The sequence below is a fragment of the Triticum aestivum genome, chromosome 3D (assembly GCF_018294505.1).
Source record: "Triticum aestivum cultivar Chinese Spring chromosome 3D, IWGSC CS RefSeq v2.1, whole genome shotgun sequence".
Lineage (NCBI taxonomy): Eukaryota > Viridiplantae > Streptophyta > Magnoliopsida > Poales > Poaceae > Triticum > Triticum aestivum.
In genome coordinates, this window is record NC_057802.1 from 206,210,268 (window position 1) to 206,282,356 (window position 72,089).

Here is a 72,089-nt window from a genome sequence, read left to right on the forward strand (position 1 = left end):
GCAAGCCCTTTCCGGACTTCCCTCCCCCGCATCTACGTGTACCTCATGATCAAGAAACATTGTTTTCCAAGCCCGACGGGAAGAAGACCACATCCTCTCGCAGCTTCCTGTCCACCTCCACCGCCCTCTTCATCTTCCCCTTCGCTGCAGTTTCCTTTGTGGTGGTCGCCCGCTTCCCCCTTGCGGCACCTTTCTTCCCTATCCTTCGAGGCTATGAGGAGAGAGGAAGGCTAGAGGAGATGTTGGAGGTGGGTATGATCGCAGGAGCGGCCGCGTGGCTTGAGGAGGGACATGATGGAGGGAGAAGCGGATGCGAATGAGCAGCGCCCTTTCACATTTTTTCTCTTTTATGAGGAAAGAACGTGGGGGTGGCTCTTCGCGGCTTTCTCTCAGGAAGTTACCATTTTACATTAATTGCTACAGTCTCATGAACCCACGACCTTCGGTAATTATGCGGAGTGGACGTTGAGTTAACTGGTCATCATAACAAACCGCTACACACGCGACATTTCTCTGCCACGTGTCCGTGCACTGTTTGGGGCCTAACCCAACGTGCCCGGCGACACGTATGGCTGATGCCCGGGGGCTTCTGTCGGGGTACACAAACAGGGGTGTATGTTTCCCCTGACTTGTGCACGGACAGTAGGCCTCCGACCCGGCAGCACCAAGCAACCAAGTCAAGTCCAAGTCAGAGAGAGACAACTCTTTGAGAAATCAAAGGGCGGATGAAGAAGACCAAGACAAGCCAAAAGAACAAGATGTCACTAAGAAGACACCTCACTTACAGGGCAGGTGAGCCCGGTGGGGTTGAGGTCTCACCAAGAATAAGTCTTAGGATTTCCCCAGCGGGCTTGCCGGGGCCGCCAAGGGCGAATCTCCCCACCAAGACCCCACCGCTCCCCCGCACAATGACGCAAGTCACTTATCAGTGTGGTGTCGAGCCCCCAAGTGATTAAGTGGATGTCTTATGGCATGTGGCAGCCATTTGGAAGGGAGATTCCCCCTATATGACACCCGTCCAGAGGCGTGTCATGCAGACTGGAAGAAGGTGATTAAGCGGCACGATAGGCTTGCCGGGCTGCTTCCTCAGCGTGACACTTAGCAGTGCATTTAATGCACTTTGTCCTAACCGCCAAAGTTAGGTATGATAGCACTAATAGCTATCTAATCAACAGATAATGATTATTTTGCCACTGTGGTAAGCCCTTAGACTATAAAAGGAGGGCCATGGCGACCTAAAATAGGATTCGGACCCTTGTACACTCTTACGCGCGTAGCTGCTCTCCCTAGGCAACCTTGCCGGGCTTGAGCGTTGCATTTTCGTCACGGTCCTCCATCCATTCCACCAAACCTGGAGTGGGGTTTTACGCTTCTCAGCGGCCCGAACCTGGGTAAAAACCACCAGCATCACCATTGTCGTGCTGCCCCACGGCCTCCACTCTTTGTGCAACGCACCCTTCCCCCTTGCCGAACCACAAAGGGCTGATGGCCCCATAGGTGTTCATGTTCCACTACGACAAGTTGAACAAAATCCTCCGTGCACTTAAGATGCCCTAGGAGAAGATATATGCAATCAAGTCGGAAAGGATGTGCCTTATTTAGGCTTATGTATGCGGACTTGAACTATTGTCCCATTTGCGTGTCTTCCAGGCATGTTGTGGTAGACAATGGTATGGGTGAGAAGAGTCAGGCTAAAATCCCCATTAATGTTCTTCGGTATATGCCAATCATACCAAGACTTCAACGTCTTTTCATGGTCGAAGATATGGCGAGACAGATGACATGGCACAAAATGTGCAAAAGAACAAAATTGGATGCAGATGGGAATCAGATGATGGTACACACATTAGATGGTTCTACGTGGAAGAACCTCGATGCATTACATGAGCAAAAAGTGGCAGATCCAAGATATCCTCGAGTCTCCATCGACATGGATGGTTTCAATGTGTTTGGTCTGATGGCAACCCAATACAGTTGTTGGACTGTATTTATCATTCCACTCAATCTCCCCCCCTAGACTGATTATGCAAAGAAAGAACATTTTCATGACATTGATAATTCCAGGGCCTAACTATCCAGGGAAGAATATGATTGTGTACATGCAGCCACTTAAGGATGAATTACAAGAAGCTAGGAATAATGGGTTCAAGACATACGATGCCACTAGCAAATGAAACTTCATAATGCATGTCTGGTACATGTACTCGATGCATGACTTGCCAGCGTATGCGCTATTTGTTGGCTGGTGTGTGCATGGAAGGTTCCCGTGCCCCACATGCAAGGTAGCTCTTCAGTTTCGTTGGCTGTAGGCGGGTCATGAGTTTTCGTGCTTTGACTTGCATAGACAGTTCCTGGATCCTCGCCATATGTTCAGAAAAGACAAGAAGAACTTCATCAAAGGTAGAGTTATCAACAACTCTGCACCACCTGTTGGGAACACACATAACAGGTTGGCCCATGAACAGTCAAAATATATTAAAGCATGAGGTCCACACATCAGGTGGGTCCAGATAAATTTCATACAGACATACTATCCGATCAGACAAGCAACGTACTATCCACTCAGATGACAGTCGACCACTCGGTCGTAAGACTCACTCAGATATGCGAAGACCAACAGTCGACTAGCCACTCGAAGCATCATCTTAGTAGTAGACTGACATTATGGCATCAATGCCCCACTTTGTAACATAGGAGGTGAGGGGGTGGCGCACTCTATATAAGCCACCCCCCACCACTAGAGTTGGGGGCTTTTTTCTTCCACCTCTCTCTCTCTCTTTCTTACCATTTAGCTGAGGTAGGGAGATCCGTTCTCCCCTCTCTGTCTCTGAAATAAAACATGTAACTCTGTGTTCATGACAGATAAAGAAAGCCTCTCCGGAGCACGATACGTAGGGTCGTTATCTCCACCGCGAGAGGCCTGAACTCGCTAAAACCACCGTGTCACCCATATGCATCTCGATAGATCATGCTCCTTTACCCTATCCCTTATTATTGTCGGAATCGTCCCCACGACAGTCGGCGCCCACTGTGGGGCATGGCGTCTATCGAACAATGGTGCAAATGGTTTTTTCTTCAATCTTCTACTCCCTCCGTTCCAAAATAGATGACTCAACTTAGTATAAAGTTAGTACAAAGTTGAGTCGTCTATTTTGGAATGGAGGGAGTACAACGGATCAAATACCATCGCTAGAGCTCTGGTCACCGCGCCATTCGTACAAACAAAAGGATCAGGGAAGTATCCATTCGGTCTAGTCTTTTTACAATACATTATATAACAATGAGTTTGTCTTTTCCTCCTGTAGGATCGGACATGCCCATGCATGATCGATCATGAAGCACAGGAGAAGAGAAAAGGACGAGTTGTTCCCCATCTTTCTTGCCTTCTCACAGGATCATCATCAATGGCAACTGCCGCAAACGGCCACCGGCGCTGTCCGCCGCGTCGTCTCCGGCCTCGTCTGCGACACCGTCGACGAGCTCGTACAAACGCCCTCCGGTGCGGTCCGCCGCGTCGTCTTCGGCCTCGTCTACGCCATCGGCGAGGTTGTACAAACGCCCTCTAGGTGGCCCGCCTTGCCATCTCCGGCCTCGTCTATGACGCAGTCGGCGAGCTCGTACAAATGCCCTCCGACGCGGTCCGCCCCGTTGTCTCCGGTATCGTGTACGACGCCATCGGCGAGCTCATACAAACGCCCTCCGGTGTGGGCTGCCGCATCGTCTACGACGTCCCCACGCACGGCCACCTCGTCTCGCCGGCATCAATCGCTCGCCAACTGGACTTGTGTTTGTCACGCATGCCTGCAAGTTCCTCAGCTCGCATATCCCACTGGCGTGCACGTTGAGAACCAAAGGAGAAGAAAGGAAATTGCTTTGAGTGCCAAATAAATGTCAGTTTGTGCATGGCCAAGAGAAGGAAGAACGGAGGGAGAAGAAAGGAAATTGCTTTGATTTCCAAATCAATGTCAATTAGTGCGTGGTCAAGAGAAGGAAACTGCCATTACATCAATCTAGCAAGAGTTATAACATGCAGATTCTGGATGTGGGCAACTCCATGAATGCCTCATAAAGTCTTCTTCGTGGCCCGACCGGCGTTTCGGCTCCTCGAGCGGCGAAATGCAGCAACTGTAGCGCGGGACTCCTCCGCCAAGTCGACTGATCGACGGTGGCCTCCATGCTGTGGAGATGCGTCCAACTGAGCGGTTTGCTGGTTCACTCGGATAAATCTTGTGCTCAGATGGATTGTTCACTCCGGCAGCTAACCTGCTCACTCGACGGATCCTAATAATGTCATGGCGACCGCGGTCATAGGGGCACTTTAGAAATTCACGTTTGGTTTTCGTCCAGCGCATCGAGCCTGCAAGGCTGCAACCGAAGGTGCGGTCCCCCGAGTGATCAGCCGACATGAGACTCCTCCACGCGATCGACTGTGCGGCGACTACCCCGCGGTGGATGCGCGGGCCTGATGCGTGATACGTCTCCAACGTATCTATAATTTATGAAGTATTCATGCTATTATATTATCTGTTTGGATGTTTATGGACTTTACTAAACACTTTTATATTATTTTTGGTACTGACCTATTAACCGGAGGCCCAGCCCAAATTGTTGTTTTCTTGCCTATTTCAGTGTTTTGAAGAAAAGGAATATCAACGGAGTCCAAACGGAATGAAACCTTCGGGAGTTTATTTTTGAAACGGAAGCAATCCAGGAGACTTGGAGTAGACGTCAGGGAAGCTTTGAGGAAGCCACGAGGCAGGGAGGCGCGCCCCCACCCTCATGGGCCCCTCGTGGCTCCCCTGACCGACTTCTTTCGCCTATATATATCCATATACCCTAAAAACATCGGGGAACACAATAGATCGGGAGTTCCGCTGCCGCAAGCCTCTGTAGCCACCAAAAACCAATCGGGGCCCTGTTCCGGCACCCTGCCAAAGAGGGGATCCCTCACTGGTGGCCAACTTCATCATCCCGGCAATCTCCACGACGAGGATGGAGTAGTTCACCCTCGGGGTTGAGGGTATGTACCAGTAGCTATGTGTTTGATCTCTCTCTCTCGTGTTCTTGAGGTGGTACGATCTTGATGTATCGCGAGCTTTGCTATTATAGTTGGATCTTATGATGTTTCTCCCCCTCTACTCTCTTGTAATGGATTGAGTTTTCCCTTTGAAGTTATCTTATCGGATTGAGTCTTTAAGGATTTGAGAACACTTGATGTATGTCTTGCATGTTCTTATCTATGGTGACAATGGGATATCACGTGATCTACTTGATGTATGTTTTGGTGATCAACTTGCGGGTTCAGTGACCTTGTGAACTTATGCATAGGGGTTGGCACACGTTTTCGTCTTGACTCTCCGGTAGAAACTTTGGGGCACTCTTTGAAGTTCTTTGTGTTCGTTTGAATAGATGAATCTGAGATTGTGTGATGCATATCGTATAATCATGTCCGCGGATACTTGAGGTGACATTGGAGTATCTAGGTGACATTAGGGTTTCGGTTGATTTGTATCTTAAGGTGTTATTCTAGTATGAACTCTGTGATAGATCAAACGGAAAGAATAGCTTCGTGTTATTTTACTGCGGACTCTTGAATAGATCGATTAGAAAGGATAACTTTGAGGTGGTTTCGTACCCTACAATAATCTCTTCATTTGTTCTCCGCTATTAGTGACTTTGGAGTGACTCTTTGTTGCATGTTGAGGGATAGTTATATGATCCAGTTATGTTATTATTGTTGAGAGAACTTGCACTAGTGAAAGTATGAACCCTAGGCCTTGTTTCAACGCATTGCAATACCGTTTTCGCTCAGTTTTATCAATAGTTACCTTGTTGTTTTTATTTTCAGATTACAAAAACCTTTATCTATCATCCATATTGCACTTGTATCAGCATCTCTTCGCCGAACTAGTGCACCTATACAATTTACCATTGTATTTGGCGTGTTGGGGACACAAGAGACTCTTTGTTATTTGGTTGCAGGGTTGCTTGAGAGAGACCATCTTCATCCTACGCCTCCCACGGATTGATAAACCTTAGGTCATCCACTTGAGGGAAATTTGCTACTGTCCTACAAACCTCTGCACTTGGAGGCCCAACAACGTCTACAAGAAGAATGTTGTGTAGTAGACATCAAGCTCTTTTCTGGCGCCGTTGCCGGGGAGGTGAGTGCTTGAAGGTATATCTTTAGATCTTGCAATCGAATCTTTTAGTTTCTTGTTTTATCACTAGTTTAGTTTATAAAAGAAAACTACAAAAAATGGAATTGAGGGTACCTCATATGCTTCATCTTTTTAATATCTTTCATGAAAATAAGGATTTCGATAATTGTGCTCAATTGCTAGAGGAAGAATGCATTAGAATGTTTGGCACTAAATCTTCGATGATGAGCATGATTGCAATGTTGTTAGTATGAACTCTTTGAATATCCATAGTACTAATGATGATTGCACTAGTCATGATGAAAATGTCTCTTATAAGCATGTCAACTTTTATGGAGTGCATAGAGTTTGCGAGTACACACCAAATAGGGAAGATAGATTTTGCAAGAGGCATAAGTATTTAGAAACCAAATGGTTGCAAGAGAGGCTAGATGTTTTGCTGAAAATTTAAAATTTCTTCGCCATACTTGTGAACTTTGCAATGAACATGGTCATTTAAATCTCTAATGCAAATTGTTTCATGATCGTATCGTGTCCAAAAATTGTGATGATTTGATTTCCCTTGCACATCATAATGAACTTAGTTTGCTTTTGGGTTATGAAGAAATGAAACGTATAACTAACCATATTCCAGAATATAACCTTGAGAAATTCCTCGATATTGATCTAGAAGAAATTTTTATGTATTGTGCGGTGAATTGCATGGAAATCCTTATATTGCCAATTACATAAAGAAAAGAAAACAAATAGAGAATGAAGAGAATACTAATGAAAGGGAAGAGGCTTCCCAATATCCTCCTATTATTTCTTATGATGAATCAGGTAACGAGGAGGATCCTTCTACTCAACCAATCTTATTAATAAGGAGCTCAAAAAAGAGGGTTAAACCCACACATGATGTGAAGAATAAAAAGAAAAGACGAAGAAGCAAAGGTAGAAAGGTATCCCTCCCAAATGATGTTGCTCCTATTACTCATTGTGATGATGATAATTGCTATACTATTGGTGTTATCCATACTATTAATGATGAGAGTGATTATGCTTATGATATGATAAGGCCCAAGCTTGGGGATTCTATGTTTGATGAGAATGACATGTTTGAGAATATATTTGCTGCAATTAATGTTTATCCCAAGCTTTGGGATGCTATGATTTATGAAGATGTTATTTTTAGCCTCCCAAGTTTTGATGAGGAAATTTATTATGATGATAGCATGCCTCCTATTTATGATGATTATTGTGATGACACTTATGCTATAAAAAGTAGTGATGATTGTATTAAAACTTGTCATGATTATGATTACCCTTTTCTGAACATTACCCTTTTAATGTGGAAACAATTTATAGTATTCAAGTCTCTTATGATACTCCCACTATTCCGAATGAGAATAAATTTGCTTATGTGGAGAGTAGTAAAATTTCTATGCAAGTAGATCATGAAAAGAATGCTTTATGTGTTTGTTATATTGTTGAATTCATTCATGATGCTACTGAAAATTATTATGAGGGAGGAATATATGCTTGTAGGAGTTGCAATAATATCAAGTTTCCTCTCTATGTGCTTAAAGTTTTAAAGTTATGCTTGTTTTGCCTTCCTATGCTAGTTGATTATTGTTCCCATAAGTTGTTTGATCACAAAATCCCTATGCATAGGAAGTGGGTTAGACTTAAATGTGCTAGTCATATTCTTCATGATGCTCTCTTTATGTTTCAATTCTTATCTTTTATGTGAGCATCATTGAAATCATCATGCCTAGCTAGGGGCGTTAAACGTGAGCGCTTGTTGGGAGGCAACCCAATTTTATTTTTGTTCCTTGCTTTTTGTTCCTGTTTAGTAATAAATAAATCATCTATCCTCTGGTTATATGTGGCTTTATGTTTTAATTAGTGTTTGTGCCAAGTAAGACCTATAGGATCTTCTTGGATGATAATTATTTGATCTTGCTGAAAAAGACAGAAACTTTCTGCTTACGAAAACAATTGTTAAAAATCACCAGAAAGTGATAAAATACTGATTCCAATTGCAGTATATCAATAATCAAATTATCTAGGTCGTCCTATTCTGGCAGATTTTTCTGAGTTCCAGATGTTTGCGTTTGATGCAGATTACTACAGACTGTTCTGTTTTTGACAGATTGTGTTTTCTATGTGTTGTTTGCTTATTTTGATGAATCTATGAGTAGTATCGGAGGGTATGAACCATAGAGAAGTTGGAATACAGTAGGTTTAACACCAATATAAATAAAGAATGAGTTCATTACAGTACCTTTAAGTGGTGGTTTGTTTTCTTTCGCTAACGGAGCTTACGAGTTTCTGTTATGTTTTGTGTTGTGAAGTTTTCAAGTTTTGGGTAAAGATTCGATGAAATATGGAATAAGGAGTGGAAAGAGCCTAATCTTGGGGATGCCCAAGGCACCCCAAGGTAATATTCAAGTACAACCAAGAGCCTAAGCTTGGGGATGCCCCGGATGGCATCCCCTCTTTCGTCTTCGTTCATCGGTAACTTTACTTGGAGCTATATTTTTATTCACCACATGATATGTGTTTTGCTTGGAGCGTAATTTTAGTTTGTTAGTATTTGCTTGCTGTTATTTATAATAATGTTTTGCATCTCTATTTTCAATAAAAATGTCAAGGATAGCCTTTACCATGGTTATTTAGCAAGTATACATGTTGCTGTTTCAAAACAGAAAATTTACCGCTGTTGAAAAAATTCCCTAGAAAAGTCAGAATATGATAAAATGTTGAAACTTTTTGCATATTCAGATCTGATAAATTTTCTACAGTTTGGTAGAATTTAATAATGTTTGGAGTTAGGGAAGTATGATGAATCTTGCATTCTTTACATACTGTACTGTTTTGGCAGATTGCTGTTATGTTTGCATTGTTTGCATATGTTTGCTTGTTTAATGATTCTATTTGAGGATAGGAGTATTAAATATGCAGAGGAATTTAGTATGAAATGTTGAATAATAATTTTAGTGATTTGTTACAGTAGAAAATGATAAGGTTTTTGCATTGGTTTATACTAACTTATCTCACGAGTCTTTGTTGAGTTTTGTGTGGATGAAGCTTTTGAGATTTAGGGAGACCGTGATATGAGAGGAATTAAGGAGACACAAAAGCTCAAGTTTGTGGATGCCCAAGGCATCCCAAGATAATATTTCAATATGTCTCAAGCATCTAAGCTTGGGGATGCCCCGGTTGGCATCCCACCTTTCTTCTTCGACAACTATCAGTTAGTATCTGTTGATCCTAAGTTTTTGCTTCTTCCCATGATGTTTGCTATTCTTGAAATGTAGTTTTATTTTGTTTTGCTTGATGTTTGAATAATATCCCAAGATGTGAAATTCTCAAATGAGAGAGAGTCTTCACATAGCTACATAATTATTTAACTACTCATTGATCTTCACTTATATCTTTTTGGAGTAGTTTGTCATTTACTCGTGTGCTTCACTTATATCCTATGAGTAAATAGTTGAATGATTTGAATATCATATATCTGAAATTATATATGTTTCGTATGCTTATCCCATGGGGATTAATGACTTCACATATAAGAAGTAGAGGTGGTAAATTTATTGAAGGTTAGCAAACATTGTATTGGTCACTTGAACAATTCATGAAAGAATATTGAGGGAAGAGAGATTTCACATATAAATATACTATCTTGGACATATTTCGTAATTGTGAGCACTCATTAAAATATGACATGCTAAAAGGTTGATGTTGGACAAGGAAGACAACATAATGGGTTATGTTTTCTTATATCCGAAATAAAGTATATTGTCATGGATCATTCAACATGCTGAGCTTGCCTTTCCCCCTCATGCTAGCCAAATTATTTGCACCAAGTAGAGATACTACTTGTGCTTCCGAATATCCCTTAAACTAGTTTTGCCATGAGAGTCCACCATACCTCCCTATGGATTGAGTAAGATCCTTCAAGTAAGTTGTCATCGGTGCACGCAATAAAAAGTGCTCTCTAAATATGTATGATCTATTAGTGTGGAGAAAATAAGCTTTATATGATCTTGTGATGTGGAATAATAAAAGCGACGGACTGCATAATAAAGGTCCCTATCACAAGTGGCAATATAAAGTGACGTTCTTTCACATTAAGATTTTGTGCATACAACTATAAAAGCGCATGACAACCTCTGCTTCCCACTGCGAAGGGCCTATCTGTTATTCTTGTCTTATTATTTATGCAAGAGTCTTGGTGATCTTCACCTTTCCTTTTTACATTTTATCCTTTGGCATGCACATTGTGTTGAAAAGATCCTGATATATATATCCAATTGGATGTAAGGCATGATGAACTATTATTGTTGACATTACCCTTGAGGTAAAAGGTTGGGAGGCGAATCTATAAGCCCCTATCTTTCTCTGTGTGTGATTAAAACTTTGAACCCATAAATATCACGTGAGTGTTAGCAATTGTGAAAGACTAAATGATAGTTGAGTATGTGAAGTTTGCTGAATTAAAGCTCTGACATAGACCCTTCCTGAAAATAAGATGAATGTTTATGATCTATACTTTAACATGTGAATAGCTTGTTACTTGATCATGAGAAGCTTTATGATATGAGCTACTGTTATGATATATAATGATGCTAGAAAAGGTGATTGAAATTATCATTGATCAAACTTGTGCACCTGCTAGCCTTCACACTTCATAAATTATTTCTTTTATCATTTACCTACTCAAGGACCAGCAGGAATTAAGCTTGGGGATGCTGATACGTCTCCAATGTATCTATAATTTATGAAGTATTCATGCTATTATATTATCTGTTTTCGATGTTTATGGGCTTTACTAAACACTTTTATATTATTTTTCGTACTAACCTATTAACCGGAGGCCCAGCCCAAATTGCTGTTTTCTTGCCTATTTCAGTGTTTCGAAGAAAAGGAATATCAAACGGAGTCCAAATGGAATGAAACCTTCGGGAGAGTTATTTTTGGAACGGAAGCAATCCAGGAGACTTGGAGTAGACGTCAGGGAAGCTTCGAGGAAGCCACGAGGCAGGGAGGCGCGCCCTACCCCCTGGGCACGCCCCCACACTCGTGGGCCCCTCGTGGCTCCCTTGACCTACTTCTTTCGCCTATATATATCCATATACCCTAAAAACATCGGGGAACACAATAGATCGGGAGTTCCGCCGCCGCAAGCCTCTGTAGCCACCAAAAACAAATCGGGACCCTGTTCCGGCACCCTGCCGGAGGTGGGATCCCTCACTGGTGGCCATCTTCATCATCCCGGCGATCTCCATGATGAGGAGGGAGTAGTTAAGCCTCGGGGTTGAGGGTATGTACCAGTAGCTATGTGTTTGATCTCTCCCTCTCATGTTCTTGAGGTGGTACGATCTTGATGTATTGCGAGCTTTGCTATTATAGTTGGATCTTATGATGTTTCTCCCCCTCTACTCTCTTGTAATGTATTGAGTTTTCCCTTTGAAGTTATCTTATCGGATTGAGTCTTTAAGGATTTGAGAACACTTGATGTATGCCTTGCATGTGCTTATCTGTGGTGACAATGGGATATCACGTGATCTACTTGATGTATGTTTTGGTGATCAACTTGCGGGTTCAGTGACCTTGTGGACTTATGCATAGGGGTTGGCACATGTTTTCGTCTTGACTCTCCGTTACAAACTTTGGGGCACTCTTTGAAGTTCTTTGTGTTGGTTTGAATAGATGAATCTGAGATTGTGTGATGCATATCGTATAATCATGCCCGCGGATACTTGAGGTGACATTGGAGTATCTAGGTGACATTAGGGTTTTGGTTGATTTGTATCTTAAGGTGTTATTCTAGTATGAACTCTATGATAGATCGAACAGAAAGAATAGCTTCGTGTTATTTTACTGCGGACTCTTGAATAGATCGATTAGAAAGGATAACTTTGAGGTGGTTTTGTACCCTACAATAATCTCTTCGTTTGTTCTCCGCTATTAGTGACTTTGGAGTGACTCTTTGTTGCATGTTAAGGGATAGTTATATGATCCAGCTATGTTATTATTGTTGAGAGAACTTGCACTAGTGAAAGTATGAACCCTAGGACTTGTTTCAACGCATTGGAATACCGTTTTCGCTCACTTTTATCAATAGTTACCTTGCTGTTTTTATATTTTCAGATTACAAAAACCTTTATCTACCATCCATATTGCACTTGTATCACCATCTCTTCGCCGAACTAGTGCAGCTATACAATTTACCATTTTATTGGGTGTGTTGGGGACACAAGAGACTCTTTGTTATTTGGCTGCAGAGTTGCTTGAGAGAGACCATCTTCATCCTATGCCTCTCACGGATTGATAAACCTTCGGTCATCCACTTGAGGGAAATTTGCTACTGTCCTACAAACCTCTGCACTTGGAGGCCCAACAACGTATACAAGAAGAAGGTTGTGTAGTAGACATCAATGCGGCGTGGACACTGGGGATAGCCACGTCCCTGACCACAACACTTTCCCATCCAGTCGGAGGCACGACGGTGGCTTCATTCGGAGCACGAATCCGACGTGGCGCCCTGCGCAACGTCACTTGGACGCGTCTACATCACTCAGACGCCCGCGCGTCGGCACTTCACATGATGCGTTTACATCACTCGTACGCCCCGGGCGTCGCCACTCTGCAAGACACATCTACTTCAATCAAACGCCCCGCGCGTGGCCACTCCGCGGGACGCGTCTACTTCACTCGGACGTCCCGTGCGTCGCCACTCCGCAGGACGTGTCTACTTCACTCGGACGCCCCGGGCATCGCCACTCCGCAGGACGCGTCTACTTCACTCGGACGCCCCGGGCATCGCCACTCCGTGGGATGTGTCTACTTCACTCAGACGCCCCGTGCTTCGTCACTCCACGGGACGCGTCTACTTCACTCGGACGCCCCGTGCATCGCCACTCCGCTGGATGCGTCTTCATCACTCGGACGCCCTGCGCGTCGTCACTTGGTTGGTCACCTCATCACCACTCCGCCGCCCCGCACGTCGCCTCTCGGTTGGTCACCTCATCACCACTCGGCCGCCCGGCGCGTCGCCTCTCGGTTCGTCACCACATCATCACTCGCCCGCCCCGCGCGTCGCCTCTTGGTTGGTCACCTCATCACCACTCGGCCGCCCCGCGCGTCGCCACTTGGTTGGTCACCTCATCACCACTCGGCCGCCCCGCGCGTCGCCACTTGGTTGGTCACCTCATCGCCACTCGGCCGCCCCGCGCGTCGGCCCTTGGTTGGTCACCTCCTCTTCACTCGGCCGCCCCGCGCGTCGCCACTGGGTTGGTCACCTCATCACCACTCAGCCGCCCCGCGCGTCGCTACACGGTTGGTCACCTCATCATCAATCGGCCGCCCCGCGCGTCACCACTCGGTTGGTCACCTCATCACCACTCGGTCGCCCCACGCGTCGCCTCTCGGTTGGTCACCTCATCACCACTCGGCCGCCCCACACGTCGCCACTCGGTTGGTCACCTCATCACCACTCGGCCGCCCCGCGCGTCGCCCCTTGGTTGGTCACCTCATCACCACTCGGCCGCCCCGCGCGTCGCCACTTGGTTGGTCACGTCATCACCACTCGGCCGCCCCACGTGTCGCCATTCGGTTGGTCACCTCATCATGAATCAGCCACTCTATATAAGCCACCCCCACCACTAGACTTCGGTCCTTTTTTCTTCCACCTCTCTCTCTTTCTTACCATTTAACTAAGGCATGGATATCTGTTCTCCCCTCTCTATCTCTCAAATACACCATGTAACTCCATGTTCATGACAAATAAAGAAAGGCTCTCCTGAGCACGAGAGGTAGGGTCGTTATCTCCACTGCGAGAGGCCCGAACTCGCTAAAACCACCGTGTCACCCATGTGAATCTTGATAGATCATGCTCCTTTACCCTATCCCTTATTTTTGTCGGAATCGTTCCCACGACACCACCTGCGTTGAGAGGCCAACAGACCCTGGATCAGTTAAACGCTCTCGACCTGATCCAGAGCGTCCAGGGTATTTCAAGGGGTATAATAAGGAACACACCTAGACTCACAAGACATGCTTGTGGGATCCGCCTTACTTCAAAGACCTCCTTTGCCCACACAACATCAACATGATGCACACTCAAAAGAATATCGCCGATGCCCTTTTTGGTACATTGTTCGGCATAGAGGGGAAGTCAAAGGATAATACTAAGGCTAGAGTCGATCAGGAGGCTCTATGTGATAGACCGTTACAAAACATGCAAGAACCGAAAGGAAAGCAGAACTGGACGAAGCCAAAGGCATGGTTCAATCTTGGAAGGCCAGCTATGAGGGAAATTATCTTGTGGGTGAAAATGCACTTGATGTTCCCCGGTGGGTATGCAATGAATCTAAAGAGGGGAGCGAGTCTTGAAAATTTGAAAATGTTTGGTCTCAAAAGTCATGATTGGCACATATTGCTTGAGCGGGTAATGCCGGTGATGTTGCGTGGCTTTATCCCTGATGATGAATGGCTAGTACTGGCATAGCTGAGCTATTTCTTGCGTGTTCTTTGCGCGAAAGAACTATCGCCTGGCTTGCTAGATGAAATGGAAGAGTTGGCGAGTTGATCTGCAAGTTAGAAAAGATCTTCCCAACAGGTTTCTTTAATCCAATCAAGCATTTGATTTTGCATCTCCCGACCGACGCAAGACTGGGCGGGCCCATGCAAAATCGTTGGTGCTACGCAACTGAGTGGATGCAGAAGACGCTTCGAGCAAAATGTAAGAATAAATGTAGAATTGAAGCATCGATGGCCGAGGCATTCATTACTGAGGAGGCTGCAAACTTCGTGACAACACACTATGAAGCCAAAAATCCTCATTTACATAATCCAAAGCCTCGGTGCAATGCTGGGGACCCTAAAAAAGGTGGATCCACCCTCGGCCTATTCAAAGGGAAGCTCGCACCAGCTGGTGCTTCGAAAGCAATAGCGTTGGATGTCGAAGAATGGCGGACCACTTCTTTTATATCTTCAACAACCTAACAGAAGTGAGGCCGTACATCGAGTAAATTCTCGGTACATTGTTTTAGAACTTCTAATTCCTATGAACTGCTCTTATTCTCGGATATTTGATATAGTCGATACGTCGAAATTCTAAGATGGAGCGGTGATCCAAAAGGATTCCATCGAAGAGTATGAGCTTCCGGCAAAGCACGGAGGGGGTTATCCTGGTTTCGTATCTTGGTTCAAACAAATGGTAATTTCCATTACACCATTTCATTTCTTCGTCTAATTTGTGGCTAATGCAAGAACCCTTTCGTATTAAACTTGTAGGCTAATTCAGAGTCTATGAACGCCGAATTGAGACAAGTTGTTAATGGTTTTGACTATAAGGTCCGTTCATTTGACAAATACGACATCAACGGGTATCACTTCCATACCTTTGGCAAAGAGCTATCTATGGCCGACCAAAGTCTACAAATTGTTGTGTCTCTTCTATCGGTGAACGAGGTACCGAGTATTATGGAAGAGTTGAAGCAATTTATGAACTTCTATTCTATGGTGAAAACCCACCGAACGTTATAGTCTTCAAATGTTATTGTTTCCAGCCGAAGGAGAGTAGAAGGACTAGAGAACATATAGGGCTAGTCGAAATCAAACAAAGCAGCCATTTAGATGTTCCCGATGTATATATTATGGCTCAATAGGCGACCCAAGTTTTCTATCTACCGTGGGCCTGCCAAACTGATCCAAATCTAAATGGTTGGGATGTCGTTTATGAAGTTCCGCCACGTGTTAGGCCACCTCCCCCCAATGAAGAGGATCATGAACCTCACATTAACCCAGACACATATGAAGGATAATTCTTCCAAGAAACACGTCTTTCCAAAAAACATCTCAAGAATCTCTCTACTTCACCCCAGAACATTGAAGTAGACAGCGAAAGTGTATCCGACTTCACCCCTGAGCCGGAACAAGAAGTGGTTACTACTGCGGATGACCTGACAATGCTTGATCGATTTCATAAAGGAGGCCTTCCACCTGTTGATGCCGCTGAACCCGATGAGCACGTCATTCATGATAGTGATGATGATGATGCATTTATTGATCCTGGAGCATATATAGACGATCAAGATTATTATTAGTTCATGTCAGGTATTCAATTTTTATTAGATACATATATATTATTAGTTCATGTTAGGTATTCAATTTTTTTATTGTACATGATGATGATAGACTTGAATTATATACATATTATTATTCATGTCGGTATTAAATTTTTTTATGTTGTACTAATTTCGTTTACTCTTTGTCATGGCAGGTGTTGAAAGATGTTGGGCGCGGGTCCAGAGCACTCATAGGCTCCTTCTTGGTCGGTGCGTGGTGGGAGGGGTACTTCCATTCCACCCCACTCTCTCCGGAGAGTGTTGCTCGACACTATGCATACACCGGTGGGTGCTTCTTCGTCGGCGTCATTGCCCACCGGGAGTGGAGGTCGGGGAGGGAAGAAGAGAGGTAGTAGAGGTGCACGTGGCCGCGGGAGTGGTAGGCAGGCTACTACGCCTTCCTCGCTGCCACCCCCAGCTAATTCACCCGAGCATAGGACTGCTAGGGTGGACCCGCCTGAGGAGGAGGCTACACGGACTCTGTTCATGAGCCTCGGGTCCATGAGCCTTCGTCCCACGAGACTCCGGTCCCAGAGGCCCACGAGATTTTGTACTAGGCTATGTCCCAGGAGACGTCCGGATATTTCAATTCTCCCATCATAGACATTTGATATTCCTCACGCATCATGTATCCAAATTCATCACTCTAACGTTTGTCAGTACAGCCAAAGATAATATCGTCTACATATATTTGGCACACAATAATTCATCATCATAAATTTGGGTGAAAAGAGCTAGGTCAAGTGAACTAGTTTTGAAGCCTTTCTTCATGAGGAATTCCTTCAGTGTGTCATACCATGCCCGAGGGGCCTGCATGAGGCCATAGAGGGCCTTGTTGAGTCTGAAGACTTTGTCAGGATGCTTAGGATCTTCAAAACCTGGGGGTTGAGCAACATATACTTCTTCCTCAAGCTTACCATTGAGGAAGGCACTTTTCACATCCATTTGATATAAGATGATATCACGATGGTTAGCATAAGCAAGCAATATGCGAATAGCCTCAAGTCTAGCAATAGGTGCAAAAGTTTCATCGAAATCAATTCCTTCAACCTGTGTGTAGCCTTGAGCTACGAGCCTCATTCCTCACCACTAAGCCATTTTTTGTCTTGCTTGTTGAGGTAGATCCACTTGGTACCTATGATATTGTGGTTGCGAGGATCTGGTCATTTGACAAGTTCCCACGCATTGTTGAGCTTGAATTGATGTAATTCCTCTTGCACAGCTTGAATCTACTCAGGCTCCAGAAATGCCTCATAAACTCTGGTGGGCTCCGTGATAGAGAAAAAAGCAAAGTGCCCACAAAAGTTAGACAAATGTGAAGCTTTTGAGTGTGTGAGTGGACCTCGTGTATTGATGTCGTCGAGGATTTTCTCAATCTGCACTTCATTTGCCATGCGAGGACGAGTAGGTTGACGACTTTGATTGGTCTGAGCATTTTCTTTAGCGCCATTTTATTCAGATGCACCACTATGATTTTCTTCACGATCTGGAATAACCTCTTCAGCAGATTCTTCAGTGGGTATGACATCCTAAGTAGCCTTAAATTTTATGGATTCCTCAGGAGAAATTTCATCTAGCACAGGAGGTAGGTGCTCTCTTTGTGAGCCATTAGTTTCATCGAACCGCACATCTACAGTTTCAACAACATTGTTGTGATAGGTGTTGAAGACTTTGTAGGTGTGCGAGTCCTTTCCGTAACCAAGCATAAAACCCTCGTGTGCTTTCGGTGCAACTTTAGAATTGTGATGAGGATCTCTAATCCAGCATTTAGCACCGAAGACTTTGAAATAACTCACATTGTGTTTCTTGTCAGTGAGGACTTCAAATGAGGTCTTCTTGAAAAATTGTGAAGATATACCCTATTGATGATGTGGCACGCAGTATCAATAGCCTCTGGCCAGAAGAGACAAGGTGTCTTGTATTCATCAAGCATAGTGTGGGCCATCTCAACGAGAGTCCTATTCTTGAGCTCCACGACGCAATTCTGCTGAGGAGTGTATGGGGCAGATAACTCATGAGTAATACCAAGTTCATCAAGACAATCATCAAGGCCAGTGTTCTTGGACTCGGTCCCATTGTCACTCCTGATATGCTTGATCTTCCCACCGAAATTCGTCGAGGCCCTTGAGGAAAATCGTTTGAAGACTTCCTGCACTTTATTTTTGTACATGATATGCACCCAGGTGTAACGTGAATAATCATCAACAATAACAAAGCCATATAAAGATGTGATACGTCTCCAACGTATCTATATTTTTTTATTGTTCCATGCTATTATATTATCTATTTTGGATGTTTAATGGGCTTTATTATACACTTTATATTTTTTTGGGGACTAACCTACTAACCGGAGGCCCAGTGCAAATTGTTGTTTTTTTGCCTATTTCACTGTTTCGCAGAAAAGGAATATCAAACGGAGTCCAAACGGAATGAAACTTTCGCGAGGATCATTTTTTGAACAAACGCAATCCAAGAGACTTGGAGTGGACGTCAAGGAAGCAACGAGGCAGCCACGAGGTAGGGAGGCGCACCCAGGGGAGTAGGTGCGCCCCCACCCTCATGGGCCCCTCGTGGCTCCACCGACCTACTTCCTTTGCCTATATATACTCTTATACCCTGAAAACATCTAGGGGCACCACGAAACACTTTTTCCAGCGCCGCAACATTCTGTACCCATGAGATCCCATCTTGGAGCCTTTTTCGGCGCTCCGCCGGAGGGGGGATCGATCACGGAGGGCTTCTACATCAACACCATGGCCTCTCTGATGATGTGTGAGTAGTTTATCATACACCTTCGGGTCCATAGTTATTAGCTAGATGGCTTCTTATCTCTCTTTTGACCTCAATACAAAGTTCTCCTCGATTCTCTTGGAGATCTGTTCGATGTAATACTTTTGCGGTGTGTTTGTCGAGATCCGAAGAATTGTGGGTTTATGATCAAGATTATCTATGAACAATATTTGATTCTTCTCTGAATTCTTATATGTACGATTTGATATCTTTGCAAGTCTCTTCGAATTATCAGTTTGGTTTGGCCTACTAGATTGATCTTTCTTGCAATGGGAGAAGTGCTTAGCTTTGGGTTCAATCTTGCGGTGTCCTTTCCCAGTGGCAGCAGGGGCAGCAAGGCACGTATTCAATTGTTGCCATCGAGGATAAAAAGATGGGGTTTATATCATATTGCTTGAGTTTATCCCTCTACATCATGTCATCTTGCTTAATGCGTTACTCTATTCTTATGAACTTAATACTCTAGATGTATGCTGGATAGCGGTCGATGTGTGGAGTAATAGTAGTAGATGCAGAATCGTTTCGGTCTACTTGTCGCGGATGTGATGCCTATATACATGATCATGCCTAGATATTCTCATAACTATGCACTTTTCTATCAATTGCTCGACAGTAATTTGTTCACCCACCGTAGAATTTGCTATCTTGAGACAAGCCACTAGTGAAACCTATGGCCCCCAGGCCTATCTTCCATCATATAAGTTTTTGATCTATTTTATTTTGCAATCTTTACTTTTCAATCTATACCATAAAAATACCAAAAATATTTATCTTATTATCTCTATCAGATGTCACTTTTGCACGTGGATGTGAAGGGATTGACAACCCTTTTGTCACGTTGGTTGCAAGGTTCTTATTTGCTTGTGCAGGTACGAGGGATTTGCGTGGTCTCCTACTGGATTGATACCTTGGTTCTCAAAAACTGCGGGAAATACTTACGCTACTTTGTTGCATCACCCTTTCCTCTTCAAGGGAAAACCAACGCATGCTCAAGAGGTAGCAAGAAGGATTTCTGGCGCCGTTGCCGGGGAGGTTTGCACCAAGTCAAGTCAAGATTTGGTCTCCTGGCAACTAGCCATTTCTGGCGCCGTTGCCAGGGAGATCTACGCTCAAGTCAAGACATACCAAGTACCTATCACAAACTCTTATCCCTCGCATTACATTATTTGCCATTTGCCTCTCGTATTCCTCCCTCCACTTCATGCTTGCCGTTTTATTCGCCCTTTTTCCGTTCTTCTCTTTTTTCTTGCTTCTTGTGTGCCTGTTTGCCTTGATGGCCTTACCCAAAAACGTTGATCCTCACCTTAGAAGGTTGGAAGAATGTGAAAACAACGTTAGAAGCTTTATGACTTTGCAATTTGAGCATAACGATTTCTTCATAAACAAACTTAAAGAACAAAAAAGCTTTATGGAATACATGAATAAAGAGCTTGATGATATGTCTAAGGAATTTTATGGTTTGAAATCTCAGTTTGCTCATCTTGAGAATTTAGTAGGCCAAATTTCGGATAAGCAAGCCACCTTAGTTAATAAGATGGCCGCCAAACCGGAAGAGCTAGAGGGTAATAAGGATGAAAATCTAAAAGTGATTGATGTGTCCCCTATTAAATCTTTGTTTTCCAATATGAATCATGATAAAGATAGGACTGGAGATGAGTCAACTTTAGTTAAAAGGCGTCCCAATGATTCGGAGTTTTTAGATCTTGATGCAAAAATTGGTAAAAGTGGGATTGAAGAGGTCAAAACTTTACATAGCAATGAACCCACTATTTTGGATTTCAAGGAATTTAACTATGAGAATTGCTCTTTGATAGATTGTATTTCCTTGTTGCAATATGTGTTAAATTCTCCTCATGCTTATAGTCAAAATAAAGCTTTTACCAAACATATCGTTGATGCTTTAATGCAATCCTATGAAGAAAAACTTGAATCATAAGTCTCTATCCCTAGGAAACTTTATGGTGAGTGGGAACCTACTATTAAAATTAAGATTAAAGATCATGAATGCTATGCTTTGTGTGATTTGGGTGCTAGTGTTTCCACGATTCCTAAAACTTTGTGTGATGTGCTAGGTTTCCATGAATTTGATGATTGTTCTTTAAATTTGCATCTTGCGGATTCCACCATTAAGAAACCTATGGGAAGGATTAATGATGTTCTTATTGTTGCAAATAGGAATTATGTGCCCGTGGATTTCATTGTTCCTGATATAGATTGCAATCCTACATGTCCTATTATTCTTGGTAGACCTTTCCTTAGAACGATTGGTGCAATTATTGATATGAAAGAAGGAAATATTAGATTCCAATTTCCGTTAAGGAAAGGCATGGAACACTTTCCTAGGAAGAAAATTAAATTGCCTGATGAATCTATTATGAGGGCCACTTCTAATTTGGATACCAAAGATGACAATACCTAGATCTATCCTAGTTTTTATGCCTAGCTAGGGGCGTTAAACGATAGCGCTTGTTGTGAGGCAACCCAATTTTATTTTGTTCCTTGCTTTTTGTTCATGTTTAGTAATAAATATTTCATCTAGCCTCCGGTTAGATGTGGTTTTATGTTTTAATTAGTGTTTGTGCCAATTAAAACCTATAGGATCTTCTTGGGTGACAATTATTTGATCTTGCTGAAAAAGTCAGAAACTTTCTGCCCACGAAAACAATTGTTAAAAATCACCACAAAGTGATAAAATACTGATTCCAATTGCAGTAGATCAATAATAAAATTATCTAGGTCGTCCTATTTTGGTAGATGTTTCTGAGTTACAGAAGTTTGCGTTTGATACAGATTACTACAGACTGTTCTGTTTTTGACAGATTCCGTTTTTCGTGTGTTGTTTGCTTATTTTGATGAATCTATGGCTAGTATCGGGAGGTATGAACCATAGATAAGTTGGAATACAGAAGGTTTAACACCAATATAAATAAAGAATGAGTTCCTTACAGTACCTTAAAGTGGTGGTTTGTTTTATTTCGCTAACGGAGCTCATGAGATTTTCTGTTGAGTTTTGTGATGTGAAGTTTTCAAGTTTTTGGGTAAAGATTTGATGGATTATGGAACAAGGAGTGGCAAGATCCTAAGCTTGGGGATGCCCAAGCCATCCCAATGTAAAATTCAAGGACAACCAAAAGCCTAAGCTTGGGGATGCCCCGGAAGGCATCCCCTCTTTCGTCTTCATCTATCGGTAACTTTACTTGATGCTATATTTTTATTCATCACAGGATATGTGTTTTGCTTGGCTTGTCATCAGGGTTGTGCATGATTTAAATATTTTGTGTGATGAAGATAGAGCATAGCCAGATTATATGATTTTGTAGGGATAACTTTCTTTGGCCATGTTATTTTGAGAAGACATGATTGCTTTATTAGTATGCTTGAAGTATTATTATTTTTATGTCAATATTAAACTTTTGTCCTGAATCTTTCGGATCTGAACATTCATGCCACAATAAAGAAGATTACATTGAGAATTATGCTAGGTAGCATTCCACATCAAAAATTCTGTTTTTATCATTTACCTACTCGAGGACGAGTAGGAATTAAGCTTGGGATGCTTGATACGTCTCCAACGTATCTATAATTTTTGATTGTTCCATGCTATTATATTATCTGTTTTGGATGTTTAATGGGCTTTATTATACACTTTTATATTATTTTTGGGACTAACCTACTAACCGGAGGCCCAGTGCAAATTGCTATTTTTTTGCCTATTTCAGTGTTTCACAGAAAAGAAATATCAAACAGAGTCCAAACGGAATGAAAATTTCGCGAGGATCGTTTTTGGAACAAACGCAATCCTGGAGACTTGGAGTGGATGTCAAGGAAGCAACGAGGAGGCCACGAGGTAGGGAGGCGCGCCCCCACCCTCATGGGCCCCTCGTGGCTCCACCGACCTACTTCCTTCACCTATATATACTCTTATACCCTGAAAACATCCAGGGGTACCGCGAAACACTTTTTCCACCGCCGCAACCTTCTGTACCCATGAGATCCCATCTTGGAGCCTTTTCCGACGCTCCGCCGGAGGGGGAATCGATCACGGAGGGCTTCTACATCAACACCATAGCCTCTTTGATGATGTGTGAGTAGTTTATCACAGACCTTCGGTTCCATAGTTATTATCTAGATGGCTTCTTCTCTCTCTTTTGATCTCCATACAAAATTCTCCTCGATTCTCTTGGAGATCTATTCGATGTAATACTTTTTGTGGTGTGGTTGTCGAGATCTGATGAATTGTGGGTTTATGATCAAGATTATCTATGAACAATATTTGATTCTTCTCTGAATTCTTATATGTATGATTTGATATCTTTGCAAGTCTCTTTGAATTATCAGTTTGGTTTGGCCTACTAGATTGATCTTTCTTGCAATGGGAGAAGTGCTTAGCATTGGGTTCAATCTTGTGGTGTCCTTTCCCAATGACAGCAGGGGAAGCAAGGCACGTATTTAATTGTTGCCATCGAGGATAAAAAGATGGGGTTTATATCATATTGCTTGAGTTTATCCCTCTACTTCATGTCATCTTGCTTAATGCGTTACTCTGTTCTTATGAACTTAATACTCTAGATGCATGCTGGATAGCGGTCGATGTGTGGAGTAATAGTAGTAGATGCAGAATTGTTTCGGTCTACTTGTCGCGGACGTGATGCCTATATACATGATCATGCTTAGATATTCTCATAACTATGCACTTTTCTATCAATTGCTCGACAGTAATTTGTTCACCCACCGTAGAATTTGCTATCTTGAGAGAAGCCACTAGTGAAACCTATGGCCCACGGGTCTATCTTCCATCATATAAGTTTCCGATCTATTTTATTTTGCAATCTTTACTTTTCATTCTATACCATAAAAATACCAAAAATATTTATCTTATTATCACTATCAGATCTCACTTTTACAAGTGGCTATGAAGGTATTGACAACCCTTTTATCGTGTTGGTTGCAAGGTTCTTATTTGTTTGTGTAGGTACGAAGGATTTGCATGTAGTCTCCTACTGGATTGATACCTTGGTTCTAAAAAACTGAGGGAAATACTTACGCTACTTTGCTGCATCACCCTTTCCTCTTCAAGGGAAAACCAACGCATGCTCAAGAGGTAGCAAGATGTTGCATTTGTTAGTGTGGCATAATGAGTGGGGAAAAAGAGGTCCATGTGAAGCAATTCAAAAGGATGAGTGGATTTCATGATAGTCTTTTAGGGATGATTGGATCTGGTCATCTTTCCAGCCTCACAAGCCCCACAAAGATGATCTTTCAGGAATTTGACACCCCCGATGCCAATGACGTGCTTTTTCTTCAAAAGCGCGTGCAAGTTCCTCATGACAGCATGACCGAGTCGACGATGTGATAGCCAGCCTTCTGAAGCTTTTGTAAGTAGACATGTGGCAGGCTGTGGTCCTATAGAGAAATCAACAATATACAAGTCTCCTCTCCTGAAGCCTTCGAAGACTTTGTATTTGTCAGATTCCATGAGTACTATGCAATGATATTTGCCAAAGATGACAACCATATCAAGATCACAAAGCATTCAGACAGACATGAGGTTGAATCCAAGGGACTCGACAATCATGACTTTGTCCATGTGTTGATCCTTTGAGATTGCAACCCTACCTAGACCCAATACCTTGCTTTTTTCCGTTATTAGCGTAGGTGATATGCTTCAAATTTGATGGAGATAGAGCAGAGTCCATCAATAAGTTCTTGTCACCAGTCATGTGATTTGTACATCCACTATCGAGGATCCACTCAGTAATTTTGAGAAATTCATCCTGCAGATGAATTAGTGCATCTTACGAACTCATATAGTTCAGAGTGAAGAATATGACATCAAATTCATTAGATAGAATTTCATCAAATAGCGCAATAAATATAGCAGTATGAGGACGTGGGAAATGAGTATTCATTTCTTCCTGATTAGCTTGCGTCCTTTCAAGCATTCTCAGGTCTCCAGCAAATTCTTTAGAAGTTCAAGTTCGTCTGGAGACCTGTCCTTGCATAAGAGATTAGTTGTTTTTCTTCACCACCCACATATGGATGGGTGGGAAAGAGTTCATCATTCTGGGAGCTCCATAAGAGAAAGGTGGCATTGAAACCAGTGCACTTAGTTTCACAGAAGAGGGGTTAGAGTATGCATATGAATAAGCAGAGAAATTCTTCGAGGACTTATGAACATAATGATTTGAAGAATAGTGCACATATTCATAACTGTTAGACTTTTGCTCCGAAACGGATGCATTGGTACATTGATGTTCATACGAGGATTTGGATCCATATGAGGAATTTGATCCTCATGAGGAATTTGGTCCATATGAGGCCTTATAGCTACTAGCTATGGACGCGTAGGTCCGTGGTAAACTACTCACGCTTCATCGGAAGGGCAATAGAGTTGATGTAGAAGCCCTCCATGATCGAATCCCCCTCCGCCAGGGTGCCGGAAAAGGCCCCAAGATGGAATCTCATGGGTACAGAAGGTTACAGCGGCGGAAAATTATTTTAGTGGGTTCTTCTGTTGGTTTGGGAATATTTCTGAATTTATAGGCCAAATATTAGGGTTGGAGGACTCCCGTGGGGCCCAGAAGCCAGGGGCGCGCCCTGAGGGCTTGCAGAGCCCTCGGGACTCTTCTGCCTTCCTCTCCAAGTCCTACGTGTGTCTTCTGGTCCAAGAAAAATCATCGTAAAGTTTTATTCCGTTTGGACTAAGTTTGATATTCCTTTTCTGTAAAACTCAAAAACAAGGAAAACACAGAAACTGGCACTGGGCTCTGGGTTAATAAGTTAGTCCCAAAAAATATATAAAATAGCATATTAATGCATATAAAACATCCAAAATAGATAATATAATAGCATGGAACAATAAAAAAATTATAGATACATTGGAGACGTATCAAGCATCCCGAAGTTTAATTCCTGCTCGTCCTCGAGTAGGTAAATGATAAAAACAGAATATTTTATGTGGAATGCTACCTAACATATTTATCCATTTAATTTTTTTATTGTGGCTTGAATATTTAGATCCATAAGATTCAAAACAAAAGTTTAATATTGACGTAAAAACAATAATACTTCAAGCATACTAATAAAGCAATCATGTCTTCTCAAAATAACATGGCCAAAGAAAGTTATCCCTACAAAATCATATAGTCTGGCTGTGCTCCATCTTCATCACACAAAGTATTAAATCATGCACAACCCCGATGACAAGCCAAGCAATTGTTTCATACTTTTGATGTTCTCAAACTTTTTCAACTTTCATGTAATACATGAGCGTGAGCCATGGATATAGCACTATAGGTGGAATAGAATATGGTGGTTGTGGAGAAGACAAAAACAAGGAGATAGTCTCACCAACTAGGCGTATCAACGGGCTATGGAGATGCCCATCAATAGATATCAATGTGAGTGAGTAGGGATTGCCATGCAACAGATGCACTAGAGCTATAAGTTTATGAAAGCTCGAAAAGAAACTAAGTGGGTGTGCATCCAACTCGCTTCCTCACGAAGACCTAGGGCAATTTGAGTAAGCCCATCATTGGAATATACAAGCCAAGTTCTATAATGAAAAATTCCCACTAGTATATGAAAGTGACAACATAGGAGACTCTCTATCCTGAAGATCATGGTGCTACTTTGAAGCACAAGTGTGGTAAAAGGATAGTAGCGTTGCCCCTTCTCTCTTTATTCTAATTTTTTATTTTTTTTCTCTTTTTTTAATATTTGGGCTTCTTTGGCCTCTTTTATTTTTTGTAAAGTCTGGAGACTTATCCCAACTTGTGAGGGAATCTATTGTAGGGTGGAACCCTAAGTGAAGATCTTTCACGAATTGGAGGGGGATCCCCAAGAACAAGATGAACACAAGAGAGAAAACAAGAGGAACACTCCAGAACAAGACCAATCACACATCCACTAGACCAACAAACACACAAGATCCACAAGGTACACGAACAATCAAAGGGAAACAAGATACATAGTAGAGTTCATCCCAAATCCTATGAAGGAGATGAGGGCTTGATGATCTAGGTAGATCCTTCCCTCAAGGGGGGCTTGAATCCCTAGGGATCTTCTCCAATGGAGGTCGTGTACTCCAATGGAGTCTTCTCTCTCAAGAGGAATCCCACAAGGGGAGGTACATGAGCTAAGCTCTATGATTTGTGTCTATTCTTAGCTAACCCCACAAATGAGCTAGGAGAGGGCTATATATAGTCTAGGGACGAATTGGGGGAGTTGGGGATACAAAGGACCAAAAAGTCCCTAAAATAAAAACAAGCCGGAGGAGGGGCCGGGCACCCGGGGGTCTTAGGCCCGGGCACCCGGGGGAGAGTGCGGCGACTGGAGGGGCCAGGCCTGGCAACCGGGGGTGAAGGCCCGGGCACCTGGTGGCGCGCTGGGCCGGCGCGGGAGGAGGCCCGGGCACCTGGGCAGCAGGGCCGGGCACCTAGAGTGGGCTGGGCCGGCGGCTGGGAGTGGCCCGGGCACCTGGGGCTGCGGGGCCGGGCACCCGGTGCGGCTAGGCCGGCGGCCAGAAGAGGCCAGGCACCCGGGGCTCAACCGGCCGGGCACCCGGGACCGGCTGGGGGCGACGCCCAGGCTGCGGCCGGGCACCTGGTGCCGAAGAGCCCTGGCACCCGGGGTGTCCAGGGAGCTCCGACTCCTCTCGTTCTTCTCGCTTCTCTCCTTCTCCTTCTTCTTGCGTGTCCGGGTCTTCGTCCTCAGTTCCTCACGTGCTTCTTATTGGTACCTAAGGATGCACAACACTTCCAGTTGAGGTAGGACCCAACTCTCATATGAATTTGAATGGAGCTCGAAGTGGAAGGAGTTCACCTCATTCTCGATGGTGCTGGCACGTGCTCTTGTCACCGGTCCTCTCGGTGCTTGCGATGGTGATGGCGTGTCCATGTGGATGGACGAGGGATGCTCCGCATCATCTCCCCCCCCCTTGGGAGAGATTTGTCCACGGATCATGATCTTCATCACCATGGGAAAGAGAGGGCGTCGCTGTGTAGAGGTGGACAACCACCAAGTACTCATCATCGTCAAGCTTGAAATGGGCACTCTCCAATGTCGCGCCGTCTAGTGATTCCTTCAAAAGGAACAAGTAGAACAAACACTTGGAAAAACAAATGTGGTTAGCGTTAGAGCAAAACCAAGCATTCAAGAGGTGATTCACCAAACAAGTGTCATCATCAAGCATTGCATATGGTGTGACAAGGGAGTGTGGCATAGCATGTAAGCACATAAATTTAGCACAATCAAGGACATCATGGGAACAAGCATGTAAATGTGAGGTAGAGATGCACATATGTGTGACAAGAGAATAAGCGTATACCTCAAGTTCATAGCGAGCATGCATTAGACTCTCAATGAACGGTCTATGGTAGGCATAAGAGTCATCCACAACACCAAGAGAAATGAAATGTCTAAACACATGGGGCAAGTGTAAGAAAATCCAAGCATAATGTGCCTATGGTGTGGTGAAGAAAATGAGGAACTCGACACAAATGATATAGCAATTTTGCAACATGTGCGAGGCAATCAAGTCATGAGAGAAAATATTAGGCATAGTCAATGCACATGGCATATCACAAGCACGATTAAAAAGCAAGATATCATCATAGGAATGGATCACGAAGGAAACATGACAAGAATAAGAAATATCTCCACCAAGCTTGCAAATACACATACAAGTAGTAGAATCAATCATCATGTGTAATGCAAAGCATGGGTCACAAATGCATGGCAAAGGCATAGGAATGAGCATATCATGCAAAGTGAACATGGAAAGATGGGAATATAATATGTAATGGGTGATAACCCATAACCATGTGAGAGCCATGTAGAAGAAATACGCGAAGTCTTTGCACGAAGAGAGCGGTGGGAAATTCAATCCATGGGATCCCAAGTCATCATTGCTCTCTAGAGCTCGTTTTGTCAACTCATGGGATTGTGAGGTTGACAAGTATTCATGGGTACCTACAAAAAAGAGACACAAACCGAAGAAATTGTGCGCGTGGTAAATGTACACATCATCCATCATGATGTGTATGTGCATGTGTGAGTTAGCACAAGATAAGCATCGCTCAAAGAAATTTGATGCGTGATATAGAAACATGTCATCCATCATGAAAGAATAGTTGTTATGTATGACACGGTGGGGACACAAATTGAGAATGCAAGTATATGGCACATCACTAGCATGTTTATTCATGGGAAGCATATGGTGCACACAAGTATTGGGATCATGCAATGGATAGGATGAATCAAAATCTCCTAACATATACGAGGAAACTATGGGGGTCTCCTCATGAGCAATAGTGGAAACATCATATGGAGAATATTGACAACATCCAAAACAATGCATACTTGGAACAATGTGATCATGGCATGGCATAGTAGATGAATTGCGCAAATCATGTAAGGGAAGAATGGCAATATCATCGCAAGAAAAACAAATTCCACTAACCATGGGCTTGTCATCTATGCCATATGTGCAAATTGGGTTTATGTTGATGGCATATGCATAGTCAATACGATGAGATTGAAAATATGACATATTGTTGATCTCATGCATAGCATATGACAAGGCAAGCGGATTTTCAAACATGATGTGACCGAGAGAATTATCACAAGAAATCCTATGTAACATGGCATCACGGCTAATAGACTCCACATGGCAATCATCAAACTCATCATAAATGGGTAAATCATCGCATGCGGAAGTCAAACTAGCATGAAGCATGACAATAGGTGGATCAACATCATGCAAGCAATCAATGTCGAGAATGTCCACTAGTTGGACTGGAGCATCACCTTCACCTATATTACCTTGTTCATTCCACTCAAGTGGTGTAGGTGAGGTGGCAAAGACCAAATGGTGGTCATCATCTTCATCTTGATGGAACCATGTGGGGGTGCATCATCGTCCACCATGGCCATCGTCTTGTCCAAGGGAAGTCCGAAGTCGTCGAGGATCGGCGCGTCATCATATATGGGACCTAGCACCAAATGAGAAGACACAATAGAGGTAGAGGTCAAGTTGTTAGAAATGCAAATGGCCTCACGTGCCCTATCAACTTCCTCACTCTCTCTATGTGGTGGTGGCTCACTCACTCCCTCAAGTAGGTGCACTCAATGTCACATATGGTGGAGTCACTCATCTCACTCAAGTGGTGGGGGTTGTGGCTCTCCTCACATGGGAATTGTGGAAACTCATCATATATGGGGATCGTGGTGAAGTCACTCTCACTCTCAATATGGTGGCACAAGTCACTCAACTCATCATATGTCGCTGAGGTCGAAGGGAAAATCCCATGCTCAACCATCTCGTCGTCGTCACCGTGGATGAATGCCGAAGATGGCACATCATCGCTCTCCTCCAAGACCGAAGGGAAAATCCCATGCTCGATCATCTCATGGAGCTTGGTCGTCGCGAAGTGAGCTTGGGGTAGAGAAACCTTGGCCTTCATGAGTTCTTGTTACGCCTAGAGAGCACCAATGTAGTTGTTATCGAGGGACTTGTAGTTATCGAGGAAGATAGTCTTGGAAATGTCATTGTTCAATCCCATCATGAAGTGGAACTTCATCGAAATGGGGTCGTCCACGCCGGCTCGTCGCAAGGCAATCTTCATCTCCTTGAAGTACTTGTCGATGGACTTGGATCCTTGGATGGTGTTCTCCAATTGGCGTAGAAGATGTTCCGTGTAGGTTGGCGGCACGAACTCTCGCCGCAAAGCTCTCTTCGTCTTGGGCCAACTCATGTCGTAGCCCTCCGAAGGTGTGTGAAGCCACCATGTGGACGCGTAGTCGTGGAAGTTCCTTGTGGCGCACTTCACTTGATCTTCGGGAGGAACTTGATGTAGCTTGAGGTAGTCGTCCATTAAGCGCTCCCACTCGAGATACTCCTCGGGTTCTTGAGTCCCATAGAAAGGAATCGCATGGTCGATGTCGAGGTCGTAGTAGCTCATGGAAGTCGCAGACTTGAGCTTGGGGAGCTTCTCTTGAGCGTAGTCTTGAGGTGCTTGTTGGCGAAGATGCCGTATGTCTGTAGGCGAAGATGCCTTGTAGTTGCTTGGCGAAGATGCCAAGTGAGATGGTGAGGCCATAGAGCGGTTGTTGGTGTAGAGCTCTTGACCTTCACGTTCTTGGTGGTGATGGTGTCGATGCCGATGTGATCTTGCCGTAGATTGTAGCTCGGAAGCATGAGCTCTTGAGCGTCTTCTCGAAGATGAGGAAGATTGCTTGTAGGACTTTATGAGGGCTTTGATCTCCTCCATTTGAGCATGCATCTTGGCGTTGTTGGGGTTGCTCGTGGCATCGAACTCGTCGTTGTTGTTGTAGACCGAAGGTGAAATGCCTTGCCTATCCATGACAAGACTCGAGTAGAGGTGAGTAGCAAATGAGATAAACAATACCAATTTACCTTTTCCCAAAGTTGAGGATGTATCCCGTTTCACTCAATGTGAGATGAAAGAATAGTGGAATTGTTACCGGACTTGTTCACTCACACCTATCAAGTAAAGCTTATGGTGGAGCTCGGTGAGGATAGTGGCACAAAAATTTGATGCAAAATGTTAGCAAGAGTCAATAATGTTGGAAAAGATTCACAAATTCGCAAGTGAAACAAGTAGACCGATAGCAATATGTGGCACACGGAAACACACACACGGATAGATAAATGGGGTCGTGTAACCAAGGAATGAGCACAAAATATGGAATCCATGGAAAACACTCGTGTTGCACAACTCAAGAGAGACACTAGCACGATTTCTCAATAGGCGGATACGACACTTGTGCACAACCTATAAGATGCAAAATGTATCAACTTTCTATCCCAAGTATGCTATGTGTATGATGTTCCCGGTGTTTCGCACACGATGATCCAAGATGATCAATATGGTAGCATGGTATGCAATATGGCGATGCTATGGCTCTTGCTTACAAGCTCTTTTCTCTCTTTTCCTTTTTGCTTAAAAGCTTATTCTTTGTTTTTTATATGGCCACTATGCGACATGCACAAACCAAGATAGCAATTTTTGTATATGCGGGAACAATCTTGTGACACAAGGGATGATATGATGATACCAAGATGATACCAATATGATATGGTATATATGCAATGGGGGTACAGAGCACTAATGTGCACAAGTAACGTTGCCGGCAATACTCAAAGGCTAGTCTCGATAGGCAAGTGACGCAAAATGGGCTAAGGGGTTAACAATGTAATGGCAAGAATGTACAATGAAGGGATACCACGATACCAAGATGATATAGAGGTTACCGTTCTTGCTTACGGTTAGGTTGTCAAAATGGCGAAGTGGTCGATGTCGAAGACGACCTCGTGGCGATGATGAGTGGCGGTGTTCTTGATGTAGATACCAAGATGATGTAGACCCGTCCCTAAGTAGCCAAAACAGCATAGGAAACGGTAAAAAACCGCGAACTCAAAATCTCCAAAGGCAAATGTCAAATGGTGGTGACGGAATGCGTTGGTGGTTCTGGAGTTAGCAATGCAGAAGTGGTGGTGATGGTTGATGAAGAAGCAACTGTCGCTAAGTAGCCTAAACACCTTAGGAGACTCAAGTCACCACTCAAGCAACCTCAAATGCTATATGGAGCAAAAATTGGGTTAGGTTGCGGAAAGCTATGGTGGTTTGGCGGATGATATGGTGGATGGCCTATGTAAAAGATGCCAAAATGCCAAATTTTTATGGGTTCAAATGGTGTTGGAACCTATCTAGATGTATGGGGGATGTCAATAGCTACTCAACGAGCTAAAGAACGTGAAAATCGGACTCCGGGAGTGAAAGTTATGGCTGAAAACGTAAAGTGCACGCGGCTGATTCTGGGGGTGCGGGTACCCGGGGGTGGGAGGTGCGGGTGCCCGGGGTGGGCAGGGGCAAACAGCCCGGGGGTGCGGGTGCCCGGGGTTTGGGGTGCAGGCACCCGGGGCGGTCAACGGGGGTGGGCGGGGGGTTCCGGGTGCCCGGGGTTTGAGGTCCGGGTGCCCGGGGGTGTCGGATTTGGGCGGAAATTCGTGGGAAAGTGGAAGGAATTGGTGGATTTCGTGGAGGGAAAGGTGGAGATGGATGGGGGAATGCTAGATCCACTTGAAACCAAGCAAATCCATGGATCAAATCTAACAAAACCTCATCAAACCAACAAATCACAAAAAAATGGGGCTATTTTTGGTGGGGAAATTTTCGAAATTAGGACGAAATCACACAAAACAAGGCTAGAAAACGGTGGGGGGGACTCCAAATTCGTGATAAACGTGGCTCATGATACCAAGATGTTGTAGGTTGGAACCCTAAGTGAAGATCTTTAACGAATTGGAGAGGGGATCCGCAAGAACAAGATGAACACAAGAGAGAAAACAAGAGGAACACTCAAGAACAAGTCCAATCACACATTCACTAGACCAACAAACACACAAGATCCACAAGGTACATGAACAATCAAAGGGAAACAAGATACATGGTAGAGTTCATCCCAAATCCTATGAAGGAGATGAGGGCTTGATGATCTAGGTAGATCCTTCCCTCAAGGGGGGCTTGAATCCCTAGGGATCTTCTCCAATGGAGGTCTTGTACTCCAATGGAGTCTTCTCTCTCAAGAGGAATCCCACGGGGAGGTACATGAGCTAAGCTCTATGATTTGTGTCTATTCTTAGCTAACCCCACAAATGATCTAGGAGAGGGCTATATATAGTCTAGGGACGAATTGGTGTAGTTGGGGATACAAAGGACCAAAAAGTCCCTAAAATAAAAACAAGACGGAGGAGGGGCCGGGACCCGGGGGTCTTAGGCCCGGGCACCCAGGGGCAAGTGCGGCGACTGGAGGGGCCAGGCCGGGCACCCGAGGGGTGAAGGCCTGGGCACCCGGTGGCGTGCTGGGCCGACGCGGGAGGAGGCCCGGGCACCCGGGCAGTGGGGCCGGGCACCCGGAGTGGGCTGGGCCGGCGGCTAGGAGTGGCCCGGGCACCCGGGGCTGCGGGGCCGGGCACCCGGTGCGGCTGGGCCGGCGGCCAGAAGAGGCCGGGCACCCGGGGCTCAACCGGCCGGGCACCAGGGGCCGGGTGGGGGCGACGCCCAGGCGGCGGGCGGGCACCTGGTGCCGAAGAGCCCGGGCACCCGGGGTGTCCAGGGAGCTCCGACTCCTCTCGTTCTTCTCGCTTCTCTCCTTCTCCTTCTTTTTGCGTGTTCGGGTCTTCGTCCTCGCTTCCTCACGTGCTTCTTCTTGGTACCTAAGGATGCACAACACTTCCATTTGAGGTAGGACCCAACTCTCATATGAATTTGAATGGAGCTCGAAGAGGAAGGAGTTCACCTCATTCTCGATGGTGCCGGCACGTGCTCTTGTCACCGGTCCTCTCAGTGCTTGCGATGGTGATGGCGTGTCCATGTGGATGGACGAGGGATGCTTCGCATCAGAATCATAGCTTCCATCATCCTTTCCTCACATGGGACGATGCTCTAACAATGATGATCATCATTTTATTTACTTACAACTCAAGAATTACAACTCGATACTTAGAACAAAAGAATGACTCTATATGAATGCCTCCGGAGGTGTACCAGGATATGCAATGATTAAGAGAGACATGTATAAAAAATATGAACGGTGGCCTTGCCACAAATACTATGTCAACTACATGATCATGCAAAGCAATATGACAATGATGAACCGTGTCATAATAAACGGAACGGTGGAAGTTGCATGGCAATATATCTCGGAATGGCTATAGAAATACCATAATAGGTAGGTATGGTGGTTGTTTTGAGGAAGGGTGTATGGTGAGTGTAGTGCACCGGCGAAAGTTGCGCGGTACTTGAGAGGCTAGGAATGGTGGAAGGGTGAGAGTGCGTATAATCCATGGTCTCAACATTAGGCATAAAGAACTCATATACTTATTGCAAAATTCTATTAGCTATCTAAAAAAGTACTACACGCATGCTTCTAGGGGGGTAGATTGGTAGGAAAAGACCATCAGTCGTCCCCGACTGCCACTCATAAGGAAGACAATCAATAAATAAATCATGCTCCGACTTGATCATATAACAGTTCACCATATGTGCATGCTCCGGGAATCACAAACTTCAACACAAGTATTTCTATCAATCCACAATTACTCACTAGCATGACTCTAATATCACAATATGTATATCTCAAAACAATCATAAGGAATCAAACTTCTCATAGTATTCAATGCTCTTTATATGAAAGTTTTTATTATATCCCTCTTGGATGCCCATCATATTAGGACTAAATTCATAACCTATGAAAATTACCATGCTGTTTAGAGAGACTCTCAAAATAATATAAGTGAAGCAAGAGAGTTCAAAAATTTCTATAAAATGAAGCCACCGCCGTGCTCTAAGAAGATATAAGTGAAGCACTAGAGCCAAATTGCCTAGCTCAAAAGATATAACTGAAGCACAAAGAGTATTCTAATAAATCACGATTCATGCGTGTCCCTCTCAAAAGGTGTGTACAACAAGGATGATTGTGGCAAAATAAAAACAAAAGACTCATATCATACAAGACGCTCCAAGCAAAACACATATCATGTGGTGAATAAAAATATAGCCTCAAGTAAATTTACCGATAGACGAAGACGAAAGAGGGGATGCCATCCAGGGCATCCCCAAGCTAGATGCTTGTTTGTACTTGAATATTACCTTGGGGTGCCTTGGGGATACCCAAGCTTAGGCTTTTGCCACTGCTTACTCTATAGTCCATCAAATCTTTACCCAAAACTTGGAAACTTCACAACACAAAACTCAACAGAAAACTCATGAGATCTGTTAGTATAAGAAAATAAATCACCACTTTTTGGTAGTGTTGTGAACTCATTATTTATTTATATTGGTGTAATATCTACTTTATTCAAACTTCCCCATGGTTCATACCCCCCAATACTACCCATAGATTCATAAAAATAAGCAAACAACACATAGAAAACAGAAACTGTCAAAAACAGAACAGTCTGTAGTAATCTGTCAACTACGTATACTTTTGTAAATCCAAAAATTCTGAAAAATTAGGACAACAGAGGAAATTCATATATCAATCTTGTGTAAAAACTTCAGGATTTTATTGCGCTTCTGTGAATTATGAATATTATTTTACTAAGCTCAAAAGTTTTTGTTTTTCTGCAAGATCAAATCAACTATATACCAAAGTATTCGAAAGGCTTTACTTGGCACAAACACTAATTAAAAACACTAAAACACAATTACTACAGAGGTAATAATGTGCATTTTAATAAAAACAGAAGATAAAAATATTGGGTTGTCTCCCAACAAGCGCTTTTCATTAAAGCCTTTTAGCTAGGCGTTGATAATTTTAATGATGCACACATGAAAGACAAGAATTGAAGCGCAAAGACATCATCATAAAGCATGTGAAAAACAAATCTAAGTCTAAAATACTTCCTATGCATAGGCATCTTATAGGAAAACAAATTATCAAGGCAAGCAAAAACTAGCATATGCAAAGAAGAAGAACGAAACAATAGCAATCTCAACATAACGAGAGGTAATTTAGTAACATGAAAATTTCTACAACCATATTTTCCTCTCGCATAATAATTACATGTAGGATCATAATCAAATTCAACAATATAAATATCACATAGAATATTCTCTTCACCATCCACATGCATGCAAAGTTGACACTCTTCCAAAATAGTGGGATTATCAAATAAAGTCATGACCTCTCCAAGCCCGCTTTTATAAAAATAATAATAAGATTGATCATACTCCAAAGTAGTGGGATAATTATTACCTAGAGTTGACACTCTTCCAAACACACGTTCAATATTATCGCAAGCATATTCATCATGAGGCTTAAATAAAATTTCAAAATCATAAGAAGTATTATCACCCCAATCACGATCATTGCAATAAGTAGTGGACATAGCAAAATTAGGATCCCTAAGCTTGGGGTTTTGCATATTATTAGCACAATTGACATTAATAGAATTTATAATAACATCATTGCAATCATGCTTTTTGTACAAAGATCTATCGTCAATTACTTCATAAAGCACTTCATCGCAATTTTCAGATTCACAGATTTCAAGCAAAGCATCGTAAATATAATCAAGTGCACTCAACTCACCAAAAATTGGTTCATCATAGTTGGATCTTTTAAAAAGACTAGCAAGTGGATGTGGATCCATAAACTTTTTGCTTTCTGTTCTGGAATAAATACACAATTATACCAAGCCAACGAGCAAACAAACCAAGTAAGACATAAGGGAAAACGAGAAGACTAACGAAAGAAGGCGAATAAAAACGCAAATATTTTTGTGTTTTTCTGAAATTGTTTTAGAAGAAGGGGAGAGGAACACGAGAGGCAAATGGAAAAATATGTAATGCAAGAGATGAGAGTTTATGGTGGGTACTTGGTAAGCTTTATGTAGATCTCCCCGGCAATGGTGCCAGAAATTCTTCCTGCTACTTCATGAGCTTGCGTTGGTTTTTTCCCTTGAAGAGGGAAGGGTGATGAAGCAAAGTAGAGATAACTATTTCCCTTAGTTAAGAACCAAGGTATCAATCCAGTAGGAGATACAAGCAAGTCCCCAAACTATGCACCTGCACAAACAATCAAACACTTGCACCCAACGTGATAAAGGGGTTTTCCATTATAGATATAGAAGATTACTAAAACGTAAAACAAAGTAAAAGTAAATAAAAGGCAGCATGATATTTTTGGGTTTTTTGGTTAATAGATCTGAAAATATATAATGGAAAATAGACCCCGGGGCCATAGGTTTCACTACAGGCTTCTCTCTTGAAGGCAAATAATACGGTGGGTGAACAAATTACTGTCAAGCAATTGATAGGAAAGCGCAAAGTTGTGACGATATCCAAGGCAATGATTATGCATATAGGGGCATCCCTCCTCTGCATGGATAGAATACATGCACAAGCACCCGGCAAAGTCTATATTTTTCATTATTATGCAGATAAACGAGTAAAAGTCTTACAGAGCACAAACATCGATGAAAATGATTACATGTTTAAGACTAAAATTTGGCAAATGTCTACATGTTTTAGACTAAAAAAAGAGAAGTGCCCCGTAATCCCTTTCTTGTCCCTCTCCTCCTAGGACCTACGGTGGGAGGTGAAGAGGGCAAAAGGAGCACCTGGGCAGAGGCCCAGCCTGACCCCGTCAGGGCCCGCGGGACGCAGCCTAACAAGATCGGGAGGGCACGAATGAAGGTGATGGGCGGGAAGAGCAGCTACCCCCCTAGTCACCACCACCAGGGCTAGCAGCGCACGGCTGGATGGACACCAGCAGGAAGGATGAAGCCAGAATCCATGGGGAAGCCTATTGGGGCCCAGCTAGAAGACTGCTGGAGGAGCCGAAGGCACCATCCACACCCAACACCCCGCCAAATCAGCTTGCCGGGGAGAAGATGCAGGTGCAGATGGTGGTGCCGCCAGCTCCCCTCCCCCCCGATGGTGACGGTGCGGCTGGTGTTAAGCTGGAGTCGGAGCCATCGTCCTCCCATCGGTGCCGCCGTCAACACTGTCATTGTCCTCCTCGTCACTATCGCTCGAGGAGGAGCTTTAGTCGTTGATTTAGCTCCCCGCGCAGCACCCTAAGCGAGTACCGGAATGCCCAGTGGCCTTGACGGAGAGCAGGGTGGTGTCCATCAACTTGAAATGAAGGACATGTGCCGCCACCAAGCTATGGGCATGAGCGAAGGTCTTCCAGCCACACCAGAGGAGCATGACATGACGTGCGGGGAACTCCACGTCTACCCGCATGCTGCCATCACAGCAGCCCCTTATCGGTGCAACAAACCCTGGGTCTGTTGCCCAGACTGCGCATAGGCACGGGAACAAGATTGAAGCAGCAACCCAAGTCAGAATACAAGGAATACAAAGACCAGCATGCATATCAGAGAGACCAAGATCGAGCCAGAAAAGCAGGATATCGCCAAGAGAAAGGCCTCCCTTGCCGGGCAGGCGAGCCCGGCAAGGGGCGAGGCCACCCCCAGAAGCAGATAACCAAGGCACCCCGGCAGGGCCTGCCGGGGCTCACGGAGGCAAAAACACCTCACCACCCACTCAGCCACGACCCACGTCATCAATCAGTGCGGTGTCTAGCCGCAAAGTTACTGAGTGGCAGTCATTCGCCACATGGCTGCCTCTCCTTACAGAAGAAACCCACAGATGACACCCGTCTTGCGACGTGTCAAGAGAACAGGCTCGGAGCTGGCAAGATAGCCCGACAAGCCTTGTCGGGCAACCAGTGATGTGACACTAAGCAGTGCATTAATGCGCCCTGTCAGCCCGCAGAGTTAGGTATGCTAGCACTGTTTGCTATCATATCAATGCATAATGACTACTTTGCCATTGTGGTGACCCCTTGATCTATAAAAGGAGGCCCATGGAAACCGTAGAAAGGGTTAGAAGGTTGGATAATTCACAGCCCCATACGCGCGTAGTCGCTCCTGCCCCAAGGCAACTCTTGCCGGGCAAGTGTAATACGCTCGCCACCACCTTTTCCACCATCAATCCACCAAAGTAGGAGTAGGATTTTACGCCTCATGGCCATGGTTTCAAATAGCGAACATAGCATCCGCTATTGCGTCCGCAATAGCGCTAGCGCCATAGCGTCCGCTATCGCTCAAATTAAATGTCATCACTTTTTGTTAAAGATTTGGCAATATACACAATAATCTAGTGTTTTTACAAAACCGCTACGCGGACATAGCGTCCGCAATATCGCCTACTATCCACATGCCGCTATCCGGACACCAATCCGCTACCAGCCCGCTATCCGCTATTTAGAACCATGCTCACGGCGGCCCGAACCTGGGTAAATTGCATGTGTGATCTTTGCTATGCTGCGCCACGCCCCTCTGCTCTTTGTGCAATGCATCGCCCCCTACCGAACCAGCAAGGGACCTCCTGGTCCCATAGGTGGCCGTGGTTTTACCCCGTCGTATTCGTTCCAAGACGAACATGCGGTTGTCCAAGACTGTGAATGAGCTTTACACATTAGTGGATAAGTGTGCTCGGATGGAGGAGGGAAGGAGATTACCCAGAGAGGAAGACTGCACCAATGTTGATTCAGAGGATGACACTACTAGGGAAAAGCCTAGCAGTAGCGCAAGTTAAATGCTTATCAGTAGCGCGGGTGGCCGGCTACTGATACGGCGCTACAGCTAATGCTTATCAGTAGCGCGGTTTGACCCGCGCTGCTGCTATCTAGGTATAGCAGCAGCGTCTGGATGCGACACGCGCTGCTGCTAATAGCTGCAGCACCCTTTAACAAAGAGCGCTACTACTAAGAACACCCTGCTGCTAAAGCCATAACCTGCGCTACTGTTATTAGTTTTTGAATTTTTTTCTGCTCTATATTTTTTGATACTGAATTTTGTTTAGGGCTTTATACAATAACCTCTAGCATATCATACACATACAAATGTAATCATAGCATATACATACAAATAGTCTCATCAAATCATGTCATCATCATAATCATCATCCAACACAAAGTGGAAAATAGCGATACAAGTCTCAAATACTTGCAACTACATCATCATCCATCTAAACAATGATATACACGAGAAGAGCTATCATTATGAGTGAGAGCGGAACTATGCAGTACATGATGCGGCGGTTACAAGTCCTCTCTCGCGCTACGCCCTTTTGAAGCCTTTATGGCTGGCGCCCGAGAACCCATCCACTTGCGCCTGACACTCAGGCCACTCGTCGTACACTCCTGGAACCTTCCCTTTGTACACGACATAGCACTACTTCTTCACCATCAAGAATCTAGGTACCTGTTAGAGATGCATCTTTATCAACAGAATGTACGATCATATGCAACAAAATATACTAGAGCAACACGAAAAAGAAAGGGTTAGCAACTAGATGCAACATATAGTACACAAACTAATTAACTAGAGGTATGCAGGTCATCGTACCAAAACTAACAAAGTAGCGTTATGCAAGTTCGGCAGGGACCGTGGACATCACAAAGTTTCATCGCTACAAAAAGTATACAAGTTCAATCGACACATATCATCATCAACGGCATCATAAATAACTAGACGTTACATCCTTCCATATCATCAAGGATGGACCCTAGCTTCTTGAACAGTGTGAGGTCATGACGTTGCATGCATATGCGAGTTCAGACGTCAGCTCATGATATAGGGCCGTGGTGGAACATCCCCTTCTCATCGACAACTTCTTTCATGATGATCATCGCAATGTCCCTTTGGATGCGAAAGAAGTCATCTATAAGTTTATAATCCGTTTCTCCATGAGATTCTACCCACTTGCGGATATGATCATCGTTTCTGCTTGTCATGCGAAGCTTTTGGTGATCCGTGCTGAACTCAATCATGAGATGGAGGAGGTAGAATCCATCTTTCTTGCTTGGTTTTGGGACATGGATGCAGCAGAAGTTAGTTTTATGCGAGAAACCCAACTTCTTGTTCCTTTGTTTCCTGGTCTGCAGGTGGCCGCCCCTAATCTTGAAGCCTTGGAGAGCATCATCTAGAATATTCATTATGTGGGTGTAGTCCTTCTTCAAGAAGTCTCTGGTAGGGTCGAAATACACGGCATGGGAGACTCGCGGGTAAAGAACGATAAGGACGTTGCGCCCGTTGCTGTCGGCAAAAAGACACCTCAAATTATTCTCCATATGAGTGAGAAGGAATGATTGAAATGTACGAAAAGGTTGTCCAGAACTAACTTACATTGGATGATAAGGCAGGAGGAGAATTTCCTGGTCCTTATTCTGTACCATGAAGTTTTGGAGGTACTCCCTGGCAGTTTCACGCTCAAAGTCGCCGAGACTCAAGAAGGACTCGTGCATGTAGTACGGATCCGCCACACAAATTTGCGAGACTCGTACTCTCTTCATGACGGAGCTCATATGTAGCGCAAAAAGGTGGACGATTGTAAAATCGAGCCGCCTTGTCAGAAACAACTCGAAGATATGGTCAAACCGCAGGAAGAACACCTCCGCGGGCCGTGTGTCGACGTAGCACTTCCCCTCAGGCACACGAACCGTGTATGTCGGATATCCTGGATCCTTCGAGGCTAGTAGGCTTTTCTCAATCGACAACACATGGTCGTGCAGTCTCTTGAGATCCCCTGATAGTGCCTCCAGCGGTTTTGGCGGTAGCATCGGCTCGCCCGTGACATGGAACATGGCCGCACCTTTGACGGGTACACGCTCTTCAAAATCCACCGACTGGCTGCTATGTGCTCTAGCTTGTTTGGAGGCAGCTATGTTCCCCGGTCTCTTCCTCTCATTTTTCTTTGGCACACCTTCCAGACCCTTCCTTAACCCCTGCCCCAGTGTTGCCGGGCTAAGCACTGTACAACCCCCGGCTAGTTGAGCCTGTGTTGAGTGGGCATCTTCATGCATGTCCTGTGAGGATTTCATGAAGAGAGACTTCTTGCAATCCCTGCTAGGACGTTCCTGCTCGAGCAGATCATCCACATCCTCATCAGCATGTTGATATCCCGATTCCTCATATGGCTGACTCATCATCATATCTAAGTCACCTTCATAGGCGCTTGTATGAGGAAACCCATTGGGTCCTCCGTCTCCTCCATCTCATCATCCATTCTTTGTTTTACGGGGCCGATTACATCAGCCACTATTGGACCCCCTTCATCACGTCGTCCGCCGCTCTGACCCGGCACTACAGGAACTGGTAATTGCATAGGCGGGGTGGTGGTCTCCATACATGCTTGTTGATGTGTGGTTATTGGTGTGTGTCGGCGTCCTGGGAATGGGGGTCCCCAGACTTGCCTGCCTGCGGCCCACGGCGTGGCTCCGCCAGTGGCCCTGTACGGCCCATCTTCACCAGTAAACACTCAAGACCCTTATGAGGGGCCAAGCCTCGTGAGGCGGACGACGCAAGACCTCCTCGGGGGCAGCCTCACCAGGCTAGCTCGCGAGGGGCGGAGAGATCAAGGCAAGGGGCACCTCGCGAGGTTCCTGTGACGTAAGCCATGACGATCGGCGCCAAGCGGGCGCCAGCGCGCGCAGTGTCCTTGTTTCCTCTTTGGTGCTAAAGAGGCAAGCACAGGCGAGGAGTCCCGAGGCATCAGGCAAAGGATTCCATATCAGTGCAATGAGACCAAGACCAGCAGGACGACTGGATGGAGGTCACCGTGGAGCCCAAGACGGCGTCACCACCAGAGCTTTTGGCAGGCGAAGACCACCTTTAGTCAGGATAACTTGTACTAGTTGTCTCCCTTCAAATTTGGCCGCTGTGGCATCCCTTCCCGCCAGCATTTGGGAAGAGGACCAGGGCCTCTATAAATAGGGCTAGCCACCACAGTAGGAGGCAACTGAGAGAGGAGACGAGCCATTCAGATCATCCTCATCCACACAAACTCTCCTAGCACAAGAGCACCTCTCCTCAGGAGGCTGTTCTACCCTTGTAACTGTTCATCCTCAGCCCGAGAGGCAATCCACCACACCACACTAGAGTAGGGTATTACACCACATCGGTGGCCCGAACCGGTATAAATCTTGTGTCCCTTTGTCCTGCGAGTTCGACGTGCTGAGCTTTGAGATCGCGGTGAGGGCGTGAGCCGGGGGGAGGAGAGATCTTCGTGTGCACCCAAGTGTTTGAACCTCAAGGGTTTTGCTGGAACCCGAAATCCGACAGTGTGCTCTCGGCCGCCTCCAGACGAAGATGATTCTTCGGCCATAGCAGCACCCAACCCTTGCGGTGTCTCGTCGTCCTCTCCCCCTAGCCGTATTGGAGGAGGCAAATCCTCGTGCCCCGATGTCACACTCGACAAGATAACCTTGAAGTGCCTAGCGGGGATCGGGTGGCTGTGGAACGTGAGTTCCAAGGGCTTCGTTATCACCCCCTTTCCCACGTCCACCTTCTAGCCTTTGATGTAGAGTACGGTGCACGGGGTTTCGTCGGCCTGCAAACACATGTCTGCGGCGTAAAACATCCGAAAGGCAACGGAAATGGAATATTCTAGATATATATGTTCTTGCGACATGTAATTACTGCGAGGGCGTCGAGCTCAGCCAAAGACGAAGGCCCGCCTAGGGCGCCAGAGACTGAGGACAGGCTGCTATGAGCGGGTGCGGGTGCGGATGCGAGAGCAGGCCCGGTTGCATGAGCAGGTGATGGCGCGGTGGTGTTGTTCACGGAGTTGCTCGCGATGAAACTGGGCAATGGGAAATCATGTACCATCTTGTCTGGATTTTCCTTCATGCAGTTGATGATAGCCGGGACCAAGTTAGTAGCAAAATCATTTCTGCAAGCAGTTACAGCTGCATTGACTGCCTGCTATAGCAACTCATTTTTCTCCTCGGCTATTTTTTTCGCGTCCTCAGCTGCTTTTTTCTCGAATGCAAGATTCACCTTCTCGTCGATGTCTGCCTGACTAAACTTCTTTTTCTGCTTCTTGGCCTCCGGGCCCTCATTGTAAAACACCTTCCACGTGGCGCCATCTCCGGCGCCGTGCACACATCCATATTGCGGCTGCTGGCCCAAAGGGAGTCCCTTAAGTTCATTCAAGGACCGGTTGAGAGGGGTGTCCCACTTGGGCCTCATCAGAGAAGTAGGGCTTTCGGCTGCAAGCTAGTGTTGCTTCTCCTGTAGAAGGAACGTGAACCGTTTACGAATGTGTAGTCGACTTGATCTGGAGCTAAATGTAAGGTGGTAAAAGAATAATTACCAGTATTCTAATCAATCTCCTCGTGATCTGGTCCGTGTAAAAAACCTTCTTTTCCTTGACCCACTTGTAGCGGGCCCTGATGAAGTCACGCTCCAAGGGGTTGGTGAACTTTGCGAAGGGGTCTGGGAGACCCGCGGCTTCATGTTCCACATCCTCCATATCCCATATGGGCCTTTTACTGAGGTAGCCACGGCTTCTGAGGCGATGCTTCCCTGTGTTCCTTTGCTGAAGGCTCTTGAATTTCGCAGCCTTAGCCTTGGCTACCTTAGTAGCGCAAGTGTCCTTGAACTTTTCGAACTCCTATTCCTTAAGTGTCGGATTTTCCTCCAGAATCTTGGACAGGGGCTCCTCGGCCTCAAGAGCTCGTTTCACCCTCCCTTTCCAGGAGGCCAAATTATTGCTGAACATGTCCATGGTGTGATTGTTAATCTTTTTCATCTATGGATCATCCCACGGTTGTTCTATGCTATCATCCCGGTCGGGAACTTGAATCTCTTGTGCAACTTCGTCAGGAGCAACTGCCTCAAATGTTCTTTACTACTTAAGTCATCGTCGTTGATGCTTGCGCATTCCCGTAGGATGCATCCTACTTGGTTCCCATAGCACTTGCGAGGTTCTTCCGGCTCTAATGGCTCAAACTTGCCAGGTGCCATCTTTGTGATCACAAGTCGTCCAATGCCGAGTTTGTTAGGTTTTCGTATCCTCTGCTTCTTCTTTTCGGTAGCGGCATCGGCGCCGGTACCTTCCCCGTCGTTATCTTCCCCACCGGTACCTTCCCCGCTTGTCTCAGCGCCGCCATCGGTGTCGTCGGTGTCGATGTCGGCGTCAGTACCATCATCGAGGCCGACCTGGAAACCTTGATTGTGCTTAGCAGACAAAAAGTCGAGGTACTCTTGTTCACCATCATAATCCAACTCGTCTGCATCTTGGTCAGAAGGCCCGGTTTCTTCGTTGTTCGACATGTTTCCTATGATTAAGTCTCCTCGTTTAATTCTAAAACTATGAAAAAAAATGAGAAATGACATAAAAAAAGATCTATGTTTGCCGGAATGCCGTTTCCCAGCTACTCCCAGCACTTGATTTGCCTACTATCTAGCACAAGTCATGCCAAAATTCACGAAAAATTTCGGCATGACCTTTGCTAAAAAAAGTGGACATATCGAGCGCCTTAAATTCACCGGAACGGAAACGAATCAACATTCCGGCGTAACATAGGCCACTCGGATCATTTACCCTGCACATAATCATCATTTTCAAAATATGACATGTCCAAAACATCACATGTCCAAATGACATGTCCAAATCACATGTCCACATATCACATGTCCACTTCAAATTTGCATATACAAGGAAGAAAAATATAGAACTTGAAGAAAAATGCAAGAAGTCATTTTTCTTAACAATATTTGAAAGTAAATTTGGCCTACCTAAATTTGAAACTAAAAAATGCAAGAAACCTACATAATCAATTCTGCCTTTTCTTTTAACTACAATTGCTTAACCCTAAATCTCTGTCCTAATTTGAAACCTATGGTTCATAAAAACCTAGCTAAATTCATAACTAAATAGTTAACCTAATTAACCTACTGCCCTAACTAAAACCTAAGTAAATTATCTGAATAACCCTAGCTAGCAGAGAGAGGAGGGCCGGTGGGGGGCTTACAGAGGGTGCAGGGGCGAGGAGGCAGGCCCGACGACGGCCGAGGTTGGGAGGGGAGGAAGCAGAGGAGGGAGGCGTGATGCGTCCGGGTGGGGGCTGGTGTCGGGGGAGAGCGCCGGGACAGGGGCAAGCGCCGGGATCAGGGGCGAGCGTCGGGACAGGGCCGAGCCCCGGGGTCGGGGGCGAGCACCGGGGTCGGGCGCAGGGGCACGGCGAGGGCAGGGCTCTGGCGTCGACGACATGGGGGAAGAGAGAGTGGGGATTTGGGGGGAAAATAGAGGCGGGAATGAGGATTTTCGGGGTTAAGTCGACGTAGCAGTAGCGCGTTCCGGAAAAACGCGCTATAGCTAAGTTAGCTATAATGCTTTTGTCCAGACATCGCTACTGCTATGACAGGTAGCTATAGCGTTTTTATATGGAAAGCGCTACTCCTACCTTGACTAGCTGTAGCTCTTTCAGAAAAGCGCTACTGCTATAACCAGTACCTATAGCAGTTTTCCTGTTTGTTTCTTCTATTTTCTTTTCCTTTATTTTCTCTCACTTTTCTTTTCCTTTTTTTCGAGAACAGTGAACGAAGGGAAGGTGATACAATGTATATAACTAAGGCGATATATATTGCATCATCTGACGGTTAAGTATGTATACAAAACAGGGACATATATATTACATCATTTGACCCATGCATAATGGCTAAGTGTGTACACAAAATAGGAACATATATATTACATCATTTGACCGGTAACATACGGTTGCTCAGAGTTGACGTTTTCGTTTTCGAGTGAGCTTCTTTCCCTTCTTGTTTGTTGAGGAATAATTGAGCCCCTCATTATGACTTTTCCTTTTCCATGGAGTACGATCTTTCTTAGGTAATGTAGTATTGATTCTTCTTTTGACGTATACTTCATCGTCATCGTCATCTTCCCTCATTGGGTTGCCGTACTGGTCGTAGTGTTCCTCGTTGGCGACTCCATCCATTCCAATGATGTTCCTTTTGCCTCTCCTCACGACAACACGGCTGGGATTGCACGGGTAGGTTATGAAGAAGCATTGTGTCACGTGCTTAGGATGTACCCATGGCTCATTTTTTGCGATAGCGTTCATGGTAAAGCTCTTGGCGTCGGGTATAGTCATGGTAGTGAAATATCAGTTTTCTCTTTCAACATTCTTAGCCCATCTGACACGGAACATCGTCGCGTGGTGCAGTCCAGAGTAGTCAAGCTCCCAGATCTCCTTGACCCTTCCGTAAAATCTCTCAGTTGTGCCGTTGTCGTTGCCGGTCATGCATTCCATCGCCACCCTGAGATCTGATCATCACTGTACATATCTTTGGCCTCCATGCAAAACGTGTATCCATTGATATCGTATGCCTGATAGGTGTTAAGGTTGTGCGAGGGGCCATGTGCTAAGGCGTATATGAGCAATCCGTCCTTAGAGCCCTCTTCCGGGGGATTAGCAATAATATGCTCTTTGAACCAATGAAGGAAAGTGGAGTTGTGCTCTCTAGTAACTTCTGCGTCCGTCCTGCATACCCCCGGTCATGATACTTCTTTGCGATAATTTCTTTGTGCAGTGCCACGAAATGATCTACCTCGTCTAGGTGTTGTAGCACTACCAGGTTTGCTCAGTCAAAGTCGTTGCGTCGATCTGAGTATGCCACATGCAGTTCCCTGCGACCGTTGGAGTGACCTTCTCCTTCGAGCCTCCCATCGTGCTTGTAAACGGGCAAACCAACACCAACACCAGGCGGCTGGTCTGCGCCATATAGAAAATTCTCGCAAAAAGAGATGCACTCTTGTGTCAGATAGCCCTTGACGATGCTTCCATCCGGACGGGACATGTTACGAATGAATCCTTTGATGATCCCATTCATCCTCTCAGACGACATCATGTTGTGCAGGAATGACGGCCCGAGGTCTATTATGTCGTCCACAATATGGACACACAGATGCACCATGACGTCAAAGAACGCGGGCGGGAAGTACATCTCAAGCTCATTCAGTATCACAATGATCTCTTCCTGTAGCCTTCGGAGTTGCTTCACACTGATCGACTTTCGAGAGATGACGTCGAAAAAGTTGCAGAGACCAATAAGCGTGTCACGGACGTGCTTGTACATTATTCCTCTAAGGGTAACAGGTAGTATCTGCACCATCATCACATGACAGTCATGGACTTCATCCCGCTGAACCTTTTCTTGTTCGTGTCTAGATATCTGCTTATCTTTCCATAGTAACCAGATCTAACTTTGACTCTGGTAAGGCACTTAAAGAATCGATCGATCTCAGCCTGACTTAAGGCGAAGCAAGAAGGGGCAAATAATCCTCTTCCTTTACTTTTTTTGCCCTTCTTCTCCAGTGCCTCTATCTCCATCTCTGTCTCGTCTGACTTTTTACAGGGCGACATGTTTAGACCTTCCCTGATTTTCAAATCTTGCAAGTCTTTTCTTGCCTTCGGCCCATCCTTGGTCTTATCTAGCATGTTCATCAGTGTCGCGAGCAAGCTCTCGAGGACATTCTTACAGATATGCATTTGATCAAGGCAATGAGGTGTGTCGAGTTTGTGCCAGTACTCCAAGTCCCAGAACACAGACCTCATCTTCCATACCTTCAGCAACGGCTCCGGCGCCTTTTTCATCGTCTTTCTTGGCGCGGGGCACTGTTCCCAGTTTTCAATAGCTCATCGATTTCGGTGCCGCTCCGCTTACGTGGAGGTCCTCAATGCTCAGTGTGACCATTGAATAAATCTCCACGGTTTCTCCATGGGTCGTCCTGATCGAGCCATCTTCAATGCCCCATGTACATGAATTTCCCAGACCCGCCATCTTTCCTTCACGTTAGCTGCTGAGACATCGTATCATCCATGCACCGCGTGCATCCGCAATATCCATGGCACACCTGGCCTGTGACATATCCGTAACTAAGATAGTCGTGCACCATCGTGATCAGCGCGGCTCTCATGTAGAAATACTCGCCTTTGCTGGCGTCCCATGTCTTGGCCGGTGTTTTCCATAACGTGTCTAACACCTCTTGAAGTAGCCCCAGATACAGATTAATATTATTTCCTGGTTGTTTCGTCCCTTGAATCAGCATGCTCATGTGAATGTACTTCGACTTCATGCACAACTAGGGGGGAGGTTGTACATCCATACAAACACGGGCCATGTGCTATGGTTGGTGTTCTGGTTGCCAAACAAATTCATGTCATTGGTACACGCGCTGAGCATGATGTTCCTTGCATCACATTCGAAATACCGATAGAAGCCGTTCAACGCTCTGCACTGGCTTCCATCCTTGATGTGTCTCAGCTTCGGATCATCTCCATCGTTGGGCTTCTTCCTCTCCGTGTGCCAGCCCATCAGTTTTGCTTCCTTGGGATCTATGAAATACCGCTCGAGATGGGCAGTGATGAGTAAGTACCATACAACTTTCTGGTGAGATTTCTTCCCGGCCTTCTTGTATCGAGAAGCATTGCACACCGGACAGCTTGTTTTTTCCGCGTGCTCCTTCCGATAAATTATGCAATCGTTGATGCATGCATGGTATCTAACATGCGACACATCAAGAGGGCACACAATCTTCTTGGCCTCATCCACACTAGTAGGACATAGATTCCCCGTGGGAAGAACATCCTTTACGTACTTGAGATGCTCACGAGGCTAGTGTCGGTCCATTTGTTTATAGCCTTCGTCTTCAGGAGTTGGAGCATAAAAGTCAAGCGGGTCACCTCAGGATTGCAACCATCATACAACGGAGTGTTCGAGTCTACCACTAGTTGTTGCATCTTAGCCTCCTCTCTAGAAGCAGCTCTCTCAGTACTCATCTCCTTGCGAAGCAGTGCTTGAACATGAGGGTCCCGCACGATTGAACTTAGTATCGACGAAATCTGTGGCGTGGAGTCCATGTTTTCTCCGCTGCCATGTCCGGCCCCTTCTCTGCCGCCATGTCCGGCCCCTTCTCCTCCGCCATGTCTGTCCCCTTCTCCGCCGCCATGTCCGGCCTCTTCCCCGCCGCCATTATCGATCATCTCTTCGTCTTGCCCCGTGTTGTCATTGCATGCCCCGTCGGCGTCCTCAACATCATCATCCTCATCTTCAATCATCCATCGAGTATAGCCATCCATGAAACCAGTCATCAGCAGGTGCGCTTCGACACGACCTTCGTCATAGGGGTCGAGCCAAACTATTCCTTTGCATTTTCGACACGGACATAAAACCTCGTTCAGGTTATTTTCTTTCATGTCCTGCACCGCCGACCGCAACCACCTGTCCACCATCGTTCCACTGACCATAATGAACGCCTGCATGGTAATAATAAACAAATTGATTATAAAATGCATGTATGCATCAAAGTCATACAAAAATTCAGCATGACCTTCCCTAAAGATAGGACATATAGATCTAGAGTTTTCCCGGAATTCGCCGAAACGGAAATAAATCGACATTTCGGCAAAACATAGGCAACTCACAAGCACAATTCGGCGTCAACTCATGCCACACACACAATTTCCATCATATCGCCCGATTATGTCATATCGCACACACATACACATATTTCCATTCTTGCAAAAGCATGAATTTTTAATCACCTATCTCGAGATGGAGCACACGGTGGAGATGATGATGTAGTAGGGAGATCAAAAGTGGACAAAGCTCTTCTTGACAAGGATAGATCTAGTTAGGGGGTACATAGGTCACTTAACTAAATGCTACATCTACCTAGCTAGCTAATTTGGGAGGAGACAACTTCAACTAGTGGAGGGGGAAGGAAAAAGAGAAAGGAGATGCATCAGTGGAGGTGGTGTGGTTAGCTAGAAGTAATAAAGAGAGAGAAAGGTAGGTAGAAGAGGGAGAGTAATGGGGGGAGAAGTAGTGAGGAAGAAGCAAAGTGAGGGAGAGAGGAGGTGGGAGGTAGGGGAAAGTAAGGAAGAGAGGATGGGGGAGGGGGAGGGAAAAAGGTGGTATATGTTGCGGCTTAGCAGTAGCACTGGTCGTAAACCGCGCTACTGCTAAAAAGATAGCAACAGCGCGCTTCTGGCACACGCACTACTGCTAAGTGGGGCCTGCCATGTGGCCAGTTTCAAAATTAGCAGTAGCTTCACCCAAAAAAGTGCACTACTACTATTACTTTAGCAGTAGCGCGGTTAGAAAGAGCGTGCTACTGCTAAACCTAGGGTGGCGGGAACTGTCAGTCGATTTTAGTAGCAGCATGGTTCCACCGAGCCGCGCTACTGCTAAGTGAGTAGCAGTAGCGCTTGTTTTGGTCCCGCTCTACTGATAATCAGCAGTAGCGCCTCTTCCTGTGCCGCGCTGCTTCTAAGATTCTGTGTATAAGGTTTACCCTAGTAGTGTGAGGATGAATCGACTAGTAAGAAGAAGAGCAAGAAGCGTAGTAAACCCTCACCGTGTTAGGGACGCAAAAATCAAGGAACATAACACCGGTATATCATGTTTATGCCCATATGTTTCTGGTAGCATGTTGTTTCCTGGATTGCAAAGTGCTTAGTTGCTGTTTTGGGCAGATTGTGTTTGAAACTTGTATTGAGTGTATGTGTTCAACCGTTGCTCCGTTTTGAGCATGCTCTATATGAAACTTGCTTGGTTTTGCATGTAGTTCCATCATGCCATGTTGCATCCATGTTTTGGAGTGTTTGTGATGTTCTTTTGCTTGCATTTGCATCAATGCCATGTTTAACTTGTTTTGCTCATATCTTCTAGGCCGTAGCTCTGAATTAAATGAACTTTATATGTATTTGACTAGAAAGACGCGTAGATCATTATGGTGCACTTTAACTTGCTGTTTAACAAATTTAACATAATGTTTTGTTCAGATCTGGACCAATTTCAAAATTTGCATATGAGGGCTTACCGGAGTTGTTGTATGGTGTTTCCGGCCCCATTTAAACTTGCTTTGTTGTGTTGTTCTTGTATGCATCCTCTCTTGACATGGGTAGCATCATGTAGCCTTGTCATGCATCATACTTGGTTGAGCATCATGTCATGTTTATGTGTTGTGTGTTTACCATGTTGTTTGCTTATTTTCGGTTGTGCTCCTTCTCGATAGTTCCTGTTTTGCTGCGATTGTGAGGATTTGTTTGACTACGTGGGATCATCTTCTTCATGGACTCATTCTTCTTCTTAGCGGAATTTCAGGCAAGATGACTGTCACCTTGGATCTCACTACTATCTTTGCTATGCTAGTTGTCTCGATGCTATCGCTATGTCGCGCTACCTACCACTTGTTTATCAAGCCTCCCAAATTGCCATGATAGCCTCTAATCTTTTCACCTTCCTAGCAAACCGTTGTTTGGCTATGTTACCACTTTGCTCAGCCCCTCTTATAGCGTTGCTAGTTGCAGGTGCAGTTGCAGGTTGTTCCATGTCGAGACATGGATATCATGGATATCATGGGATATCACAATATCTCTTATTTAATTAATGCATCTATATACTTGGTAAAGGGTGGAAGGCTCGGCCTTATGCCTAGTGTTTTGTTCCACTCTTGTCGCCCTAGTTTCCGTCATATCGGTGTTATGTTCCTTGATTTTTGCGTCCCTAACACGATGAGAGTTTATGGGCACCTCTTTACAGTTCGCTTTGAATAAAACTCTTCCAGCAAGGCCCAACATTGGTTTTAACATTTGCCATAATAATATTGAACTAAATAATTAATTGGCATAGGGCGTCATGAACCCGAGGATTCTTTTCTACATACAGGGGGGCCAGTGCCGATGGTGTTGGTCCCAAACTAGAGCAGCGGTGCCGCCCCTTGGCAACTTGGGGAATTTTGGTCGCTGTAACCATAACTCATCCGTCGTGGCCTGAGATGAGATACGCGCGGCTACTATCAGCGTGTCGAGAGGTCTTGCTGGACTTGTTTTACCATTGTCGAAATGACTTGTGCACCGGGATTCTGAGTCTGATCGGAGGGTCCCGCGATGGAGAATTGTCTCCACGGATCGTGAGCTTGTCATGGGCTAAGTTGGGACACCCCTACAGGGTTTAAACTTTCGAGAGCCGTGCCCGCGGTTATGTGGCAGATGGGAATTTGTTAATATCCGGTTGTAGAGGACTTGAAGTAAACTTAATTAAAATACACCAGCCGCGTGCGTAACCGTGACTGTCTCTTTTCGGGGAAGTTCGAGAGGAGAACACGGTTGGGTTATGTTTGAACGTAAGTAGTTCAGGATCACTTCTTGATCATTACTAGTTTGCGACCGCTTGCGTAGTTTCTCATCTTACTCTTGTACTCGTAAGTTAGCCACCATACAATGCTTAGTCGCTGATGCAACCTCACCACTTATCCTTTCCTATCCATTAAGCTTTGCTAGTCTTGATACCCATGGTAATGGGATTGCTGAGTCCTCGTGGCTCATAGATTACTACAACAATAGTTGCAGGTACAGGTAACGTGATGATCATGACGTGAGAGCGATGTTTGCTTGTTTGGAGTTCTTCTTCTTTGTCGATCATGGGATAGGTTCCTGGTCGGCAGCCTGGGCTAGCAGGGTGGATGTCGTTTGAGTTTCTGTTTGTGTTTTATCCGTAGTCGGATGTTGTTCTCATGTATGATGTTTGATGTATTCATGTGGCATTTGTATGCCATTGTATGTATCCCCAACTATTTTGTAATGGTATGATGTAATGATATCCACCTTGCAAAAGCGTGTCAATATGAGGTTCTATCCTTGGTGGGACCTTCGAGTTCCTTTAGGATAGAGTCGCATATTGGGCGTGACACGTGCCCCCACCGAGTGCACGGCACCCGTTGACGACGTGCCGAAATGTTCTAACAGTAAGAGATCCAAGGTTTCCGCACCTCAAGTGAAGAAGGTCCCGGCAGGGCTGGCTGGCGTTGATGGTACTTTCACGATCAGCACCACCCTCGATGACAAATAGGAAAGCGCGCCTGTTCCCTTCCTGTGGGCGAATATCGATGTGTTTGCCTGGCAACCATCTGATATCCCCGGTGTTCCCAGGGATGTAATCGAGCATCACCTTGCTGTCTGCCCACACGCCTGACCTGTCAAGCAGAAAGTCCGGAAGCAGGCCTTGGAGAGGCAGCAGTTCATTGCATAAGAGATCAAGAAGCCTGAGGCAGCTGGTTTAGTCAGAGGAGTACTGCACCCCACGTGGTTGGCAAATCCAGTGGTAGTCCGGAAGGCTAACGGGAAGTGGAGGCTTTGCATAGATTTCACATATCTCAACAAATCTTGCCCGAAAGACCCATTTCCCTTGTCGCGCATCGACCAAATTGTGGACTCCACTTCAGATTGTGATTTGCTCTCCTTTCTGGACGCATACTCTGGGTATTACCAAATCTTCATGTCCAAGGAAGATGAAGATAAGACATTGTTCATCACTCCGTGTGGTACGTACTACTTTGTCTGCATGCCATTCGGATTAAAGAGTGCCGGGTCCACTTTTGCAAGGGCAATCAAGATTGGTTTTGAGCCACAACTACACAGAAACATAGAGGCCTATATGGATGATATTGTGGTCAAGACCAAGGATAAGGCCACCCTTATTCATGATTTGGAGGCGACGTTTAATAATCTGCGCAAGATCAATCTGAAGCTCAACCCGGAGAAGTGTGTATTTGGTGTTCCCTCCGGCAAGCTGCTTGGGTTCTTCGTATCCCATCGCGGGATCGAAGCCAACCCCGACAAGATCAAAGCCATTGAGTAGATCCAAGCGCCAAGGACAGTTAAGGATGTGAGGCGCCTGACAGGATGTGTTGCCGCGCTTAGTAGATTCATCTCCAAGTCTGCCGAGCGCGCCTTGTCGTTCTTGAAGATCTTGAAGAAGGCCGACCCTATGAAGTGGGCCCCGGAAGCAGATACAACTTTGCAAGAGTTGAAGGCCTACTTGTCCTCTGTGCCTACCTTGGTTGCTCCTAAACCCCAGGAGCCGTTGCTACTATACTTGGCGGCAACCAACCAAGTGGTCAGTGCGGCCTTGGTAGCGCAGAGAGAAGTGGATGAGGCAGAAAGTGAGCAGAGACTGGCAGGGTCAGAGAAGGATAAGGACAGCAGTGAGCACGGCAATGATAGCAACCCCAAGGACGCGTCAAGGAAGAAAGTGGTGCAATGCCTAGTGTACTTCGTCATCTCCCTGTTACAGGGGGCTAGATCGAGGTACTCTGGTGTGCAGAAGTTGATCTTTTGCCTCGTTATGGCCTCAAGGAAACTTCGCCACTACTTCCAAGCCCATGAGATCACGGTTGTTACTCGTTTCCTGTTGCAAAGAATACTCCAAAACCCAGAGGCTACCGATAGAATAGTGGAGTGGGCTTTGGAGTTATCCAGCTTTGGTTTTAAGTTTGAGAGCACATTAACTATCTGGAGCAGGGCGTTGGCAGAGTTTATTGCAGAATGGACGCGAACCCCTGATGAGGAAGTAACAGAGACAACTATCCCCGGCAAGGAATCACCGAAAGAATGGATTATGTATTTTGATGGTGCCTTTTCCCTGCAAGGTGCAGGACCACGCATGCTTCTCCTGGCACCCACTGGGGAGCACTTGAAGTACGTCATCCAAATGCATTTTGCACGGGAAGAGGCAACCAATAATACAGCTGAGTATGAAGGACTTCTTGTCGGGCTCGGGATTGCAGTTGAATTGGCAATCAAGAAGTTGATCATTCGAGGAGATTCACAGCTTGTGGTAAGACAAGTCAACAAGGATTACCAAAGTCCATTGATGGAGGCATATGTCAAGGAAGTGAGGAGATTGGAGGACCACTTTGACGGATTACAAATAGAGCACGTACCCCGTGCGGAAAATAGCATTGTTGATCATCTGTCAAAGTGTGCTGCGCAGAAGCTTACCGTGGAACCAGGAACTTTTGTTCTCCATCTCGCTCAACCCTCCGTATCCCTGGAATCAATGGCCCGGAAGAGGAGACAGTTGGACACCGGAAAGCCTCTCCAGGTCGAGCCGTCTTCTCCCTGCAGATTTCCTGCCGGAAACAACTCCTCATAGCCTGCCGGACCACCCTCTCCAACCGGGTCCACGAACCCCGTGAATGAGGCTGGTGCTCCCACTGCAGAGGAGGTGCCGTTAGTACTCGTTGCCAAGCCCCAGGCTCCAACTTGGGCAAGGCATATTGTCCACATTCTCCAAACTGGACAGCTTCCCGGCGACCAAGATGAAGCTGAAAAAGTAGCCCGGAGGGCCAGTATGTATCAGTTTGTCGATGACACTCTGTATAGAAGGGGGCCCAATGGTGTGAAATTGAAGTGTGTCTGCCGGGAAGAAGGAAAGGAACTGTTGGCTGAGATTCACAGAGGAATGTGCGGCTCCCACATTGGATCAAGGGCATTAGTTGGGAAAGCATTCTTGCAAGGATTCTATTGGCCCACAACCCTCCAAGATGCGGTCGAGCTAGACACGACATGTGAAGCCGGCCAGTTCCATTCCAAGAAAACACACCTGCCTGCCCAAGCTCTTCAAACAATCGCTCTATCATGGCCATTTTCGGTCTGGGGGCTCGATATCCTCTGCCCCTTCCCCCGATCAACCGGGGGCTTTGAATTCTTGTTCGTTGCCATCGACAAGTTTACAAAGTGGCCGAAAGTGACTGCCGTGAGAAAGGTGACTGTTGATTCAGCTATAAAGTTCTTGAAAGAATTGGTGTGTCGTTTTGGAGTTCCGACAAGGATCATCACTGACAACGGCACCCAGTTCATGAGCCACGCCTTCATGCAATATGTTCATGCCCTCGGATGCAAGATCTCATTTGCCTCTATGGCACACCCCCAGAGCAATGGACAAGCTGAGAGGGCGAACGCTGGAGTGCTACATGGACTCAAGACAAGAACTTTCGATATGCTGCAGAAGCACGGCAGGCGGTGGATCGAGGAGCTGCCGGTAGTTCTCTGGTCCCTCAGAATGACACCAAACCGAGCTACCAAGCAGACTCCCTTCTCCCTGGTCTACGGGGCAGAAGCAGTTATCCCCATGGAACTCATTTACGGGTCGCCTCGAGTGCTTGCCTACGATGAAGTAGCGCAAGATCAGCACCGGCGTGACGATGTTGTGCTACTCGAGGAGAACCGCCTCCGGGCTGCTACATGTGCTACATGCTACCAGCAAGCCATGCGTTGCTATCATAGCTGCAGGGTTCATGCCAGGTGTTTTGAGGAAGGTGACCTTGTCCTTAGGCACGTTCAGTCCGCCAAGGGTACACACAAGTTGTCACCGAAGTGGGAAGGCCCTTGCCGGGTAGTACGAGTCACAAGACCTGGCGCAGTCCATCTGGAGACCGGAGATAGCACTCAGTTGCAAAAGTCATGGAATATTGAGCATCTCCACAAGTTCTACCCATAAGGCGCAGCTGTCGGGCCCTGCCCGGCAGCCACCCTTTTGTACAGGCCTTGCCTCAGCTGCATGTAACCCCTTGTACAAAGCCGGGGCGATGACCCCCGTGCAAGAGAAAATAAAGAAGCATTGTAGGGGCGCCCCAACTAAGATTGCATGCATGCATGAGCACACCAAGATCACTGCATAAGCATTTCATGAGCATTTGCATCTGCATATAGATAGGATCGCATCCTACATTCATTCTCATCTACATGAAGTTGCAGGTTCCTGTCGTGAACTTGGCTTCGACAAGGAGTTGAGAAGATTGCCCGGCACATCGATCCCGGCAAGAAAAACAGATAAGTGTTACCTCCTGTCCATTAGTGTTCTGTAAGGCTATAACTTAAGCATGAGAAAGCCCCGCCACTCTTTTGAGACTAAGGTGCTCCCATCCATGACTCGAACGTCGCTTCAGTCAGAATGGTCACAGTAGCCTTTGGGAAAAAGGGGTTGGCAGGGAGCTGGTCCCTCTGTCTGTTCCCCGGCACACGCAGTTCTCCAGCAAACAAAAAGGGTACCGGCAGGATAGCCTGCCAGAGAAAACTTGTTTACTTACATTAAAGAGGCATCCCACCTCTGCATGGACATACACGTGCACAAGTTCCTGACAAGGTTCATATTTTTCATTCATATGCTAATACAAGTACAAGCATTACAGAACACAAAGACGGACACGAGAGATTACATTATTTGAATTAAAATTTGGCAATTGCTTATAGATTTAAGATTAAAAAAGATAAGTGCCCCGTGATCCCCTCTTTTCGTTTTCCCTCCTTCAAGCACTGCGGCGGAAGGAAGAAAAGACGAGAAAAGGAGCACCCAAGCAGGAGCCCGCCCCGGTCCTGTCAGGGCCCATTGCGCACGGCCTCACCAGACCGAGAGTGGCGAGGCTGCGAAGGAGGAGTGCGGGAGACAGGACGACGCCTTCTTGTCGCCACCTCTAGAGCCAGCAAGAAGCCCCGGCTTGAGCGCCGGTGGAGTCAGCCACCAAAGCCCAGTCGGAAGATTGCTGGAGGCGGGGAGAAGGCGCCAAGAGAACATCCCTCCCTGGCTATCACCCGAAGAGGCTGGTGATGACGGTGCCGGGGAGGGAGGGGAAGGGCGGAAAGAAGAGCCAGCAGGTCGCCGGTCGGAAGCGAATGCATCTAAGCCATCGTACTCTGACCTGACCCCCTGCCAGCCGCCTTCTCCGTCTTCCCTCGCTTGCTCCACGCCACCGCTGCTCCCGGGCAGCGCCAAGAGTCCAGTCCAGCGCCTCCAGCGGAGAAACAACAAGTAGCCAGAACGGCCGGGGGCTCGAGGCGCGCCGCTCCCCTCCTTGGCGGGCAGGAAGGCGCGCCTCTCGTCGACATCAGCCCCAAGACCTCCAGGAGGGGCAGTGATACATCTCCAACATATCTACAATTTTTGATTGTTCCATGCTATTATATTATCTATTCTGGATGTTTTATATGCTGTTTCATATGGTTTTTGGGACTAACCTATTAACCTAGAGCCCAGTGGCAGTTTCTGTTTTTTCCTTGTTTTTGAGTTTTACAAAAAAGGAATACCAAACGGAGTCCAATTGACGTGCCAATTTTGGACGATTTTTTATGGACCAAAAGAAGCCCCCGGAGTAAAAGAGTTGGGCCAGAAGAGTCATGAGCCATCCACGAGGTGGAGGGCGCGCCCCCTATCTCGTGGACGACTCAGAGACCCCCCCCCTGACGTGAGACCGACGCCAAAAAATCCTATAAATACATAAACCCCCAGAAAGAAACCTAGATCGGGAGTTCCGCGTCCGCAAGCCTCTATAGCCACGAAAAACCAATCGGTACCCTGTTCTGACAACCTGCCGGAGGGGGGAATCCCTCACCGGTGGCCATCTTCATCATCCCGGCGCTCTCCATGACGAGGAGGGAGTAGTTCGCCCTCGGGGCTGAGGATATGTAGCAGTAGCTATGTGTTTGATCTCTCTCTCTCTCTCTCGTGTTCTTGATTTGGCACGATCTTGATGTATCGCGAGCTTTGCTATTATAGTTGGATCTTATGATGTTTCTCCCCCTCTACTCTCTTGTAATGAATTGAGTTTTCCCTCTGAAGTTATCTTATCGGATTGAGTCTTTAAGGATTTGAGAACACTTGATGTATGTCTTGCATGTGCTTATCTGTGGTGACAATGGGATATTCACGTGATCTACTTGATGTATGTTTTGGTGATCAACTTGCGGGTTCAGTGACCTTGTGAACTTATGCATAGGGGTTGGCACACGTTTTCGTCTTGACTCTCTGGTAGAAACTTTGGGGCACTCTTTGAAGTTCTTTGTGTTGGTTGAATAGATGAATCTGAGATTGTGTGATGCATATCATATAATCATACCAACAGATACTTGTGGTGACATTGGAGTATCTAGGTAACATTAGGGTTTTGGTTGATTTGTATCTTAAGGTGTTATTCTAGTACGAACTCTAGGATAGATCGAACTGAAAGAATAGCTTCGTGTTATTTTACTATGGACTCTTGAATAGATCGATCAGAAAGGATAACTTTGAGGTGGTTTCGTACCCTACAATAATCTATTCGTTTGTTCTCCGCTATTAGTGACTCTGGAGTGACTCTTTGTTGCATGTTGAGGGATAGTTATATGATCCAATTATGTTATTATTGTTGAGAGAACTTGCACTAGTGAAAGTATGAACCCTAGGCCTTGTTTCCTAGCATTGCAATACCGTTTATGCTCACTTTTACCATGTGCTACCTTGCTGTTTTTATATTTTCAGATTACAAAAACCTATATCTACCATCCATATTGCACTTGTATCACCATCTCTTCACCGAACTAGTGGACCTATACAATTTACCATTGCATTGGGTGTGTTGGGGACACAAGAGACTCTTTGTTATTTGGTTGCAGGGTTGCTTGAGAGAGACCATCTTCATCCTACGCCTCCCACGGATTGATAAACCTTAGGTCATCCACTTGAGGGAAATTTGCTACTGTCCGACAAACCTCTGCACTTGGAGGCCCAACAACGTCTACAAGAAGAAGGTTGTGTAGTAGACATCAAGATCTTTTCTGGCGCCGTTGCCGGGGAGGCTAGGTAAGCGGCACTAACACCCCGTCAACTAAGCTCTTTTCTGGCGCCATTGCCGGGGAGGCTAGGTAAGCGGCACTAACACCCCGTCAACTAAGCTCTTTTCCGACGCCGTTGCCGGGGAGGTTAGTGCTTGAAGGTATATCTTTAGATCTTGCAATCGAATCTTTTTGTTTCTTGTTTTATCCCTAGTTTAGTCTAAAAAAGAAAACTAAAAATGGAATTTAGGATGCCTCATATGCTTCATCTCTTTAATGTCTTTCGTGAAAATGATGGAAAGGAAAATTGTGCCCAAGTGTTAGAAGAAGAAGTCTATAGAATGTTTGGCACTAAATATTTGAATGATGAGCATGATTGCAATGTTGTTAGTATGACTTCCTTGAATATCCATGATACTAATGATATGCAAAGCCACAAGCTTGGGGAAGCTATGTTTGATGAAGATGATATTTTTTGTCCCCCAAGTTTTGATGAGAAAATTTAATATGATGAAAGCATGCCTCCTATTTATGATGATTATTGTGATGACATGTATGCTATAAAGAAAAATGATAACCATGAAACTTGTCATCATGATTTTAATTTTCTATTGGATTATGCCTCACATGATAGTTATTTTGTTGAGTTTGCTCCCACTACTATTCATGAGAAGAAATTTGCTTATGTGGAGAGTAATAAAAATTCAATGCTTGTATATCATGAAAAGAATGCTTTATGTGATAGTTATATTGTTGAAGTCATTCATGATGCTACTGAAATTTATTATGAGGGAGAAATATATGCTTGTAGGAATTGCAATAATATCATGTTTCCTCTCTATGTGTTGAAAATCTTGAAGTTATGCTTGTTTTGCCTTCCTATGCTAGTTGATTATTGTTCCCATAAATTGTTTGCTCACAAAATCCCTATGCATAGGAAGTGGGTTAGACTTAAATGTGCTAGTCATATTCTTCATGATTCTCTCTTTATGTTTCAATTCTTATCTTTATGTGAGCACCATTGAAATCATCATGCCTAGCTAGGGGCGTTAAATGTTAGCGCTTGTTGGGGGGAAACCCAATTTTATTTTTGTTCTTTGCTTTTTGCCCCTGTTTAGTAATAAATAATTCATCTAGCCTGTGTTTATATATGTTTTTATGTTTTATTTAGTGTTTGTGCCAAGTAGAACCTTTGGGAAGACTTGGGTGAAGTCTTTGCGATCTTTCTGTAAAAAACAGAAACTTTTGCGCTCACGAGATTAGTTGTCATTTTTTACTGGAGAGTGATTTTAGGTTGATTATTTTTGCAGATGATTAATAGAAAAATTCCTCACGTCCACCAATTTATTTCAGAATTTTTGGAGTTGCAGAAGTATTCGAATGATACATATTGCTACAGACTATTCTGTTTTTGACAGATTCTGTTTTTATGTGTTGTTTGCTTATTTTGATGAATCTATGAGTAGTATCGGAGGGTATGACCATAGAGAAGTTGGAATACAGTAGATTTTACACCAATATGAATTTAGAATGAGTTCACAACAGTACCTAAGTGGTGATTTATTATCTTATACTAACAGAGCTTACGAGTTTTCTATTAAGTTTTGTGTTGTGAAGTTTTCATGTTTTGGGTAAAGATTCGATGGACTATGGAATAAGGAGTGGCAAGAGCCTTAGGTTGGGGATTCCCAAGTCACCCCAAGGTAATATTCAAGGACAACCAAGAGCCTAAGCTTGTGGATGCCCCAGAAGGCATCACCTCTTTCGTCTTCGTTCATCGGTAACTTTACTTGGAGCTATATTTTTATTCACCACATGATATGTGTTTTGCTTGGAGCGTCAATTTTTTTTCTTTTTGCTTGATGTTTGGATAAAATATTAAGATCTGAAATTCTTAAATGGTAGAGAGTCTTCACATAGTTGCACAATTATTCAACTACTCATTGATCTTCACTTATATCTTTTGGAGTAGTTTGTCATTTGCTCTAGTGTTTCAATTATATCTTTTTAGAGCACGGCGGTGGTTTAATTTTGAAAAAATAGATGAACTCTCATGCTTCACTTATATTATTTTGAGAGTCTTTTTAGAACAGCATGGTAATTTTCTTTGGTTATGAATTTAGTCCTAATATGATAGGCATCCAAGAGGGATATAATAAAAACTTTCATATAAAGTGCATTGAATACTATGAGAAGTTTGATTCTTTATGATAGTTTTGAGATATGAAGATGGTGATATTCGAGTCATGCTAGTAGACTAGTTTTGAATTTGAGAGATACTTGTGTTAAAGTTTGTGATTCCCGTAGCATGCACGTATGGTGAACCGTTATGTGATGAAGTTGGAGCATGATTTATTTATTGATTGTCTTCCTTATGAGTGGCGGTCGGGGACGAGCCATGGTCTTTTCCTACCAATCTATCCCCCTAGGAGCATGCGCGTAGTACTTCATTTCGATAACTAATAGATTTTTGCAATAAGTCTGTGAGTTCTTTATGACAAATTTTGAGTCCATGGATTATACGCACTCTCACCCTTCCACCATTGCTAGCCTCTCTTGTGTCGCGCAACTTTCGCCGGTACCATACACCCACCATATTCCTTCCTCAAAACAGCCACCATACCTACCTATTGTGGCATTTCCATAGCCATTCCGAGATATATTGCCATGCAACTTTCCACCGTTTCGTTTATTATGACACGCTCCGGATCCATCATTGTCATATTGCTTTGCATGATCATGTAGTTGACATCGTATTTGTGGCAAAGCCACCTTTCATAATTCTTTGATACATGTCACTCTTGATTCATTGCACATTCCGGGTACACCGCCGGAGGCATCCATATAGAGTCATATTTTGTTCTAAGTATCGAGTTGTAATTCTTGAGTTGTAAGTAAATAAAAGTATGATTATCTTCATTATTAGAGCATTGTCCTAGTGAGGAAAGGATGAGGGAGACTATGATTCCCCCACAAGTTAGGATGAGACTCCGGATGAAAAATAAATAAAAAAATAAAAAAGAGGCAAAAAAAGAAGAAGAGAAGGCCCAAAAAAACACACAAAAAAATGAGAGAGAAGGGGCAATGCTACAATCCTTTTACCACACTTGTGCTTCAAAGTAGCACCATGATCTTCATGATAGAGAGTCTCCTATGTTGTCACTTTCATATACTAGCGGGGATTTTTATTATAGAACTTGGCTTGTATATTCCAATGATGGGCTTCCTCAAAATGCCCTAGGTCTTCGTGAGAAAGCGAGTTGGATGCACACCCACTTAGTTACTTTTTGAGCTATCATACACTTATAGCTCTAGTGCATCCGTTGCATGGAAATCCCTACTCACTCACATTGATATCTATTGATGGGCATCTCCATAGCCCGTCGATACGCCTAGTTGATGTGAGACTATCTTCTCCTTTTTGTCTTCTCCACAAACACCATTCTATTCCACCTATAGTGCTATGTCCATGGCTCATGCTCATGTATTGCGTGAAGATTGAAAAAGTTTGAGAACATAAAAAGTATGAAACAATTGCTTGGCTTGTCATCGGGGTTGTGCATGATTTAAATATTTTGTGTGATGAAGATACATAGCCAGACTATATGATTTTGTAGGGATAGCTTGCTTTGGCCATGTTATTTTGAGAAGACATGATTACTTTGTTAGTATGCTTGAAGTATTGTTATTTTTATGTCAATATTAAACTTTTGTCTTGAATCTTATGGATCTGAATATTCTTGCCACAATAAAGAAGATTACATTGATAAATATGTTAGGTATCATTCCACATAAAAAATTCTGGTTTTATCATTTACCTACTCGAGGACGAGCAGGAATTAAGCTTGGGGATGCTTGATACGTCTCCAACGTATCTATAATTTTTTATTGTTCCATGCTATTATATTATATGTTTTGGATGTTTTATATGCATCTATATGCTATTTTATATGATTTTTGGGACTAACCTATTAACCTAGAGCCCAGTGCCAGTTTCTGTTTTTTTCCTTGTTTTTGAGTTTTATAGAAAAGGAATACCAAATGGAGTCCAATTGACGTGCCAATTTTTGACGATTTTTTATGGACCAAAAGAAGCCCCCGGAGTAAAAGAGTTGGGCCAGAAGAGTCCCGAGCCATCCACGAGGGTGGAGGGCCGCAAGCCTCTGTAGCCACAAAAAACCAATCGGGACCCTGTTCCGGCATCCTGCCGGAGGGGGGAATCTCTCACCGGTGGCCATCTTCATCGTCCCGGCGCTCTCCATGACGAGGAGGGAGTAGTTCACCCTCGGGGATGAGGGTATGTACCAGTAGCTATGTGTTTGATCTCTCTCTCTCGTATTCTTGATTCGGCATGATCTTGATGTATCGTGAGCTTTTCTATTATAGTTGGATCTTATGATGTTTCTCCCCTCCACTCTCTTGTAATGAATTGAGTTTTCCCTCTGAAGTTATCTTATCGGATTGAGTCTTTAAGGATTTGAGAACACTTGATGTATGTCTTGCATGTGCTTATCTGTGGTGACAATGGGATATTCACGTGATCTACTTGATGTATGATTTGGTGATCAACTTGCGGGTTCAATGACCTTGTGAACTTATGCATAGGGGTTGGCACACGTTTTCGTCTTGACTCTCCGGCAGAAACTTTGGGGCACTCTTTGAAGTTCTTCGTGTTGGTTGAATAGATGAATCTGAGATTTTGTGATGCATATCGTATATCATACCCACGGATACTTGTGGTGACATTGGAGTATCTAGGTGACATTAGGGTTTTGGTTGATTTGTATCTTAAGGTGTTATTCTAGTACGAACTCTAGGATAGATTGAACAGAAAGAATAGCTTCATGTTAGTTTACTACTGACTCTTGAATAGATCGATCAGAAAGGATAACTTTGAGGTGGTTTCGTACCCTACAATAATCTCTTCGTCTGTTCTCTGCTATTAGTGAATCTGGAGTGACTCTTTGTTGCATGTTGAGGGATAGTTATATGGTCCAATTATGTTATTATTGTTGAGAGAACTTGCACTAGTGAAAGTATGAACCCTAGGCCTTGTTTCCTAGCATTGCAACACCGTTTATGCTCACTTTTACCATTTGCTGCCTTGCTGTTTTTATATTTTCGGATTACAATAACCTATATCTACCATCCATATTGCACTTGTATCACCATCTCTTCGCCGAACTAGTGCACCTATACAATTTACCATTGTATTGGGTGTGTTGGGGACACAAGAGACTCTTTGTTATTTGGTTGTAGGGTTGCTTGAGAGAGACCATCTTCATCCTACGCCTCCCACGGATTGATAAACCTTAGGTCATCCACTTGAGGGAAATTTGCTACTATCCTACACAACGTCTACAAGAAGAAGGTTGTGTAGTAGACATTAGGCAGTACTGGGATTACCAATGATCTCCAACCCCACCTCTCGGCCGAGCTTTAAAGGAGACAAGAAGTTAGCCGCAGCAAGGACCAGGCTCACTCCGCGAGCGTTAGCGCTAGCGAGTGGCGGCATCGGTCCCAACCAGGATCCCGGGGACTGGCCCTAGGCTCTTCTCTCTAGCACGACCAGCAGAAGCGGAAGACAGAGGAAGAAGAGTGCGAGGTTGGATGACTCCACCCTCCCTCCACCCCTCCTTTTATAGGCGGGGTAGGGAAGGGCAGCTGCTCCATCAACGGGCGGCCACCGTCCTCCTCTGCCAATTCAAGAGAACTGGGCCCTCGCCTTGATGCTCTCCTATGCCACGCACCTCTGTTACCTATCCCGCGCGATGCATGCAACATACGTGGCTAAGGATAAGGGTGCAGTGAGAAGAGTAAATTGGCAGTTTCTACCCCATGTGTTAAAGTAATTCACGGGCCATTACTAGAGCGGCCCCACCACTATTGGCTTTATGCAGCGCACGGGGAATCCGGAAACTGGTCCGGAATCAAAGCTAATGAAGAAGCAAAATAGACCTCAATAGACCAACCTCTTCAAGCAACCCTTGCATGTGCACTTGTTAGTCATTACCCCGACGACGCTCGGCAGCGCGTTTGGGGCAGGCCCGGGGGCTTCTGTCGGTGCAACGAACCCTGGGTCTGTTGCCCAGACTGTGCACAGGCACGGGAACAAGATTGAAGCACCAACCCAAGTCAGAATACAAGGAATCAAGAGATTCAAAGGACCAGCATCCATATCAGAGAGACCAAGATCGAGCCAGAGAAGCAGGATATCGCCAAGAGAAAGGCCTCCCTTGTCGGGAAGGCGAGCCCGGCAAGGGGCGAGGCCACCCCCAGAAGCAGATAATCAAGGCACCCCGGCAGGGCCTGCCAGGGCTCATGGAGGCAAAAACACGTCACCACCCACTCAGCCATGACCCACGTCGTCAATCAGTGCGGTGTCAAGTCGCAAAGTTACTGAGTGGCAGTCATTCGCCACATGGCTGCCTCTCCTTACAGAAGAAACCCACAGATGATACCCGTCCTGCGACGTGTCAAGAGAACAGGCATGGAGCTAGCAAGATAGCCCGGCAAGCCTTGTCGGGCAACCAGTGATGTGACACTAAGCGGTGCATTTAATGCGCCCTGTCAGCCCGTAGAGTTAGATATGATAGCACTGCTTGCTATCATATCAATGCATAATGACTACTTTGCCATTGTGGTGACCCCTTGATCTATAAAAGGAGGCCCATGGCAACCGAAGAAAGGGTTAGAAGGTTGGATAACTCACACCCCCATACGCGCGTAGTCACTGCTGCCCCAATGTCGGTGTCAAAACCGGCAGATCTTGGGTAGCGGGTCCCGAACTGTGTGTCTAAGGTGGATGGTAACAGGAGACAGGGGACACGATGTTTACCCAGGTTCGGGCCCTCTCTATGGAGGTAATACCCTACTTCCTGCTTGATTGATCTTGATGAATATGAATATTACAAGAGTTAATCTACCATGAGATCGTAATGGCTAAAACCCTAGAAGTCTAGCCTGCATGATTATGATTGTCCCTATAGACTAAACCCTCCGATTTATATAGACACCGGAGGGGACTAGGGTTGTACAAAGTCGGTTACAGAGAAAGGAATCTTCATTTCTGGACGCCAAGGAGAGTCCCATCCGGACACGGGTAAGAGTCTTCGGTCTTGTATCTTCACAGCCCATCAGTCCGGCCCATGTCCAATAGGCCGGACACCCGAGGACCCCTTAGTCCAGAACTCCCTCAGTAGCCCCTGAACCAGGCTTCAATGACGAGGTGTCTGGCGCGCAGATTGTCTTCGACATTGCAACGCGGGTTCCTCCTCCGAATACTCCAAAACAGCCTTCGAATGCAAAGAACGTGTCCGGCTCTGCAAAACAAGTACCACACACAACCGCAAAGTGTATAATATTTCACGAGTCCAATCTACTGACAACTTTTTGTAGCGTGATGCCACGTCACCACCTGGTCATTATTTCGAACCATTTTTCGGCCTGCCGCTCCACGTTTTGAGATGCGGTTCCATTGGCACGTCTTGTCAAAGCAGAGATCGTGTCCCCTTATTGCGGGATCCTCATCAATACGGGCATGGGTAATCCAACCATGCCGTCTGCGCGGCCCTTTGGAAACAGGCGAGTTTTAAGGCGAGTGGGGAGGCGCTTGATATTCGGTGCCTTTATAAAGGGATACGGATTCACCCCCTTTCACCCACGCCCTCTCTGTCTCTCTCTCTGCCCACACATTCTCGAGCTCTAGCGCCCAAGTCCTCATCTCTTCCACCCCAAGAAAGCCCCCGCGATCCATAGATCGATCTGTTATGACCTGCTCTATTGTCCAAGTTCTGCTGCAGGTCATATTTATGTCCCCGAGCTGTTTTATCTCTGCCTTTATGGTGAGGTAGTACAGGCTGGTGTTCGGCTTGACTTGCCGCTTTGTCCCAGCCACGTGGTGGTCGGTCAGCCGCATTTCACGTTGATGGTAAGGGCTCCAGCGCCTCTTCATCGAACTGAGGTAGCAATTTGTGCTTCGGATAACTTTTGGCTGGGCGCTTGAGGCCGTATTCCTCGGCTGCCAGAACATTAGTACATCTATCGTTGAGCAGATCTTGATCAGCTTGAAGCTGCTGCTGCTTCTTTTTCGGGCTCCTGGAAGTGGCTATTAGCCGGCGCTTAAAGCGCTCCTGCTCGAGAGGTTCCTCAGGCACGATGAAATCCTCGTTGCCGAGGCTCACCTCATCCTCGGAGAGCGAAAGATAATTACTGTCCTCTGAGTCTTCATTTACGTCCTGTTCATTAGGGCTGACTCGCCCATCTTCCCGTTCATCCTGTTTGGAAGTTGCCTCAATGAGGTCTTCACTGTCTTTGGCATCGTCCGGAGTATTATTTTCTCCAGTGCCGGTATTGCTATTTTTTCTACGGCGTGATTTAGAACGGCGCCGCTGATGCCGGTGCTTTGGCTATATCTCAGGAGGTTTATCTTTGGCTGGGTCTTCTTTGTCATCGCCGTTATTCTCTTTGGGTGTATCCACCATATACACATCATACGAGGAGGTGGCCGACCAGCGTCCGGTAAACGGCGGGTTTTGGGCCTGCTCGTCTCCTGCATCGTCGTCCATACTGTCGACGTCTTCGGAGCCGTAATCGAGCATATCGGGTAAGTCTTCAACAGTGGCTATGAAGTGGGAGGTGGGTGAGAAGCGAAATTCCCTGTCATCGACCCCCAGTTCAAACCAGATATAATTCGGCTGTGAGTCCCCTGCTAAGGAGAGGGTTTTTAATGAGTTCAGCACATCGCCTAAAGGTGAGTGCCGGAAGATGTCCGCGGCGCTGAATTCGATGACCGGGGCCTGATCGGGCTCGACGGGCGCGGACGCGCGTGGTTCGGTGACATAGGTCATGCTCGAGGTTGGGTACGTGTGCGGCTCCAGCACTGCTGAGTCGGCGGCTCCCGTGGCGGGGTTGAGCTTCCCATCCTCGGATGGCGCAATCTGCTCCAGACTAGGGCCGGAGCACTTATAGGTGCTATCTCCTGGGTATGGTCCGATGATAGATTTAGGTCATGCTCATCACGGTGGCAGGGAGTGGCTGCCGTGGGCTCGAATCCATCAAAGATCAAGTCTCCACGGGTATCAGCAACGTAGTTCAAGCTTCCAAACCTGACTTGATGGCCAGGGGCGTAGCTATCGATCTGCTCTAGATGGCCAAGCGAGTTGGCCCGCAGTGCGAAGCCGTCGAATACGAAGATCTGTCTAGGCAGAAAAACTTCCCCCTGGACAGCATTGTTGTAGATGATTGACGGGGCCATCGAACCTCTTGAAGACGACGCAGCGGAACTCTCAATGAAAGCACCAGTGTCGGTGTCAAAACCGGCGGATCTCGGGTAGGGGGTCCCGAACTGTGTGTCTAAGGTCGATGGTAACAGGAGACAGGGGACACGATGTTTACCCACGTTCAGGCCCTCTCTACGGACGTAATACCCTACTTCCTGCTTGATTGATCTTGATGAATATGAATATTACAAGAGTTGATCTACCACGGGATCGTAATGGCTAAAACCCTAGAAGTCTAGCATGTATGATTATGATCGTCCCTATGGACTAAACCCTCCGGTTTATATAGACACCGAAGGGTACTAGGGTTGTACAAAGTCGGTTACAGAGAAAGGAATCTTCATATCTGGACGCCGAGCTTGCCTTCCACGCCAAGGAGAGTCCCATCCGGACACGGGTGAGAGTCTTCGGTCTTGTATCTTCACAGCCCATCAGTCCGGCCCATGTCCAATAGGCCGGACACCCGAGGACCCCTTAGTCCCGGACTCTCTCACCCAAGGCAACCCCTGCGGGGCAAGTGTACTACGCTCGCCGCCACCTTTTCCACCGTCAATCCACCAAAGTAGGAGTAGGGTTTTATGCCTCACGGCGGCCCGAACCTGGGTAAATTGCCTGTGTGATTTCTGCCATGCTGCCCCACGCCCCTCTGCTCTTTGTGCAACGCGTCGCCCGCCTGCCGAACCATCAAGGGACCTCCTGGTCCCATAGGTGGCCGTGGTTTTACCCTGACACCCTCATGTGCAACTTCAACCCCGGTGGCTGTTCAGCCTCCATTAATCTTCCAAATGGAGATGGAAGTCAAAGGCGACTGTGCAGAGGCCCGCGCAGCTTGACGATGAACTCCAGTGGCTGGTCCCCGACGTGACCTTCGTTCGGGCCCAGGGCGACTGGAGGAGGGGTGCCAAGGCACCGCCCCTCCCTCATTGCCCCCGGGTGCCACGACGGCCGCGTCCTCACCCTCTGCCACCTCCTTTTGCTTTGGGCTCCGCCCCTGCATCCCCAGCAGGAGGAGGGATGCATTGTCAAGCGGAAACCCTCGTCACCACCATGGTGGAGGAGTAATGTTAGAATGAAGGACGAGGAGATGAGCGTGAGCAAGCACCTCACCCTCGTCCCCTTTTATAGGCGGGCACGGCCGGGGGCTGGCTCCTTACCCATGAGATGACCGCCCCGCTCTGCCAATCCGACTCCTCTGCATCACCAACAGAGCATGGAATCAAGACCGACCTCCTGCGCCTATCCGTGGCACCTGGCTTTCTGCCATGGCACTCATTCCCGCGTCCTCCACATCCTCCACCAACCCTGCACAATGCATGTGGCATACGTGGTGGAAATGACAGGAACGAGGGACTAGTGGGATGGTAGTTACCGCCCCGTGAACGTGGGACGTGGACAGCCCACGGATCGTGGCGTAAATCTCCCCCACAATGTCTCACATGACGCACGGGAAAACTGGAAACTGACTCAAGCACAGGTTAATGAAGAAGCAAGGAAAATGTCAAAAAGAAAGCCATCACAAGCGCCCTTCCTATGTACTTGGTAGGGCCTACCCTAGTAGTGCTCGGTAGCACGTTCGGACCAGGCCCGGGGCTCCTGTCGGTGCAACAAACTTTCGTGTATGTTGCCCAGACTGTACATAGGCACGATGGCAAGGACGCAACAACATCAAGCAACCATGTCAAGCGCAAGTCAGAGAGAGATAGCTCTGTGATAAATCAAAGGGTGAACCAAGAAGACCAAGACAAGCCAAAGGAACAAGTTGTCACTAAGAAGATACCTTCCTTACCGGGCAGGCGAGCCCAGTTGGGTCGAGGCCTCACCAGGAACAAGTCTCAGGATCTCTGCCCGGGCCGCCAAGGGCGAATCTCCCTGCCAAGACTCCACCACTCCACCGCACAGCGACGCAAGTCACTTATCAGTGTGGTGTCCAGGCCCCAAGTGATTAAGTGGCTGTCTTCTGGCGCGTG